The sequence below is a fragment of the Homo sapiens genome, chromosome 1, assembly GCF_000001405.40.
Source record: "Homo sapiens chromosome 1, GRCh38.p14 Primary Assembly".
In the NCBI taxonomy this organism is placed as follows: Eukaryota; Metazoa; Chordata; class Mammalia; order Primates; family Hominidae; genus Homo; species Homo sapiens.
Genome location: NC_000001.11, coordinates 90,347,736 through 90,419,824, shown reverse-complemented (window position 1 = coordinate 90,419,824; position 72,089 = coordinate 90,347,736). Strand labels below are relative to the sequence as shown.

The 72,089-nt window shown below is 38.1% G+C and overlaps 1 long non-coding RNA gene across 2 annotated transcripts, besides 3 other annotated features; it reads left to right on the top strand.

Moving 5' to 3' along the window:
- Window positions 7,336-8,535: an enhancer, noted in NCBI's record as "BRD4-independent group 4 enhancer chr1:90876847-90878046 (GRCh37/hg19 assembly coordinates)". NCBI's record gives its function as "activates an origin of replication core promoter dependent on BRD2, P300/CBP, MED14 and CDK7 cofactors, and independent of BRD4, by STARR-seq in HCT116 cells {active_cell/tissue: HCT116}" and the evidence as "EXISTENCE:reporter gene assay evidence [ECO:0000049][PMID:35650434]".
- Window positions 16,406-16,606: a silencer, noted in NCBI's record as "peak313 fragment used in MPRA reporter construct". NCBI's record gives its function as "represses an SCP1 promoter by STARR-seq MPRAs in K562 erythroleukemia cells {active_cell/tissue: K562}" and the evidence as "EXISTENCE:reporter gene assay evidence [ECO:0000049][PMID:32103011]".
- On the top strand, window positions 18,679-41,883 carry LOC105378850 (uncharacterized). Of its 2 annotated transcripts, none has more exons than XR_001738147.2 (3): window positions 18,679-19,065; window positions 24,304-24,380; window positions 41,631-41,883. It is a non-coding gene; the product is annotated as an uncharacterized LOC105378850 (long non-coding RNA). The 2 variants fall into 2 exon arrangements; XR_947590.3 differs by lacking the exon at window positions 41,631-41,883 and adding an exon at window positions 29,497-30,064.
- Window positions 61,036-61,135: an enhancer, noted in NCBI's record as "active region_1301". NCBI's record gives its function as "activates an Ori minimal core promoter by ATAC-STARR-seq in GM12878 lymphoblastoid cells {active_cell/tissue: GM12878}" and the evidence as "EXISTENCE:reporter gene assay evidence [ECO:0000049][PMID:35858748]".

The window sequence follows — 72,089 nt, the reverse complement described above, 5'->3', positions numbered from 1 at the left end:
TAGCTTACTTTATGGTCAGAATACAATATATAGTATACATAACATACAAAATATGTTAAGTGTTATCAACTGTTTATGTTATTGGTAAGGCTTCCAGTCAATAGGTTTTTGTGGGCATCAAAAATTGCATGTGGCTTTTGGAATGTGCAGGAGATTGATGCCCCAACCCCTGAGTTGTCAACTGTATTTGATTACATAATTTATTTTGCCAGTCCCTTTTGTTGAATTGTAATTTGCTTGTTTTGCTCTTTTTGTTGTTGTTGTTGTTGTTGTTTTTTGCTATAATCATCAGTGTTGCAGGAACATCCTGTTATCTGTAGTTTTGGGTACATGCACAATATCCTATACTTTAGATTCCTGGAAGTGGATTACCATGTCAAAGGATATGCACATTTTAAATTTTGATAGGTACAGTCAAGGTTTTTTTTAAAAAATGCTATTCTAATTTATACTTCTGCAATACCATATGAGAATGTTCTTTTGTCTAAACATTTGTTACTCTGGGTATTTTTTTTTCTCTTTTTGACAATCTAATGGACGATAAGTAGTATCTTATTGTTTTAATTATTATTTCATTGGTTGTTAATGAGATTGAACATATTTTCATGTACACTGGTAATTTCTTTCTCTTTTTTGTGATTTTCCTTTTTGCATTATTTGCCAATTTTTCTATTGTGTTGTTTGTCTTTATCTTATTAATTTATAGATTTTCTTGTTAATTTATAGAAGCTGTTTATATTTTATGGATTTTAACAATTTGCCTATTATTTGTGATGAAAGTGTTGTCTCCTTGTTTGTCCCTTATCTAATACATTGGCTTATGATTATTTAGAAGTTTTAAATTTTTAGGTAGTCTGTCCATCTTTTACTTTATGAGTTATAGCTTTCTTGTCTTACTTAGGAAGAACAACCCACCCTAAAATTTCTAAAGTATTCTTTATATTTTTACCCAGTAGTATTCATTGCTTTAAAGATTAGGAACATAAAAAGTCATCCAAAATAAAAAGTCACATGTCAAATAAAATGATTTTTTAGTTGTTTTTTGAGAAAGTAGGTTCTAGAGCTAGGCTCTCTGAGTTTCTTTCCAGCTGTATGACCTTGGGCAAGTTACTTAAACTTTCTATGCTTCAGTTTCTCCATCTGTAAGATGAGGTTAATGATAGTACCCATTTCATGGAATTGTTGTGAGAAATAAATGAGTTAATAGATGTCAAGTGCTTTGAATAATGTTTGACACATAAAAAACAATGTTTAAGTGTTAGCTAAAAATATGCATTGGTGGTATTACTTCCTGAATCTAAGGAGTGGGAAAAAGAAATGTATCTATTACATTGTGAACACTTATAATGTTCTGACATTAACACAGGAGCTTGTGTTCAGTGTATTATGTGGTAGATATTACCACTGAGGCTCAGAGAAGCTAAGTTACTCATTTATGGTCATATAGGTAAAACAAAGTGATTCAACTAGGGAAGCTCATGTTCTTTTACTATGATCCCTGAAGTGACCCAGGCAGAGGTCTACATACAGAGGAAGATTCTACTTTAAGGTTTGTAGCTTTGAAATATCATGAAACTTGAAGATTACTTCTAGACTGTTATACATTAACCAAGTAACTGAAAAAAAATTATAGATGCAGGAACATGTTTGAATATAATAGCCTATATCTATTATCAATAACCTGTGATCTACCTCTCCCTGTCAAAAGAGAAATGAGAGAACCTATGTTAGCTCCTGTTAGTCACTAGTTTCTATTATTATTTTAACATTTTGTCAAAATTTGGTAAAGAGCTAATGAATGTCACACTAAGCAACTTTTGTCTTTTTTGTATCTTAAATAAATTTGTTTGATAGTCTGCACATGCTTTCGTTTTGGGGAAATGTAAGGAACCAGTCGTTGCTACTTTATCATCAAAATAAATATTGAAGCTTCCATGTATTAGTTCTTACTACAGAAGGCAGTATAACATTATGATAAACATTTCAGACTCAGGGACCAAATCACATAGGCTGAAGTCCCAGTTCTACAACTTAGTCGTGTGACGTTGGTCAACATACGTAACCTCTCTCATTGATAAACTGAGAACCACTCGTTGTTTTTTCCTTCATTTCTGTTACCCATTGGTTTTTCCCCAATTCTGTTAGCAACTGGATTATTTAGATGCTTACTTATTCCAAGAAGGGATGCCATAGTAGAAAGAGGGAAGAGGAAGTTGAAACAGGATTTGTGTTTTAAAATACGTTATATAGCAAATGGCATATATGATAGTATCAAAAGAAAAGGCCTTTGAGTTGAGATAGCCTGTTCTTTTAGTTTAATTTCAAAAGTCTAAGTTTCACAGGTCTCAGAGCATAATGAATTTTCTCCTCATAAACAAAACAGGCATATCTCAACCTCAGAGATATTGTGGGTCCAGGCCATTGCAATAAAGCAAATATCACAATGAAGTGAGTCATGCACATTTTTTTGGTTTCCCAGTGCACATAATAGTTATGTTTCCACTATACTGTAGTCCATTAAGTGGACAATAGTGAGTAATGCTATTGCCCACTTAATGGACTACAGTATAGTGTAAACATATTATACTGTATGTTTATATACCTCAATGACAAATATTATATTGCTAAAATATGCTAATAGCATTTGAGCTTTCAGCAAGTCATAACCTTTTTGCTGGTGGAGGCTCTTGCCTTGATGTTGATGGCTGCTGACTGATCAGGGTGGTGGTTGCTTAAGGTTGGGGTGGCTGTGGTAATTTCTTAAAATAAGACAATGATGAAGTTTGCCACATCTATTTATCCTTCTTTCACAAAAGATTGCTCTGTAGCATGTGATGTTGTTTGACAGCATTTTACCCATAGTAAAACTTCTTCTACAATTGGAGTCAATCCTCTCAAACCCTGACACTGCTTTATCAGCTAAGTTCATGTAATATCTAAATTGTTTGTTGCCATTTCGATAATGTTCACAGCATCTTCATCAGGAGTACATTCAATCTCAAGAAATCACTTTGTTCATCCATAAGAAGCAACTCCCTAACCATTAAAATTTTCTCATGAGATTACAGCAATCTCGTGACTTCTGTTACATATTTGGGATCCACTACTAATTCTAGCTCTCATGGTATTTCTACCACATCTGCAGTGACTTCCTCCACAGAAATCTTGAACCCCTCGAAGTTATCCATAAGGGTTGAAATCGACTTCATCCAAACTCCTATTAATGTTGATATTTTAACCTCCTCCCATGAATGGCAAATGTTCTTAATAGCTTCTAGAATGGTGAATTATTTCTAGAAAATTTTCAATATATTTTGCCCAGATCCATCAGAGGAGTTACTAGCCTTATAAAATGTAGTTTTTAAATAAGACATAAAAATCAAAATTAATCCTGGATTTATGAACTATAGAATGGATATTGTGTGAAAACAACATCCATCTCCTTACACAACTCCATCAGAGCTTTGATGAGGTACATTGTACATGAACAGTAATGTTTTGAAAGGAACATTTCTTTTTTCTGAGCAGTAGGTCTCAACAGTGGGCTTAAAATATTTGGTAAACCATGCTCTAAACAGGTGTGCTGTCATCCAGATATTGTTGTTTCACTTCTATAGTATAGTCAGGGTTGATTTAGCATAATTTGTAAGGGCCCTGAAACTTTCAGAGTGGTAAATGATCATTGGCTTCAATTTAAAGTCACCAGCTACATTAACCCCTAACAAGAGAGTCAGCCTGTCTTCTAAAGCTTTGAAGCCAGGCATTGACTTTTCCTCTCTAGCTATGGAAATTTTAGATGTCATTTTCTTCCAATATAAGGCTGTTTCATCTACACTGAAAATATGTTGTTTAGTGTAGCCGTCTTCATAAACTGTCTTGGCTAGATAGATTTTCTGGATAACTTGCTGCGGTTCCTATATCAGCACTTGCTGCTTCACCTTGCACTTTTATGTTATAGAGATAGCTTTTTCCTTAAACTTCATGAACCAATCTCTGCTAGCTTCCAACTTTTCTTCTGCAGTTTTCTTACCTCTCTCAGCCTTTGTGAGCTGAGGAGAGTTAAGGCCTTGCTCTGGATTAGGCTTTGACTTAAGGGAATGTTGTGGCTGGTTGGATTTTCTATTCAGACCACTAAAACTTTCTCTGTATCAGCAATAAGCCTGTTTTGCTTTCTTATCATTTGTGTGTTCACTAAAGTAGTGCTTTTAATCTCCTTCAAAAACTTCCTTTGCATTCACATCTTGGCTAACCAGTTGGTGCAAGAAGCCTGGCTTTCAGCCTGTCTTGGCTTTCAACATGCCTTCCTCACTAAGCTTCATCATTCATTGCTAGCTTTTGATTTAAAATGAGAGATGTGCAATTCTTCATTTGAACACTTAGAGGCCATTGTAAGATTATTAATTGGCCTAATCTCAATATTATTGTATCTTAGGGAATAGGGAGTCCTGAGAAGTGGAAGAGAGATGGGGGAATGGCCAGTGAGTGGAGTAATCAGAACACACACCACATTCATCAATTAACTGCACTGTCTTCTATGGGCATGGTTCATGCCACCCTAAAACAATGATGACAGTAACATCAAATATCACTGATTACTGTAACAGATTTAATAATAATAAAAAGTCTGAAATAATGTGAGAACTACCAAAATATAACACAGAGACATGAAGTGAGCACATGCTGTTGGGAAAATGGCGCTGATAGACTTGCTCAAAGTAGGATTGTCACAAATCTTGAATTTGTGTTGAATCCGAGAAGCACAATAAAGCAAAGCACAATAAAATGAGGTGTGCTGTATATTGAGAATAGAAAAAAGTCAGCTTGTCACACTCTTGGACTTGGTGGAGTCCACTGGTCTGTTTGTGTGGAGGGAGAAAAATTAGAGAAAGAAAGAAGGCAGCTCGGAATCTGTTAGCCTGAGAGAAAGGCTTGTGTCCTATGCACCAAACATCTCCACCCCTGGTGAATTCTGGTACAGAGATAGAATCTCCAGAAAGGTCTGAGTTTCTGAGAAGAGAGGACTGCATGCTCTGCTTAGGAGCAAGCATCTTGGTATTGCTGACATGCTGTGTGGCATGTGAGCAGGAGCAGGGTATCTACATACAGGGCAGACTTCATGACCAAGTGGCATGTTCAGTCACCCAGGCCTCACTCTTGATCTAATACTCTCCTGTCACCACCTTAAGACTCCTAATACTTTTTTAATAAGGAACCCATTGTGCTCATTTTGTACTTGACCTCACAATTGATGTAGCTTGTCCTGCCTGCAGAAAGGTGCCTGAAAAGGGTTGAATCCTCAGCATAGAATGAGATCAGTTATTATAATGTCCCCACCTACTGAGAGGGAGAGGTAGCTGGGAGACAGCTAACAGACCTGAAGAATCTGTGCAGTGGAGACAAGGAGGATGCTATGGTAACAGCATGGACTGATGACCACAAGCCAGTTGGCACAGCAGACATGTAGGTGAATGCCAGCATGGATACTACACAGTACTGAGGACCAGATGCTCCTAGTTGATGACTGGACATCTCATAAGTGTCCCGGAACTCCTGGTCTTCCAGGGAAATATGGGGGGAGAACTAAAATAGCCTGAGATTTTTGTTTCCCACACCCTATCCAATTGGGGCTCAAAATAAATTTAATAAAAATGACATTTCTTGCATGCATGAATGTATGGACTATAGTTTTAACTTATTATTTCATAGGTAAAGTGTGACTTATTTTACAACTGGTTTATTTGTGCATGCATTGCTATTTATGTAAGAACTATGCATCTTGCATGTTAGTGGTTTTATTTAAATTTAAAGCTCATGGTTTTGCTCCTTCTACTTAATATAACAGTTTCTCCTGCTGGCAGTCAGTTTAGATATTGAATTATTTCTCAAAAGACTTTAACTGGGTAATTCTCAGGTGACCTAAACTAATTTATTGGCCTTGTAAATCTCAGACTCTTAATTTTCAACCTTCTCTTGTTAAGATATGTCCTGGAAAGCCAACATGCATTTGTTAAATTCTGAATTACAGAAGACAGGCAACCATCTGGAACTGGAGACGTGAAGGGTTTCAGAAGAGCCCTTCACATTGTGAAGCATCATTCATGTGCTCTCAGGTTTGCCTTGTGCTATAGAGGACAAAGCCAATGACAGCCACCTTGGTCTCCTCTAGCACAAAGCAGTCGAGATGACACTAGACATAAATGGGATATGTGACTTCAAAGGAATGCCATGTCTGAGTTTCCGCATATATATCATATATGAGTTTCCTCATATATATCAAACCATATATAATATAATATGAGGGTCCCCCCACCACCATGCAAGTAAAATATTTCAAAATCTTGAACTGAGATTTACATCAATGCAAAAATGTTGTTAAAGTAAGGCTTGCTTTATAGAAGATTATGTCTCCAAGTGCGGAAATCTCCAGTGTCCTTGTACATGCATGAGAACTTTTTGTCTCTGCAAATGTCCCATTCATCTTTAATAGTGTCTGTACACCTCATAGGGTGCCCTAACAGTGTGAGCACAATATCCAAAGAGCAAGTGTCAAGTAGGCATCAGCAAAGCAAGGTATAAACAGAGAAAATGAGATTGCGCAGGGTGTAGGAGGATGAGAAAAAGAAATGATATAGTTTCTAGTTTACTAGATAGGGCCTATCTGAAAAAGTATTGTAGTCCAGTTTTAAAATGATAAACACATAGGGCTGAAAGGGCCCCCAAGAAGTCATCTGCTCCTTCCCCCAACCTCCAGGGAGGTTTTGTCTAAACCATTTTATACAGAGAGGTATCTGTCATGTTCTTAAAATTCTGTGGGGAAGTGCATTTGACAGCCTCTCTAGTATCCCATTATAATGCTTTATAACCACAAGTGTCAGGAAGCCCCCTCCTATACATATATATCCTTTTCTTCTCTAGCTAAAGCCCATTGTTTCCTGTTCTATCCTTAGTAGAGAAATGTTCATACATCTGGATACAGCTTCTGAATAATAATCTTTCCTATGTTTAAAGAGACATTAAGTGAACCATTTCTTTCTCTTCTTGAGACTAAATACTCCCAGAGGCTTTATCCTTTTTGCATTCACTCATTTTCCGTGTCCCTGTGAAGTTTTTGAGTCTCAAGCTGGGCTTCTTTTCTTGGCAGGAGTTTTCTTTGTGGGGGTTTCCAATGCGGAAATACTTTTTCAGTACTACTTCTACATGATTGACTTTCAAGACTCATCCACATAAACACTGTACAATAGAGTGAGAATGTGTCACTGGATTCTGTAGAAATGTAACCGAGCATTTTCCATGCCACCCGTTTCCTAGTGAATTCAAGGGTCCCTGAATTTCCCTGGCAGAAAGCAAACTAGGATCATGAGAGATGTTGGAAGGACTGTGGGAGCTGGCCTCAGCTCACAAGGTAGGAGGAAAGTTTAATTTCTTGATGTCACATCTTTAAGAGCCTCTATGACCCCAGCCCAAATGCCCCTGAGATGATCATTTGCAAACCCGGCAACCATTTTGAGCTCCTTGATGACTATCAGCCCAGAGACTAAGAATAAAGGCCTAATTCTTTGCTTCCCCCAAAAGGCTACAGCTCTAGGAAGATTTGGACATTGCCCCCATGGGTTCTGGGCAGCCCATGACTCTTCTGAAAGGAGGTTTGGAGGAATAGCAGAGACAGGAAGTTGAATCCTGCCCCTGACATTCTTCCCAACCAAACAAAGCCAACACTCAGTGCTAAGGTTTGAGAATGTCCTCCAAAAGTTCAAATGTTGGAAACTTGGTTGCCATTGGGGTGGTGTTGAGAGGCAGTGCCTTTGGGAGGCGATTGGGTCATGAGGGTTCTGCCCTCATGAATGGATTAATGCTGTTATCCCTGGAGTGGGTTAGTTATTGTGGGAGTGGCTTTGTTATAAAAGCAAGCTTTCTCTTACCCATACACACTCACTATGTGATGCTGAAACCACCTTCACAAATTAAAAAAAGTCACAAGATTAAAATTGTCACGGGGCTTAAATTTTTGGTAAGATATTTTCCTTTCTCTCTTTTTCCTCCTCCATGCATGATTGCTTGCATATAGTCATTTCAACAAATGATAGTCACTAATAATTGATTATCTTCCTGTCTTAGCCCCTGAGCAGGCTGCCTACAAGATTGATGAACTTGTTTTTTCTTTTAAAGAACAATGATCCTTAGATCATGAAGACCCCCTTGATGGCTTCCAGAAGTTGGACTAGTCAAGAGAGTGCCAGTCAGCTTTGACTACCAGGGATCTCACCTTCTGCAAACTTTCCTGCTAAGCTATAGGCATAGTTACACAATAACCCACCATTGTTTCCCAGCTTGTTTTCCATAGTAACTGGCAGTTTTAAACACTATTGTAAAACCGAAGACTGGTCTTTGAGATATTTTTTAGACTTTGCCCGCAAGTAAACCAACTGACACCAACTGAACCGGTGTCCTGTGATGTTAACCAAGAAACAGACTTGGCTGGTCTTGTGACTCACCTCCTTTCTCAGGAACCAATTCAATGCATGAAGACAGCTTCAACACCCCTATGATTTCATCTCAGACCAATCAGCATTACACATCCCCTACCTTTCTGCCTGCCAAATCATCTTTAAAATCTCTAGCCTCTGAAGTCTCTGGCAGGTGATTTTGAGAAATATCTCCTATCCTCCTTGCTGAGTTGCCTTGCAATAGTTAAACTATTTCTTCATTGCAATACTTGTTGTCTCAGTGTTCAGCTCTGTCTGGGCAGCAAGCAAGAACCTGGTCAGGCAGTAACAATGCCTTCCTCCGTGTTCTTTCCAGATGCTGGGGCCATACTCTTGGACTTCCCAGCCTGCAGAACCATGGGCCAAATGAATTTCCTTTCTTTATAAATTACCCAGTCTGTGGTAATCTATTATAGCAACAGAAAATGGATTAAGACATTTCTAATATCTGCCTTTCAAAAATCCTGCCCTGTGAAAATTTGTCTTCTTCCCTAAGTTCTCACTGTGGAATTGGATAATAGCAATTAATTAAAGCAGGGAAATGGGCATTGCTTCCAGGTACATTACAGAAATCTTTATTTTGAGGAGATAATACCAAATTTCAGTGACTTAAGCCCTAACTATGTTAGGAGCAGATAGGCCTCTTTTACAATAGTTGAAAAGTTACAAAACTATTTTTATTACTAAGTAACTAAAAGTGCAATGTATGTGACCATATTTTATAAAATGTAAAGAAACCTAACAACAAGAAAACACTTGATTAAAAAATGGGCTAAAGATCTTAACAAGCATCTCACCAAAGAATATATACAGGTGGCACATAAGCATATGAAAAGTTGCTCCACATTGTATGTCATCAGGGAAATGCAAACTAAAACAATAATTGCATATTACTATACATCTACTAAAATTGTCAAAATCCAGAACACTGACAACACCAAATATTGGTGAGGATGTGGAGCAAGAGAAACTCTCATTCATTGCTGTTGGGAATGCAAAGTGTTACAGCCACTTCAAAAGCCAGTTTGGTGGTTTCTTACAAAACTAAACATATTCTTACCATACTATCTAATAGTCACACTCTTTGGTATTTACCCAAAGGAGTTGAAAACTTATATCTGCACAAAAACCTGCACACAGGTGTTTATAGAAGATTTGTTTATAATTGCCAACACTTGGGAATGACCAAGATGTCCTTTAGCAGGTGAATGGATAAATAAGCTATGGTACGTCCAGCAATGGAATATTACTCAGTGCTAAGAAGAAGTGAACTAGCAAGTCATGAAAAGACATGGAGGAAACTTAAATGCATATTATTAAGTAAAAGAAACAAGTCTGGAAAAAGGCTATATATCATATTATTCCAACTACATGACATTCTGTAAAAGGAAAAAGTATGGAGACAATAAAAAGATAAGTGGTTGCCAGGGATTGGCTGGGGGGAGGAGGGAAGAATAGGAGGAGCACAGGGGATTTTAGGGCAGTGAAACTACTATGTATGATACTATAATGGTGAATACATGTCATTTTACATTTGTCCAAACCCATAGAACTGCAACACCAAGAATGAACTCTAATGAAAATGATGGACTTTCTGTGATAATGATGTAACAATATAGGTTCAATTATAGCAAAGGTACCACTCTGGTGGGGGATGTTGATGGAAAAGGCTATGTATGTGTGGGGACAGGGGATCTGTGGGAAGTCTTTCTACCTGCCGCTCAATTTTGTGGTAAACCTAAAACTGCTCTAAAAAGTAAAGTCTATTACAATGATTTTTACAAAGTAAAGGGTAACACAAATGTTAATTCTTGTTGTGATTGTTAAAATCTGACAGCCTGCCTGAAAAATAGTTTCCTATGGACAGTGCTTCATGTGCAGCGTATTTTCTACTAATATTCATGTTTATAATTCTTCTGCAATTTTATTTAGACTTGGATGGATAGAAGCAAAACATGGCAGCTTTCTCACAGATCCTAGCAGCTGATGGGCAGAGGTTAATTTGTCTGTGCATGGACACATTAGCTTGTCACATCTGCTATTAATTGCAAACAGATATATTAGTCTAATTAAACATTGCAAGGAACTGACCTAAATTGTTCAATGCCTGTTGCTATATTGACTCCACATTAGCACACGTCTGGCTACATGCTTATCCTTGCTATACTGATATGAAGTAGCAGTCTCAACTCTACAGCTAGTAACAGTTCTTGCAGTCATCACTGCTGGTATGTTAACTATGCTTGAAAAGAAAAAATAAAACTCATGTGACATAATCATGTGAATTTGATGCTGAACTACAGCCATTTCTACCCCATTGCCTTGACCAAGAGCACTTTCAAATACTTATTTTTTGTGGCAGCTGTCTAAGTGAGTTGCAGTCATTCTAATTTTGGAGCTCATTATTAGGACAAACAGTTGTGGTACATCAATAGCCCATCAGAATTAATTAAACAGGGAACAGCAACTGAATGTTCATCAGATCATTCTTAAGCAATCGGGGCAGAGGCTATATCTCTCTACTCAGACTTGAGACTGGCTTATTTTGTGCTTGCACATGGGACATGTTTAGTGATGACCAGATAGAAAATGTTTCCATGTGGCAAGTATATAAATAACAGAAGCACAGAAATTGGGTGCAGTTTTGGAATCAATTACCAATGTGCATTTCTTTCTTTAATTTTTATCAGTATTAAATTCCCTATTACAGCTGTATTGGCATATCTTTCCTTCCCTGCATTTGAATGTCTCCCCCCACTTCCCAACTTAGAAGTCCCACTTGGTGCCCACAGCGGTGTCCAACATCTAGGTACTCAGTAAATACTGACTGCATGAAAAAAATTGAGGAAACTGGTGTGAAGGAATTTTTCAATTACTAAAAGCAAACTTTTAAAAAGATAGGAAAGACAATAGTATTTTTTAAACAAAAAGATTTAGTAAAGTCAAATTTTAGAATGGCATAAGCAGGTTTTCATCAATCCTTCCAACAGTTGACATATAAGTCTTTGAATTGACACTCATGAATGTCGGAAGGTGAGGGTACACTGTACCTACCATCTTGCCAAATCCTGGTATCCCTATGGAAAACAGTCTTCCTGAGCCTGCAAGAGTACCTAAGATGGGATCCTTACAGACAGTCTTTCCTGCAAGCACTGAAGAGCTTTGCAGGCAAAGAGCAATTAAATTCTCTATCTCCTTTCACCTTTTTCCTGTATTATTTAGTATAGTAGCTTGGGCACTTGGAAATAAATGTGCTTTGCATGCTTCTCCTAACAGATTGAACAGTAGGTATGCTGAAAGATTGACGCAATGGGCCTCTGGTACTGGAAACTGAGATGCTGCAATATTGCTTTAGGAACCGTCCACTGGCTTCTCTTTAATTCTGGACTTGACATTATCTCGGCAGCATCTGGTCTCCCCTGCCTTAGTCTAAGCTTATTGGCATAACTCTTCATGATTCAAGCAATGGGCTTGCATTTTTATCTTGATAGAGGGATGAGATATAGGAGACTGAATTCAGGAATGGAAACCAATAGCTGTTTAAGAATATCTGCTTTAAAAAAAAAAAAATTCCCCCCCACCCCCACTTTTCCCCCTAAGCTACAACTCTGAAATCAGAAAGACTCTTGTTGCATATGAGTATGGTTTCATCTTTTGTGATGGGAAAATTCACTCATTTTTCATTCAATAAACACAAGAATCGGCGGCCCCAAGATGAACTAGAAATGGTCCTTGCTGTTGAGGAGCTCATAGTCTATAGAGAAGTTGAGGAAGATATCTTGATAGTGAGTAATTAGAGGAAAGAATATATAAAGCACAAGGAGGGGAGCATTGATTCTCTCTAAGGCAAGAAGAGTCTGTTGGGAAGGCTTCACATAGAAGGTGATACAGGAGCGAGTTATTGAAGAGACCTACTGCCTTTTAATTGGGAATACTTAAGGAGTCAAGGAATATTAGTATCAAATTTTATTTATTAATTCAAGTACCCAATAAATAGTTATTGATGTCTACTGTATGCTTGTCACCATTCTAGCAATAGGGTTGTCACAGTGAAGAGAAAGACCAAGTCTCTATGTTGTGGACCTTAAATTTTAGTTGAGGAGACAGTCAATTAGCAAATAAATATCTAAAGTGTCAGGCAAGGATAAACACTATAAAGAAGAATAAGAAGCAGAGCAAAGGATAAAGAACAATGATGATGGTGGCGGCACATTTTGCTTTCTTGTGTTGAGTAGATATGGAAAGCCTGACTAGGACGAGATGATGTTTGGGGAGAGAGCTGAAGGAGTATCATGGAGAGTCATGTGGGTGTCTGGGAGAAGATCATTCCAGGTAGAAGTTGACTCTGTCCAGTTTTTCAACATTAGCAAGAATTAAAGAGCTGTGTTTCAGAGAGAGAGAGAGAGTGTGTGTGTGTATTTAACAATTCCACAAAGTGGATACTTTAATATCCCCACTTTACAGATGAGAAAAATAACTTGCTAAGTCCTATCAAGAGCCTTGTCCAGGGTCATAGGGTAACTAGGGTGACTTCTCCAGGTCTTCGTTTAGGGCTTAGCATTTTTTTTCACAATTGGTACAATCTGATGCTAATTGGTAATTCTGTGAGCCTCAGGAGTCTAGGCTATACCTGTATTTTCCCCTAAAGTAATAGTTTCCAAGCCTGATTGAACACATTTGCTCCCAATTTTTAAAATTACACATTTAAAAAATATAGATACCAAGACCCCATCTCAGAAATTCTGGTTCAACAGATATGGGGAGAGACCTGGGTATCTAGCTCCTCCAGGTAGACTCTCACCCAGCTCTCCCAGATTTGAGAACCACTGTTTTAAAAGTACTTCTCACACTTTAAGGCACATAAAACTCACCTGGGGCTCTTGTTAAAATGCAAATTTAAATTCAGTAGGTCTTAGGCTGCCAGTGCTCTGTTTCTAATAAGCCAGAGCTGCTGGTCCTTGGCCACAGTCTTAGTAGAAAGGTTCCATGCCTCAGTGTCAATAACGGAACTGGGCCAGCTCACTGGGATATGGGCAATGAGAAACAGTTCAAATCCCAGTACAGAAGTATGGAGAAGGGCAATTCATCCCACCTCTGCTGTCTGTCTAGTGTTCACAGAGGTTCCTCAGAACCCAGTCCTCTGTTCCCATGAGAGCTGGAGGATAGAGCAGTTCTGAGTGGGGCATGAGCAGTAGTGAGGGAGGCATGTGAAGCTCTGTCTTAGTGGGACAAGTTGGGGGTCTCGACGTAAGCATTCTTGGATCATTCTCCTCCCTCTCTACCCAACCAGTGTACCTCTGCTGTGTGTTGAAAAAAATCCCACCTGATCCAGGAAATCTTCCTGCCTGCTTCCTACCTGGACCCGCCACTATCCATTTACCCTCAGGGCCCTTCATCATGACTACTTTCTCCTTTATTGTTACCTGCTTTATGTGAGTCATTCTAATTTCTCCAATGAGATTATAAACTCTGCAAGGCTGGGGCACTCACAGGAAGCTGAATTAATGGTAAGAAGCATAAAACCTTGACGTTAGAAAAAGCTCATGAAATTCAATTTCTCTCTTAGGCTGAAATTATGTCTACAATTCTCAACAAAAATAATTATCCAGTCCCCTGCCCGAATAGTGCCAATTCTGGAAAGCTCACTTCTTTATGAATTGCTTAATTTAAAAAACCCAAACTCACAGAATTGAAAGCTGGCTTTTCTCATTTTTTTCATTGGTAGCCAAGAAGATGAGAAATAATGATACATAAAAAATATTTTAAGTGCTTAAAATACACTAGGTCCTGTTGTAAATTTTGTGTAGTTTATTTCATTTAATCTTCACAACAATCTTATAAGGCAGATATTATCATTAACACCCCTCATCCGCACACACAGGGAGAGAGAAAGGTCAAGTAAATTGTTCCAAGGGCATATAGCTCTAGAGAGTGGAGAAGCCAAGATTCAAAGCAGACAGCCTGACTGCAGAGAATATACTGTCTGAATATGGCATATGGTCATCCTAGAAAATCAATCTATTTTATCCATTGTTTGCATGCGGAAAGTCAAGGCCACCCAAGGGGAAATTATGTCTTACTTAAGGGAAATCTCTTTTTTACTTCAGCTGTCCATCATGTGTTGGGTAAGTCAGACCACTCACTAAATTAGACTTTGTGGTCTGAAATGGTGTTGGAAACCCTAGGACAGTTCTAGAGTTTTCTAGTTAGGAGTGATGGGAGGGGGAGAAATCCTTGATCTGATCTTTTGGTTTCCAGTTAATTAAAGTTGCACTGATCCTGCAAAATAGAAATGGGCTTCCAGTTGGCCAGTACCCAGCTCAGAACAATCCATTGATTACCATTAAACTTCGAATCAAATCCAAATTCCTTATCATGGTCTACAGGACCCTACATGAACTAGACAAGTCTCCAGGTTCATTGACCCAGACATCCATAACATCTGTGGGACCCAGACGAGAGGTAAAAGTTGAAAATCATATATCTAAATACTAAAAATTATAAATTAAGCTAATAAACTGTTAAATATGTTCTATTCTCCTACTCAGGAAAATGTACCTTTCTAATAACAAAAACAGAAAAAGCACATGTGAAGCTATGATTTTTGGTTTTTATGTAACTGAAGGGCTGCAAAATATCAGATAACTGAATTTAATGATTATTGCACATGTCTAGGTGTTTAATAAAATTAAAGGATTAAAGTACTTTTCTATATTTCAAGGGTTAGTTTTTTCTAAAATAGTCAATATTGTTTATTACAATTAAAAGGCAAATGCAAATTATAATTGACTATCCAAATTTTAAATAAAATTAGAAAAGAAAGCTGAAATATTATTTAATCTTTTGAAAATTCAAAAATAACAGATGCTAGTGAGATAGTGGAGAAAAGAGAACACTTATACACTGCTGGTGGCTGTGTAAATTAATTCAGCCATTGCGGAAAGTACTGTGGTGATTTCTCAAAGAACTTAAAACAGAATTATCATTCAACCCAGCAACCGTATTATTGGGTATATACCCAAAGGAATACAAATCATTCGACTGAAAAGACACATGCCTATATATGTTCATTGCAGCACTATGCACAATAGTGAAGACATGGAATTAACCTAAATGCCCATCTATGGTAGACTAGATAAAGAAAATGTGGTACATATATACCATGGAATACTATGCAGCCATACAAAGGAATGAGATCATGTCCTTTGGAGCAACATGGGTGGAGTTAGAGGTCATTATCCTAGGCAAACCAACAAAGGGACAGAAAACCAAATAGCACATGTTCTCACTTTTAAGTGGGATCTAAACAATGAGAATACATGGACACTATGAGGGGAACAATAGACACTGGGGCCTACTTGAGGGTGGAGGGTGGGAGGAGAGAGATGATCAGAAAAAATATCTATTGGGTACTATACTTATTACCTGGGTGACAAAATAATTTACACACCAAACCTCTGTGACACTCAGTTTACCTATATAACAAAGTTGCAGATGTACCCCTGAACCTAAAAGTTAAAAAAAGAAAACTCAATTAAATATTTTTAATATTTTTATAATGTAAAATATGCACAATTCTAGAGCTTAGTGTTTATCTAGTTGTCTCAGTATTGCACTTCATACCTATCACATCCAGACCTATATACAGACAAACTTGAGATAAATATGTACTGTTTAGTATTGTAAAATGTTCCTCAGCTTCCATATGTAACTGTTGCCAATACCACCCTAATTTGTGAACACTGCTAGCGCTGGGAAATGGAATGGAAAGAGAAGCAAGAACATCAACAATCTGAGAAACAATTTTCATTATGCAAAAATCAATTGTATTTATGCTTTCTTAGGATTTGACAAGTTAATTAGTTTGTCTTTTTTTTAAGCTAAAGTGCTTTCATGTCTATAAACCTCACTCACTGCATTCCAAACCTGTGTGTCAGCACAGCGAACCTCCAACCCTGGCATTCAGACACAGTTGCCTTTTGTTTTGAGCATGTAAGTCAAGACATATGGACAATTCCCTGGAACCTGGAGAGAGTGAGTCATGAGGGCAGCTGTTTAAAACTGCAGGTTGTGATGTAACCAGAGCAAATCGCCAGCTTCTGCATGATAGACACCCATGTGCCTGCCATTTGTGTATGTATATGTTTGTGATCTACAAGTCTTTTTAAAACAGAGGCCAAAGGCAGGAGCCCCTTTTGCCTAGTGTAAAGGGGACATTGCTCTGTCCTCACTGTTTTTCAAACACATGCAGGAGTACCCTGCTTTCAGGCCTTTGTACTTGCTCACTTCATTGTGAAAGCCCTGCCGCCATAACTTCGCATCATTTTGCTCTCTTACTTCATCAGGTCTCTGCTCAAATATCTTCCCTTCCAGGTGCCACCATGGCCACTCTATCTAAAATAGCACTCCTTTAAAAATATTGCTCTATGCATTTATTATTAGCTTTACTAATGCAGAAAAAGGAAAGAAAAAGCTCGTAAACACTACGCAAGACACATTACAGGGAAAAAAAGTGACTGAAATGGATTGACAGTGTCCTAGGTTCTTGAGGGATGCATTTCTCGGGGAGGTAGACCTCTAATTCCTGGTGGAGGGGAGGGAGTCTAATTCCTGTATTATATATTTCAAGATAGCTAGAAGAGAGGATTTTGAATGATCTTTTCACAAAGAAATTGTAAGTGTTTGAGGTGATGGATATGATAATTACCCTGATTTGATCATTACACTATGTATAAATATATTCAAACATCACACTGTGTCCCATAAATATGTCCAATTATTATGTGTCCACTAAAAATAAAATAAAACTTAAAAATAAGTAAAATAGTACTCCTGCTGCCATCATTACCTTGCCGTGTTTTGCATTTCTTCGTAGCCCTTATTAATTGCTGAAATTACATTACATATCTGTCTCCCTCACCATGTGCAAGTTATCTGAAGAACGAAACCTTGTCTCTCTTTTCATGGCTATATCTCTGGTGCCTAGAGGTATTATTGAGATATATATCTGGTGCCTAAGAATATTATTGGGTCCTCAATAATATTTTTATGAGTGAATGAATAAATAAGTTTGGAATAACAGTTTATTATTGCAAGGAGGGAATTATTACATTTTAGTATGAAGGTTTTGGGTAAGGAGAGGGCTATCCTTTGCCCTCTGGGATTGCCTGGGTTCCTAGGCAACAACTGGAACCAGACACACCTCTTTCTCCCTGCAGGATATCTGAGAGCTTTGACTTTTCTCTTGGTATAATGAAGAACAAAGCAGGTGTGACACTGAGCAAATTAGCAATACTTCTCTTATCCTTACCTGGGAATCTGTGGAGCTGCCTTTCAATTAGAGTAGTGTTTTCTCTATTGCAAAAATGAATAGAAACACAATATTAACAAAGACCAAGATGATCTGCCTTCAACTAATACAAATTAACACTTTCCAAGTGACAAGATTAGCAATCAAGTGGTGGTTTTCATGTTCTAGGGAATAGATACATGAGAGTTTCATTTTCTATCTCTAGAAGAGACAAACTAGTACATACTAGGCCTCTGCAGAAGGATCTTTGCTCAGGAACCCAAACTACATGTGTCAGATCATTTCATTGGAAGACACACAGAAAATGTAAAAAAGGAGAATAAGCTGGAGCCCTGCCTTTAAGGAGTGAGAGAGTGAAGTGTTATTACAGAACTACTTATAAAAGTGAGAGTTAAAGTCTACTCACTGACTTCCATGTTGTAGCAGTTGTCCCCAAATTATTCTGTTCGTTTCTAGTCAATACTCTTACATCTTTGTATCCCTTGAGACCTCTGGGGACCCTGCCTGGAAGTTAAGCAGAGGTAACTACACTATCAAGCCTCCCTGGATGGGAGGTTATTTTATTGCTGACTGTCTGTAGAAAATTTCCATGTTTCTGGTTCTACTGTTTTCATTGTGATTTTTTGTTCTGAGTATGTATGAAAAGAAACTGTGTAAAACCCCACTGGATGAAGCTTTCCAGGAACTTGTTTCCAAATGATTGCCTTAGTAAATGTTAATGTAGACAAGTGATTAAAGAAGCATGATCAGAATGATAATTGAATAGACAGGGATGAACACATGAAACTGCAAGGATTCATGGGGTGCCTCTTATGTTCTCAGCAATGTATTAAGCACTGTGGGAGTGTACAGAACATTTGTGGTGTTTTGTGTTCAAATAGCATGCATTTCTTCTTCCTAACAGGAACAAGATGTCTCCAGAGTTAAATACATGAATTAAATGCAATTTCAATGGATGTCCCAATGTTTTAAATTGAATAACATGACTTTAAAGAAGATATGGGAAACTTCAACTCCCAGAAAAATGAAGTAGATACATACTTCTCTATTCCTTCCACTAAGTACAACTGAAAACCGTGACACTATATATAAAACAAACATAAGAAGACTCTGAAAGGCAAGAATGGGTTTTCTTTTGCCTCCTTTATTCCAGACTTGTAACTGAAGAAGCCATCAACCAAGAAATTTCCAACAGACCCAGATGGAAAAAGTCCCAGTGAAAGCCTGTTCTTTAGCCAAAGGGGCCAGAAAAGAGCAAGATAGCAGGACAAGGTATGTTTAGATAACAACTACTCTATTACCCAAGATTATCCAAACAAACAGAACCCAGAGAATGTATACACAGACACACAGACACACACACACACACACACACACATATATGTGTATATGTATGGTTTTGGCTCATTCAGGGCTGACAAGTTCCATGACCTTCCATTGGCAAGCTTCAGACCCAGGTAAAGTCAATGTTTCAATTCAAGTCTAAGATAGTGAAAAATACTATGTCCTACTTTGAAGGCAGTCAGGCAAGAGGAATTTCTATTTACTCTAGAGGGTCAGCTTTTTTTTTGTTTTTCTACGTAGGCCTCCAGCTGGTTGGAGGGGCACACTCACACCATGGAGGGAAATCTGCTTTCTGTACTCTACTAATCCAAACATAACACACCCAGAATGATATCTGACGAAATCTGTAGATACCTCTTGGCCTAGTGAAGTCAACATATAAAATTAATCATCACAACTGCTTCAGCCAAATGCCACAGAAAAAACTGTGGCACCACCCACATCCATACCAGCAAAGGCTAAGTAAGGAGCCTAGACTTCCACCCTTGCCAGTATGTAAGGAAACATCTCAGCTTGTTGGGGCAGAGTTCTAAAATGGGCACCTTGTGATAGCTGCTAAGGTCTCAGGGAATGTGAGGAATTAAGTGTGAGCCTCCTCCCTGGGTCAGTGCCACTGTACAATTCCCCAGAAGGTCCCTATGTTAGTTTCAGGTCACATGAAGGTTAGAGGGACTCTCTCGTAGCTAGGATTGCAGGAGTCCACAGTGAGAATGTGAGCCACTGAGGGCCTCTCACTTACCCTTTCCCTGTGCTGGGGAGTCTTTCTCGGCTCCCAGCTGGTCCCAGCCGAGCATGCTGCCTCATTACCTTCTCCTTTTTTGTTTAGGTATTGCCTGTCACTTTTCTGTTGAATTCTGGTGTTCTCTCTTGGATACTCTATTTGAAGCATGATTATCTACTCATTATCTTAGTTCTTGTTACTGGAGGGTGAGAGCATGAAATTCCCCTGATCAGCCATCTTGAAGCATGGACATAAAAATCTTTGACAAAAATTAGCAAATAGGGCCGGGCGTGGTGGCTCACGCCTATAATCTCAGCACTTTGGGAGGCCAAGGTGGGTGGATCACCTGAGGTCAGGAGTTCAAGACCAGTCTGACCAACATGGTGAAACCCTGTCTCTATTAAAAATATAAAAATTAGCCAGGCATGGTGGTGCATGCCTGTAATCCTAGCTACTCAGGAGGCTGAGGCAGGAGCACTTGAACCCGGGAGGCGGGGGTTGCAGTGAGCTGAGATTGCGCCATTGCACTCCAGCCTGGGCAACAGAGCAAGACAGCATCTCAAAAAAAAAAAAAAAAAAAAAAAAAAAGCAAATGGAATTAGACAATATATCAAATAAAGTTTATATTGTGACCTAGTGGAGTTTATTCCACAGATATAATTCTGGTTCAACTTTTGAAATCAATTGTGTAATATACCATATTAATAGGCTAAAGAAGAAAAATCACATAAGCATATCAATTGATGCAAAAAGTTGACAAAATTCAATACCCATTCATAGTAAAACCTCTTAAGAAAAATAGGAATAAAGGGAAATTTCTCAACTTGACTGAGAAGATCTATAAAAACCCTATAGTTAACTTCTACTTAATGGTAAAAGGCTGAATGGCTTTTCCTCTAAAATTGGCAACAGGGAAAGAATGTCTACTCTTACTCCATAGTACTAGAAATTCTAGCCAGGGCAGCAAGGCAAGAAAAGAAAACAAAAGATATATGTATCTGATATTGTTTGGCTCTGTGTCTCCACTCAAATCTCATCTCAAATTGTAACCCCCATGTGTCAAAGGAGGAGCCTGGTGGGAGGTGATTGTATCATGGGGGCAGATTTCACCCTTGCTGTTCTCATGATAGTAAGTGAGTTGTGATGAGATCTGGTGGTTTTAAGTGTGGCATTTTCCACCTTGCTCCCTCTCTCTCTCCTGCTCCACCATGGTAAGACCTGCTTGCTTCCCTTTTGCCTTCCACCATGATTGTAAGTTTCCTGAGGCCTCCTAGTCATGATTCCATTTAAGCCTCCAGAATTATGAGTCAATTAAATCTCTTTTTTTCATAAATTACCCAGTCTCAGATAGTTCTTTATAGCAGTGTGAGAATGGACTAATATAGTATCAGAAAAGAAGAAATAAATCAGTCCTTATTTGCAAATAACATGATTGTCTTAATAGAAAAATCCCAAAGAATCTACAAAAAAACCATGTAGAACCGAAAGTTTACATGAGTTTAGATAGGTCACAGAATATAGTATAAATATACAAAAGTTAACTGTATTTCTAGGTACTGGCAATGAGCACATGGACACTGAAATTAAAATAATTACTGAAATTAAAAATGATACCACTTAGGGTCACTTAAAAATTAGATACTTAGACATAATTCTAACAAAATATGTAAAGAACTTGTGTGCTGAAAAATATAAAACATTGATGAAAGATATTAAAGAAGATACAAATATGTGAAGAGACATGTCATATTCATGGATTGGAAAATTCAACATAGTAAAGGTGTTGGTCCTCCGCAGTTGATAACAGGTTTAACCTAAGATTTTTTCTAAATGTGAGAAAGATTATTTTAAAACATATATGAAAAGATAAAGGAACCAGAATTGGTAAAACAAAATTGAAAATAAAGAGTAAAGTGGGAGAAATCAGCCTACATGATTTCAAGACTTATTATATAGCTACAGTAATCAAGTCTGTGTGATATTTAGGCAGAGGGCTAGACCTGGAGATTAATTAATACAGAATAGAGAAACCAGAAATAAATAACCCAAACCAATATGCCCAACTGATGTTTGACAGAGGTCCCAAAGCAATTTAGTGGAGGAAGATAGCTTTTTCAACTATGTTGCTGAAGCAAGTGGACAAAATATATGAACAAAAGATGTGCACATATATGTCACTATATGTCGAAGAAGATATGTCGATGGAAAACAGCAAATGAAAAGATGTTAAATATTATTGCCATTTGAGAACTGCAAATTAAAACCATAATAAGATATTACTACACATCTATCCAAATGGCTGCAACAAAAAATAGTGACAACACAAATGCTGACAAGAATGGAGAGAAACTGAGTCACTCATATATTGCTGGTGGGCATGTAAACTGGTATAGGCATTCTGGAATATAGTTTGCTCATTTCTTATAAAGCTATACATGCAACTAGCATACAACCTAGAAATTACACTCTTGAGCATTTATTCTAGAGAAATGAAAACATACATTCACAAAGAAACCTGTATGTAAATGTTGATATCAGCTTTATTTGTAATATCCTGTAAATGAGAATGATCCAGATGTTTTTCAACAATGAATGATTAAGCAAATTTTGGTACACTGAAACCATGAAATACTACTTATCAATTTAAAAGAATGAACCATTGATTTAGGCAACGACTTGGATAAGTCTTAACGGAATTAAGCTGAATGAAAAAGTCCCATCTCAAAAGGTTATACACTGCATGATTGCATTCATATAACATTCTTGAAATGACAAAATTATATAAATTTAGAATGTATGAGTGGCTAAGGAGCAGATGAGGGCAGGAGAGAAGCGGATATGACTATAATAGAGCAACACAAGCATTCCTTGTGAGGAAGGAAATGTTCTATATCTTGACTGTATCAATGTCAGTATGCTGATTGTGATATTGCACTACAGTTTTTCAGTGTGTTACCATGGGAAGAATTATGGAATTTCTCTATTATTTCTACAACAGCAAGTGAATCTACAATTATCTCAAAGTAAAAATAATAATTTTATAAAAAAGAATGTATGGAAGATTAAATGAAAATAGTCAACAAAATTATTAAAAAGAAAAGCAGTGATATTTTTCTATAGATTAAATAATCCCCTAGAGCCACTGTAATTAGAATAATATAGTATTGGCATAAAATGCCAATGGAATAGAATAGAGAGCAAATAAATATATCCCAATGGCTATGGGAAGTTGTCATATGCCAAAAGTAATATTTCAATTTTTGGGGAAAAGAATCATTTATTTAATAAATGATGTTGGCATGACTTTATTTTATTTAGAAATAAAAAATACAAATTGTACTCTTACCTTTCATTATATATAAAAATAAATCCCAAAAGTGTTACAAATTTAAGTATAAAGTATAAGGTTATAAAAATTTTAGAAGAAAAATTAGGAGAGAATAAGGGTAAGTGCAAGACAGAGTATTAGAAGCCTAATTCTAGTAGAAAAACAGAAGAAAACTAGAAGGAAAAACACTGATTGTATTTATTTGTATTTGCCCTTCAGTAAATTTTTTTATCCATTTTTCTATTATGCTGCAATTAAAAATTTTAATCAGTGAGTACCATTAATGTACAATGCTGGTGAAATTGAAGTATTACAACCTTAGAGCCTTATAGTCTGGAAATATCTATAATAACTTGAAAATGCACATACATTTTAATATCAGTTCACTTTTGGAGAATTTCTCCCTTAGAAATAAATACAGCAGTTTGAAAAAGAACATTACAACATTATTTATAATGACAAAATCAGAAACATTCTGAATGTTCATCAGTAGCAGATTGGTTGAATAAATTGCTGTGCATTGATATTATGCAGCTGTTGATAAAGAACGAGTTCTACCAATACTGATTGACTCACAAAGTTTTTCTTATGAGCTAAAGAGAAGTAACTGTTAGGTAATCTAAGTTTTGTAACATAAATGACCACAAAGCCCAATATATGTACTTATATATTCATACATAACTAATGAGCATGAAAAGAAGGGTGGAAGGCTGTATACCAACATGTTAACTTTGGCTCTTGGGTCAGGAATAATGTGAGGGAGAGGGGTGAGGAGAAAGGAGGAGAGATGAGTAAACAGAAAGATTAAGATCACGGAAGAGGTGTTTTGAATTTTTAAAAGGTATGTATAATACAAACTTATTTATATATAAAAAAGTATGGTATGTATGTGTCTAAAGAAGGATATGAAAATTTGGTCACATAGTGCTACTAATGATGATAGTCTCTGAGTGGTGGGACTTAAGTAATTTTTTTTAACTTTCTTCCTTATAATTACATGAATTTGCTCAACTTTCTAATAATAAGAATGTATTATTTATATATTCAGAAAAAGCAATAAGGCTTATATTTTAATTTAGTGGGGGAAAACCAACACATATTTTTATACTTATTTTAGTGTCATTGAGGAGAATTTGCCTAGGAGATGCAAAGAGAGAGAAGCCTATACTTTGAGGGTGGAAGCCCCTCCAACAGGTAAGCTGGAGTTTCCAGGATGGAGAGAATAAGGGCTTTACCTCCAGGGAGCTTGACTGGTATAATATCCAAACAGCAATATTGAGTAGACACTGAAATATTTGAAACCAGAATTCAGAGGAGAGGGCTAACCAAAGTTTTAAACCTGTTCAACTGGTCATTTGCTGGTACCTTTTTGTTGAATCTGGAATATAGGGAAGGAGAATCGATTTTGAACAGAACCTATAGAGTTACATTAGTAGCCTAGAAGGGAATGAATTTTAGAAGGCTAAAAAATTCAGCAGTGGATAAAAGAGATAGTAGATGTCAATACATTTTAAAGATGTTTTGTATTAAATAAGACTTCTTTTAAAAGAAGTTGCAACAATTCAACAAATACTTATTGACTATTTCCACATGCCAGGTGCTGGGCTCAGCATTGGGTCTAGCAGGAAACCAACCCCTTTAACTAACCTAGGGTAAAGGTAGGTGGAACAATCATGGTCATATGTGTAGTTCATCTACTGTATGAGGCCGACCCAGAATGAATCGAAGACAGACACCAGAACAGGCTGTAAATGATCAACACTCTTCCACTTGACACTTCTTGTTCAAGTTCCTTCTTTCCAGGATCTCAGAAAAATATCAAAAAAGATTTATATCAATTCCTCATCTCCAATGTACACTTGGAGCTCTCTTTAATGACCTTGTTTCCCTCCCTATTAACATTGTGCCAACATTCACTATTACTACCTTCTTCTGTTGAGTTTTGTGTAAGTTTTGATTAGTTAGAATGGTTTTGCAATAAAGCTGAGAAATTGTCTTTTTTTCCTAACTTTAATAGATGCTGATTGCAAAGTAGATATGATTATTTTCCATTTTACAGATGAGGAAACTTGGAGATGTTAAGTAATTTGTCCAGAGTATCGGAGGTTTTTGCTGGCAGACTTAGGACTTCTGAGTTCAAAGTGCACACTCTTCCTTCTGCAACAAGTGGCACAGTGTCTTACGCAACAGTCCTTGAGGGCCTCCCTTCCTGAGGATGCAGTAGCAGTGGAACAGCAAGGCCTAAGTGCTCTGCAAACATTTGCTGCCCAGTGAGGAGGAGCTAAATCTGTCCCAAGTAGGGGTATTGTGTCTTTTTTTAGCTTTATACCTATTTTTAAGTTGCCAGCTTTTTGCTAGGCACAGTTTGAGGTCCCAATTAATAATAGGTCCAGTTTAATAATAATAATAGTAATAATGACCTCTATTTACTTATGTTATTTTGTGGCAGGAAGAGAATCAAGCACATTTCATGAAGTAACTCACTTTATTTTCACAGCAGTCCTATGAAGTAGGTATTTCTATTACCCTTGTAGGTAAGAAAATGGAAGCACAGAGAGTTTAGGTAACTTACCTAAAACCACACAGCTAGGAAGTGATAGAGCTGGAATTGAAATCTGGCAGAATGACTCCAGAGTTTTTCATCTTAACCATACCGTTCAGATCCATCATCAAGAAAATCAAAGGAAAGAGGAGATAGCCAAGTGAACAGACAAATGCCATGCAGAGTAGTAAGGACCATGATTGAGGCATACACAAGGCACTGTGGAGTTTGGAGAAAAGCAAGACCTAGGGAGAAAGTGAGGAGAATTGTCCCACGAAGAATGCAGAGAAAAGAAGATAGACCTAGGCAGTATTAGTATTCATATTTTATAGGTGAAGAAAGAGAGGCCCAGAGAGATTAAGTCATTTTCCCATTTGTAGCTGGTAAGGTGGTAGAACAAGGATTTGAACTCAGGCAGTCTGGCACCAGATTCTGTGCTCTTAGTCCCTGTATTGTGATGAGAGTAAGATAGTGAGCTAAATTTCGAGCATCTCAAATTTTAGACGACCATGGAGACATCAAATGGCAATTTTCTGTAGGCAGTTGGGCACATAATCCTGGAGCTCAGGATGGAGATCCAAATTCCTCTGCCAGCTCAAACTGGCACAACGATCTTCTGCAACAAGACAGCCACAAGCAGGCACTTCCTGTATGGTCATTTTAGGGTTCATGTCCTTAATATCCCAAGCATATTAGAAGCATGAACTTTAACAACTGATTTTTAACTAGATGCTTAATGAAATTTTAATAAGCACTGGCTGAAACCATTGGGCATCAATGGAGGGGAGAGACTGTGCTTATAAAAAATGACTCATTACCTTAGATTCTTTCTGGAATAAGGCAGTGGGATGATTAGGTAGATAAAATATTCTAGGACTCTTGCTTGTCATATGATTCTGGATACAACAAGGAGATAAGCCCTGATATGGAAAAAGGTTGGCAGAATTAGTGAGAAAAAGCTAGCCTCAAGGTGTAGGAAATAACCAAATTAAATGGGCTGCTTGCAGGCACAAGTCTACTGTGGGCTAATTTGTTTCCTGCAAAAATAAAAAAAAAACCCCTCAACTCATTTTTGTCCTCTTAAATTTTAAACAGATACTGTGTAATTGCACTTCCCTTCTCTTAAGATTGTTTTGCTTGGGCAAGAGGAGAGTGGAGGGTAAGAGGGAGGGAGAGAGAGAGAGAGAGAGAGAGGGAGGGAGGGAGGGGGGGAGGGAGGGAGAGAGAGAGAGAGAGAGAGAGAGAGAGAGAGAGAGAGAGAGAGAGAGAGAGAGAGAGAGAGAGAGAGAGAGAGAGAGAGACACATACATAAGCCCTGGGCTCCATCTTGTTGCTTATCAGGGATGCTAATAACATCCCACCTGCCAGTACAACCGGGAGATGGGTATGTTTCATCTAAGAATCTTCTCTTTGAAATATCAGTGCTTACTCTTTTTCTGAGGAAAATTCCAACTTCAATTTTCTTTCATCTCTGACTCTGTATGAGAAGCTATAGTTTAACTGCACTTAGTTGATCAATTGATTAAATATTGACCTCATTTGCTGGCTCAACCCAGACAGGATATAGAGAAAGCATGAAGCCTCTTTTTCCAGGCCACATGCTCATGTTTTCTCCATCCCTGCAGGACATTTATTCATTCACCAGATCTTTGCAGGCAGCATATTATAGGCCAGTTACTGTTTTAGTGCTGGGGAAATGACAAAGAAGAAAAGCTCACTATCTATCGAGGAAGACAGGTCCACAGGCTGTTGCAGTGCCATGTGGAAAGTACTGCAATGAGAGTAACCATAGGGTTCCATGAAGAGACATATAGGGGCATAAAACTAAGATTTGGAGTATCAGGGAAAGCTTCCTGCAGACAGGTGTGATAACGAGGCAGAGACCTGAAGGCTAAGCAGAAGTTAGTCAGGCTGAGGGGGATAAGAGGAAAGGTACAGGGCTCCAATCTATGAAAACAGCATGTACTAAAGTCTTGAGGCTAGAAGAGGGAAGGCCCAGCGGTCATACATGGCTTAATGTGCCTAGAAAGTGTGAGTAGGGAAGAAGGAAAAAGGAGTCTAGGTGGTAAGATAGATGGGCAGGAGAGGTAAACAGAAGGGTTTTGGATGACAGGCCCTATCATAAGCCTAAGGAGTTTGCTTTTTACTCTGATTGAGATAGGAACCATTAAAATGTTTTGAGCAAGGGAATGACAAGATCAGATGTGCATTGTAGAAATACTGTATTGGTATGGATAATGACTTAGAGCAAGTTTGTCCAACCTGGGGCCTCTGGGCTGCCTGTGGCCTGGGACAGCTTTGAATGTGGCCCAACACAAATTTGTAAACTTTCTTAAAACATTACAAGATTTTTTTTGCAACTTTTAAAGCTCATCAGCTACTATTAGTGTTAGTGTAGTTTATGTTTGGCCCAAGACAATTCTTCTTCTTCCAGTGTGGCCCAGGGAAGCCAAAAGATTGGATACCCCTGACTTAGAGGATGTAAGACTAGAGAAGCGTCATTGGTATGTTGCAGTGGTAATATAGATATGAGAAGATATTAGCCTGAAATAACAAAATAGCTTGGTAATGAATTGCTTTGGGGGATTAGAAACAGGGAGAAACCAAGGGTCAAGGATGGAACTATGGTATAGTGAGGCTGTGAAGAGGGCTCACTGTTCCCTACCCTGAAGATGTCTGCAGGCCACACTTCTTTTGTTTGCTGCTTGCAGAGTTTTAAGCAACTCTTGGAAAAACAGACTGTGTAATCTATTTGTTTCCCATTCCCTCACTCCATGCTACCGTGACTCATTCAGCCAATTCATTGTCTGTAGTCTATGCCTTTGAGAAGCTTGCAGACAATTAAACAAGTGATTAGAAAACCATACCAGATTACATCAACATTTTAGGGCAGAAGCATGGAGAATCTAAAGGGTTTGCATGCTCTGAAACTTACTTTGGCTTCCATGTTCAGAAGAAAGGTAGGAAAAAATACCTTAATGCAAAATGAAACATTCCTGATGGTTGAATTCACATTTGTATGACAGTATCACAAAACATCTTGCTAGCAAATTTTCCTAGGAGTTCTAGATACACATTCCCAATTTCTTTCTAAAAATCTTGATATTATGTTCTTTAGATACATCAAACTTAGCATTTCCAAAAACATCTTATGAACTTTTCTTCTGTATTCCCATTCTTGGTGAATAGTGTTACCATCTATTGTCACTCAAGTTAAAAGCTTCAAAGACAACCATAATTTCTGCTCCCTCACTGTACACACCCCTTCTCAATTTCAACTTGGGCAGGAAGACTTGCCAAGTCAATATACAAAATATATATTAATATCCCCACTGCCCTAGTTCAAAATGGCACAAATTTTTCCCTGAACATGCCACAGTTGTAGAATGGTCTCTCAGAGCCTACTTCGTTTCCTACACTCTCATCACAGTACTTCTTCAGTAAGCAGCTTACATTATGTCATAACTGAAAACCACACCCAAAGCATAAAGTCTCCACACCCAAAATATAAAGTCAAAACTTTTTAACAAGGTTCTTCACAGTCAGACCCCAAATTATGTTTATAGTCTCTCTCCCCCGGACTGTGAGCTCCCCTAGGGCAGAGGCTATGCTTTATTCATCTTTGTAGACTGTCTAGCACAGTGCATAACACATAATACTTGCTCAATAAATGTTTGCTGAAAGAATAGGGCTAGAAATGTGGCACCTTCCCATATATGTATTTACTTCCTTTCAAGTTAAAATAGTCCATGGTGTGTTTTGTTGCAGGCAACATGACTGCAGCACAATCAACTATGGCTTTGCTGATCTCGTGTATCATCATCCTCATCATCCTCATCCCCGCAATTGCAGCAAACGTCCAGTTGTGCACTTACTGCTGATGATGAATAAATGTATAGAACAGGAAAAAATGTATCTCACCTTCAGACAGAAGGTTGCACTCACATCCTTAGCAGTTATAAACAAGGCTTAAAAACAAGACTGAGTTTACATGAATGATTTGTTTTTAGACTGAGGGCTATATGATTGCTTTGGTAGTAGTGGTCCCTAATGGAGCTATGTTAATTGGCATCTGGGTTAGAAAAGAAAAATTAATATGGCCCTCAGAGGCAAGAACTGGGGCTCGTCTACATTTAGTGGAATCTTTCAGAGCCTCTTTAGAGGGGCACACACCCTAGAGAGGATGATGAAGACAAAAATTTTGAATGTTGGAAAAAAATTGTGTTTGAAGAATAAATTACATAGAACATATATGTGTGTGTGTGTGTGTGTGTGTGTGAGGGAAAGAGACAGAATGGGAAATGGTCAGTGAGGGATGTACCAAGTTACAGTATCTTTTTTCACCCATTATAAAAGAAATACATGTTCATGTTAGAGATCTTGAAATAAATAAAAGAAATTTATGTTTATTTTAGATATCTTAAAATAAATTTAAAGAAAAAAATCAAATAGTAATCCCAACATTCAGAATAACAAATGTTAATGTTTTGGATTATTAACTTCCAGTCTTTTTGTATGGTTGTGTAACTAGTATAACATACTGTTAAAGACTACAAGCCTCTGTCATTTAATAGACATAGTGTCAAGTTCCAGTATAGCCACTTCCTATTGAAAGGTTATTTAAAATATTAAAGCCTCAATTTTTCCCAGTAAAATGAAGATGAAGATGATGGTAATAATAATAAAAAGTAATCCATAGGTTTGTTTTTAAGATTAAATAAGATAACATGCATAGAGTGCTAAGCTTGGTGCCTAGAGCATAGACTAAGTACATAATAAAAGTTAGGTAGTTTTTTTTTATTTTAACAAAACGAATTTTATGCTCTCTCTGTGTGTGTGTGTGTGTGTGTGTGTGTGTGTGTGTGTGTGTGTGTGTGTTTCTGTAGTTTAATCTCTCCCATATCCTTGATTATTTTCTTAGGATGAATTGCTGGAAGTGGAGTTACTAGGTCAAAGGGCATGTATATTTGACGATTCTTGATACCTAGTACTGAATTGTCCTCCAAATAGGCTGTACCAATTCATCCACCCTCTGGCTTCATATGAGAAGTCTCACTTCTCACCCATACCAACAATGGGCATATATAGATATAGATATATAGATATCTTGCCAATTTAGTCGGCAAAATACCCTTATTTTAATTTATTTAATAATTTATAAATATTATAGTGTCATTTGAAGCCACAACCCTCTGGGACTGATTAAATAGATGAGAAGTGCCCATTATATAATATGCTAAAGAAGCTGGTTTTATCCTACAGAAGATAAGATCAGAGGCGAAACTTCATGACTATCTTCAAGGATATAAGGAGGTTTATGTGAAAGCATTGTTTTCCATGTTATAAGTAGTTAACTAAACAAGAGAAGCTGGGCTATGATTAAAATAGTTTAAACTTCTCTTGAATGCAAGGGCAGAACTGCCACTTTCAACATGACAGAGTACTAGGAAGGTTCTGAGAAAGATCTTGGGGTCCCTGAAGCTGTAATGACCAGCACGGTCACTTTTTTGCCTTTGGTGGGACATCCAGCTCCCTGAAGGGAATGGGCACACCACCTGATTTATTTGGTCTCTTCCAGTTCTGTGATTCTATAGTTAATTTAGTGAAGTGTTGATTTTGTGATATTTTTGAAACTAGAAAAGATGGATTTATTCCAATGCATCCATCAGGTGACATTTTCGAACAGATAAATTAAGCTCTGTCTAGAAACCATCTCTCCTGTTACAAGTACAGACAAATGCAATGCAGTTCCTGCCATCAACCATCTTATTAGAAGCAGATTAATAACTAGCGATGATGACTACAGCCTTTTTTAAAAAACAGAACTTTCTGTATTTTTTCGTGCTCGGGCAGTGTTTTACGGAAAGGTGTATTTACTGTGAAGAATGTTTAATGGCAAAGCACATAATGAAGAAATAAATGAGTACAAAAAATGATTTTTTTGTTGTTGTTGCTGGCCAGTCTACTCCAGCTCTTCCCCCTGGATTCTTTCACACAAAGAACACGTTGTTATTGGAGCCATTACAGAGCTCCTCGGCTTTGCTAGGCTCTGCGGGGCTCGAGGGAAATGGCTACAGATTGCAGCAGAAAAGTCCATCAGACAGATCACATGTGACCCCACTGTTTCCAGGAAAGAATGCACTGGAACACTTCAGCTGAATAGACAGATTTTCCAAATGTTTTAAATCAGTTTTGAGACAAAAAGAGGAAGATGCTAAGAAATGGGTTTGGCCTATACACATTCGACCACGCAGTGTCCATTTCTCTGGAATGCAGACATTAGGGGCTTTCATGTGGATGGGAGGACCTTAAGGGGAAAAAACCCCAGCCCACCACAACAATTAAGCAACAATTGAAGAAAAGCAGGGAAGAAAAGATGGCCCTGTGTTAGTACAATAGCTCAGGGGCTTTTCATTTTGGGGCATAAAGACAGAACAGAGAATGTTGTTTTCTTTTTAAAGCCCTTTTAAAAATGGTAACTGCATCCTGCTCTTGTAGATGTATTACTTATGACATCCCAGTTTTCATCCGTTCATGATTTTACATTAGAGTTAAATCTCTGCAGCTTGAATCTCACGGCTGAGTTAGCCAGAGCCCATAAAATATTGAAACCTTTAGAGCAGCAGCCAGCCAGGTTGAGAGAAGTTCATGTCCAAAGCTGAGCTTTAGATTCTGAGACATCCCAATTGGAGTGTAGTACAGAAAAAAGCACTGATAAAATTTTCATAAAAATGAGCTAAGGATATTGCTAGCATGCTTCTCAGCATCTATATGAAAACTTAATCTGAGCTAATGGAAAGGATATGAAAGCCTTTCTCAATTCAAACATAGTCAATGCATGATTCATAAATTATTGTCAGAGAAGTGATTCAGCTCCCAGATTTATTCTCTTTTGGGTGGAAGCAACCAGAGGAAAACTGGGTTTTTTTTGACCTTTAATGCCAGCAAATTTTACAGTAGAGCTGTCAGTATAACCAAGTAAAGTGGTCATTTCTCCAAACAGCAACAAAATACCCACATATACCCAGTGCGAGCTAATATTAACTTGGCCTACTAGGTTACTGGCAGTACATTCAGAGCAGCAAATACCAAACATCTGAGCTTATCTGGCTATGCAAGATTGAATGAAAGCTGAATGTGGCCATGTCCACATCATCCACAGTAATTTGTATGAAATGTGCTCAGTTGTCTCCTTGCCTTCATGCCCTTTGGGTGGTGACAACTGTATGGACTCACATAACCCTATAAAGATGGAATTATTTTCTTATTATTATTAGCAGCAGCAGCAACAGCAGCTGCTCAAATTTATAGATAAAGAAAAAGGACCTTGGTTTGTGCACTGGATCATAAAAGCAATTGTGTTACATGGAAATTGTAGGCATTGTTCAGAATAATGTGAAATAAAGGTAAGAACGACAGTAGGATGGAAACTTAAACAGCCCTGCTTGTGAGGAAGCCTCTTAGAAACGTCCTTTTAATCTCATACCTTTTCATTCATCAGATATGTTTGAGCCCCTATAAAACGCTATGCATTGTGGAGAATACAAAAATGAAAATGCAAACCCTGCCTTCAATGAGTTAATAACTTTATGCAGGAGAGCTGTAGAATTTCAAACTTGAAAAGGTTCTTTAGAATCATTTAGTTTAATGCTTCTCTTCAGAGCTTTAATCTTTTCTATGATACTCCTATGACTACTCAATCAACCACAATTGAGCATCCTTAATAAGAATCTCTACCCCTGGTTGATGGTGTCATCCTTAGCCAATCATCCAAGTTAGAAACCTAGAACCAATTTTGATTCCTTATTTCTCAAACCCTTGCATTTAGTGTCAGCATTTGCCACAGATAATTCATGGGTAGATAACCAGTGTTTCTCTAAACAGTTTTGGCCCCTCCTCTGTGTTGCCACAGGCTCTGTTCAGGCTTAATTATCTCTCACTAGGACTGTTTCAAGTATTGTCAGAATTTCCCTGTCTATGATCTCTTCTTCCTCCAGTTTATCCTCCATTTGGTCACCATACTTTCTTTTTAAAACAGACCTGATCATGACACCCATGAATTTTAAAAGCCCTTTATGGCCCTTCATTTTTTACAGAATTAAGTCCAAGCTCATGAGCATACTATTCAAGGCCCTCAGAATCTGATTCTGACAGGTCTTTTTCAGGCCCATCTCCGTGCAATCATGTTCTGGTCTATAGCAGTTGTTCTTAACCCTGGCTGAACATAAGACAAGAGCCATGTAAGATTTAGTCCTTCTTTCAAAAAGCTTATAATCTAGTATGGAACTAAATCACTATGAAATAAAATATAGGAAAACAGAAAGCAATCTGTCATTAAGTTAATTAATATATTACATGAAATATGGCCAGAAATTTAGTAATAAACGTAAAGATATCCCTCTCCTGATATGTGAAAATTAAGGCTATTTCTTAAACTTCTCAAGTATGGGTGTTTGAAGGGCAGGCACAGTTTAATTCTAGAGGCAGAAAGCTACACCCAGATGTTATATTATGATTCTGTCCCATTCTGTTTTCTTGGCCATTGTTGAGCCCTGCAGTGGTCCTGTATGAATTCTGCTTAAGAGGGACCCGATGGTTATGTATTCCAGGAGTTTTAGGAATATTTGTGCAATTGGAGTTATGTTTGGGATAATTGCTATGTGTACTTTTACATTTAAGATCTATGGAGTAATATTCCAAGACATGAAGAAAATATAAGTAATTAGGTCAACTTGAGGTCTTCCTTGTTGAATTCCTGCAGCCACTGGTGGAGAATGGCTAACAATCACCTTCCCCATGCTGCCTTCTCAGTGCTTCTTATAACCAGGAGGCCTCAGGCGTGGGAAGGGTGTGGGGGCTATTGCCAGCTTCAGGGATGGGAGCAAAGCAGTAAAGTCAGGACATTGTATAAGTCAACTCTGATGTTGAGAATTGTTTTTCTTCTTAAGTGTTTATGTCATGTACCAAGGTGTATAGTATACATACCGTAGAAGCAGAAGGATGTGGAATAAGAGCCAGTGTGCTATTTAAATCAGGTCTAGGGGAAGAAAGAAGATTCTTCTAATTAGCTTTTCAAAATCATTGTGATCACAAGCCTGGGATCAGAAAAATAGAATGAGATATCCTTGTATACCTGTGTATGGGACATTTCAAACACTTACTGTAATTGTGCGACATCAATAGAGCTGCTATTTCAAGAGCTGCTAGAGATTAAATTCTACTCTGAGGTTAAAATATTGGTCTTTGTGCTAGAAGATTAAAGAGAACACTCATGTCCCTTTTCCATATGGGCACATAATTGTATTAGTAGCATTTACCAAACTCCTTAAAAGATGTACCTTATTTAGTTTGATTAAAAAAAAAAAAACTAAAATCAGCCTGGGAAATCAGCATTTCACCCAAGAAAATCAGCATCTAAGCAAAAGCCCTTGGAAGCAGGGATGTTTTCTTGCTCACGGTTTCCTTACACTCTGGCTGCATCCAAGGCTATTTGGTCTCAGGATGTCTGTCACCTATAGACTCAGATTTTATGAGTGCTGACCTCATTTGCTTCCTTTGTTTTTAATTGCCCAAGCAGCAGTGAAAAAGGAGGCAAAGAATACCATTACGGCTGGCCAAGTTAACATACATAAATGGCCCTGTTATATGGAGAGGCTGTAATAAGTCATGTGATAGAGAGCAAAGGCAGCCCAGCGTGCAAAGGGAGCAATTTTCTGCCCCGCAAACAGCACTTCAGGTGCTGTCGTTCATCTTTCTGTGACTTGCTCTGTCAAAGTCCGCCCAGAGCAGAGGTGTTCAGGGACCCAACAGGCCGTAAGTGTCCAGCTGAAAAACCTGGGAGATATCCCCAGGCCCTAGGAGTTCACTTTTTCAGTTGCACTGATTTACTTCAGAATGCTCCTTCAGGGAATTTCTGCCTTCCATTGCTTTACTTTCCCATTTCCTTTCTTGTCATCTTTAAAAATCCATTAAAGATCACGCAGACAGTTTCTGCAGGCTCAAATTTCTGAGAGTTTCTGTCGCTTAATAAAATGGGCCCTTTCAGTGGGCTGTGGTCTCCTATGTGCTTTCAGGGTTCGGATATGATTAAGACTTTTAATTAGAGGTGGTCATCGTAGATCAAGAAAGCAAAAGATGGCTGAAATTCTCAGGAAGTCAGCATTTTCCCATCGGGGATCTAAAATGGCTACTGGCCTCACAGATCCAGGATAGAAATACTAACTATGGATTATTAACACAGGAAACAAAATTAAAATGTGCTCCCCATCACCCCCCTATCTTTCCCTAATTATTTGTTTCAAAGTCCTTCAATTGCCAAGGTTAAGTGCTTATTGTCAACACTCACTGAAGGCTGCTTTAGAAAAAAATCTCAGTTTTTAATTTGTTTACAAATCCAATTTCCAAGTGTGCTTCTTACCCAGCAAAACAGAAATATCTTCTGAAATCTTGCCTGTAATTTGTCTTTCCTCCCACTGAGTCTTCTGTCTACACCCTTCCACACAATTCATTTGTTGTATAATATGCATGCAGCCTTCTGCACAATACAGGAAGATTATATTCAAATGCCACCTCGCCGATCATATCATATTAATTCAGATTTGTCTATCATTTTGTGTGGTTGCTGCTTTGCCTTAGGTATTATAATAACAATACCTCACCTGTCATATCCCACTAGCACTGCCTCACCTAGAAAATTGCTCTAATACTGCCTCGGATCTCATAGACCTTTTTTATTTTTTTAATTTTTTTTGCACAAGTTTACCTATTACAGTATAATAATTGAACTTTTATTGGAGGCTACCGTATATATTTTTATTACAGTTTTTATCTAGTCCAGCAATTGTTACATGTTGATTCTATAGCAGATTGAATCATTCAAATCTAGTCTCTTTGGCTCATCTGTAAAACATATTGTTCCCTTTTCAAACTACAGCCAATCTCTATTTGGGTAGCTTTAGTAAGTAATATTTCCAGATAGATGAGCAGCTATTCAAAGTGTTATTTATATGGGGATTTTAATATTAGGCAATATTATATGGCTCTATGAAAAGATGTCCAGAAGTCTTGGATTGGAAATCTGAGCTTAATATTTCATTTCTTGTGACAAAAATTTAAATGTACATGTTCAAAAACAAAATACAATTTCTTTGAAACACACTTTTCAGAGAAGTCTAAAATGTGGCAAATGCCAAATAGAGATCTTTTTTCCAAAGTAATATTGAGGAATTTTGCATTCATGCCATTTTTTTTTTAATTGTGAAAGCTGCTTAAGTAGTTTTCAAGTATCCACAGCCACAGGTAATTTGGTATCAGGGCTTATGAGAAGTCTGGCTGCTTTGACACGGCATGCTGAATTAGAAGAAGGCTACCTTTTAAGTGCTATATAATGAAAATAAATGATACATTTAAAGCCTGCCACTGCCTTGTAATGCATGCTGGGTTCCAGAGAGAAGAATAAGTTGCGGAAAACAAATACTATCTCATTGGCTAAGAAGCCGTCACCAATGTCTTCTTGCATAATTAAACTGGACACGTTTTTAAAAAATGAAATGGCAAAGATACACTGTTAAGCCGCAAATAGTATTCAATGGCATTATCAATTGCAGAGATTCCAAGGTTTGCATATTAATTGCAGGAAGGTGCTAATTTGAGTGTTTTAAGCTCCATTCACAAGGCTGTTTACATGCTTTGTTCCACCTGGACCTGTTTGGAGGTTTGTCAAAAACCTAACAAGCAGAAAAAGATTGCATTTGAAAATACACATGCATGTTTAATTAAGCCAGGCCCACTGAACATTCCTCAATATATTTAGCCGTTGAGGTTTAAGCACCATCAGAGCATCAGGCATTATCACCTTTTGAAGTATTGCCGAATCTTTAATATTTAAAGCACAAGGCAGACTGTAATAAAAAATTCTAGCAGACCCTAGACGATTAAAGACGCATTATAAATGTGACAGTCTGTAAATGGAACACCAGTATTAAAGGATCCCCCCGATATTTCACAGCATATTTTTCAGGTGTACGCTAAATTATGAATATAATTAAATAGCTGTAATTATTCTCCAGGAGTGGACAGCAAATTTAAATGTCTACGATCTATGCAATTGGCTACAGGATAGGGATTTATAGCATAGTGGCCTGAGTGGGCAAGGTAAACCTTTCGAGCGGGTGTCAAACAAAGCACTTGAAAATCTAGTGAGAACTTCACTCACCCTATCTGATGTTTGTCCTTTAGGAGTCCAAAGCCAGTGACTCTGTCCTGGATAAGTCTGCACAACTGCAAATAAATGTGTTGGAAAAGAATTAACTAGGGCGTGATACCCAGAGTCATGTGTCTTAGGAGCCACATTTGCAATCACCATTAAACAAAAGAGCCCTGAGATTTGTGTATTTTTGGCACACCGATCTGATCAAACACATGCAGTGCCTGGCACAGAGTCAGTTCCAAGTAAATATTTGTGAAATGAATGAATTAATCAGTGAATAATAAATATAAAATGATGCACCTATTCTAATACGTTAATGTTTTCATTAAATGAATTTTCCTGGAAACTGAATTTAGCTTGATTTAGTAAATCCATGAAAAAGAAGGGGAAAAGTGGCATATTTTTTTCTTTAAATAAGAGCATGTATCACTGTTTTTTAGTTATCAAATACTTCTTTGAGAGGTGAGATAGTATAGTCCTTACAAGAATAGGCACTGCTTTGCTACTAGTCATCTATAGGAGTTTGGTGAAGTCACTGAGCCTCAATCAATTTCAGCTTTCACATCTATAAAATGGGGATAATCCTGCTTTTACCTAAGAAATAAATGACAAATCCTTCACTTGGTACACACATAGGAATTGCTTAATAAAAAATAGCCTTTCATCAAGAAAGGCAGCACACATTAGTAGTTCAGAGCAGAGATTCTGGCCCAGACTGCCTGGGTTTGAGTCCTGGCTCTACCACTCCCCTAGATGACCTTGGACAGGTTATTTGACCTACGTGTGCGTCAGTTTTTCTACCTGTAAAATGAAGGTAATAATACAACCTACCCCATTGAGTTGTTATGAGGATTTAATGAGTTAGTATTTGTAAAATGGTTGGAACATGTAAGCAAACAAGGTTTATGAAATAAACATGAACTCTCTGCCTGTATTGGGAAAGTTTTTCTGAAAACAGGGTGTAACTTTTGTAACTCTGTGTGAGGCAAATGGGCTGTGCTTCAGAAGGGACCCAGGAGCATCCTGTGTCACTACATTTGAAACCTTTTAGAAGTCAGTGGGTTATATATTATACAAAGAACTACAGGGGCTGAGTTCCTGGCTCAGGGCTTAGGATGGGTTCCCCAAAATCCTAAAAAACAGTGCAGTTATTGGGAAACTTGTCTCAATATTTAGAAAATAGGAGTTTCTCAGTCATTTACCCCAGCAGAGGAAGCTGGTGTCACCTCTTAACTGCGTTGCTGAGAGCCTGTGCCCTTCTCGGTCCCTGATTAGATGACCAACAATATTAGCTGTTGCTAATGGTAAACCTGCTTTTTGAAAGTGCTCTTTCAAAATGAGCATTATCAAATTATTATTCTATTCCTCACAACATCTCCATGAGGAAGGCATTATAATCACCATTTTACAAAAGAAGAAACTAAGGTGCCAAGCAATTAATTTGCCTAAGGTCTTAGAGCTGGTAAAAGATGAAGTCAGGACTCAACCCAGATGTCATTAATCACCACACTCTGCTGTCTTTTTGTAGGTGTCTGTGTGAGATTGCTCGGAAAATTCAAACTGAATTTTACTTGAGTTCTAGTGAGTCCTGGTGTAGAGGTAGGGATAATTAGAAAGTGTATGTGTGTGTGTGTGCATGTGTGCATGTGTGTGTGTGTTTACTTCAAAGGTGCCCAAGGAAGCACAACTTGAAATTCTTTTTGTAGAAGAAGTTTCAAGGAGTGGACAAATTTGCATGAGGACAAATTTTCTTCCTTCAAGGAAGAAATAAATTAAAATATAGACCTTTTAATTTTTAAGAGTCACCATTACAGTTTGAGTATGTCTTATCCAAAACATTTAGGACCCGAAGTGTTCAGAATTTTTTTTGGATTTTGGAAAATTTGCATGTACTGAATGAGATATCTTAGGGATAGGATCCAAGTCTAAACACAAAATTCATTTATGTTTCATATGTGCTTTATACACATAGCCTGGAGGTAATTTTACACAATATTTTAAATAATATTGTGCATGAAACAAAGTTTGTGTTATGTACTTATGTGTGGAATCTACTTGTGGCATCATGTCAGAGCTCAAAAACTTTCAGATCTTGGAACATTTTACTTTGGATTTTCATATTATGGATGCTCAACATGTATCAGAACTACTCTGATAGACAAAGATGTCTCAGGTTAAATCTTTCTGTTGGAAAAAAAACATACCCAAAGTCCCCAGAGGATATTCTCACCATGAAGGAAGTCTATATTCATGACTTTTGTTCAAAGCTAGACCATCTGGACTGGGATAAAGCAGAAGGAAAAAGGAAAAATCTGGTTTCTACACAGTGAGTTACTGAAGTGAGAAACATTATTGACTCAGCTACCAGGCTTACAAAGAATGTAATATATTACATTACAAATAATGTGATATTTGTATCAGCATCACATTGTATACATACGTATATATATGTGCTATACATATTTGTATGTATATATACACATATAGCAGTGACATACATAAATGTTTGTATATATACACATATCATAGCAGTGACATACATATATGTTTGTATATACACATATATGATATGTATATATACATATCATACACATGTATATCATACACGTCATGTATACACATATGTACATGCATGTGTGTATATGTATATATACATACATATATGTATACGTGTATATGTATACATACATACATATATGTATACGTGTATATGTATACATACATACATATATGTATACGTGTATATGTATACATACATACATATATATGTGTATATATACACATACATCATATAAGTGTATGTGTATATATACACATACATCATATAAGTGTATGTGTATATATACAATACATCATATAAGTGTATGTGTATATATACAATACATCATATAAGTGTATGTGTATATATACACACACATATAAGTGTATGTGTATATATACACACACATATAAGTGTATGTGTATATATACACACACATATAAGTGTATGTGTATATATACACACACATATAAGTGTATGTGTATATATACACACACATATAAGTGTATGTGTATATATACACACACATAAGTGTATGTGTATATATACACACACATATAAGTGTATGTGTATATATACACACACATATAAGTGTATGTGTATATATACACACACATATAAGTGTATGTGTATATATACACACACATATAAGTGTATGTGTATATATACACACACATATAAGTGTATGTGTATATATACACACACATATAAGTGTATGTGTATATATACACACACATATAAGTGTATGTGTATATATACACACACATATAAGTGTATGTGTATATATACACACATATATGTATGTGTATATATACATACATATATGTGTATTATATATACATACATATATGTATGTATATATAATATACATATATGTATGTCACATATATCACATTATTTGTAATATAATATATTACATTCCACATTGTTTATGTGATATATTACTGCAACAGTATAAAACAATGTGATATATTCTTACGGTAAATACCCCACTTTGTCCATGCTTTGCCTGCCTTTAGGTCTTCCTCTCTCACACTGGTCTGGGCTTGGCCATATGACTGTGACTTGTTTTGGCCAGTGGGTAACAGCAAATGTGACGTAAGCAGAAATTTAAAAACTGCTTGTACATTGATATTTGTCCTCTCTTGTCCTTAGATCTCTGCCATCATGTGAGAGAGAGCCTGAGTTAGCCTGCTGGATGGTCAAAGATGAGTGGTGCAGCTAAGTGAAAGCCTGCTGACTTGTAGACATATGAGTAAGGCCATGCTTGATCACCTGGCTGCCAGCTGGCCTGCCAACTAATTGCAGGTACTTGAAAGAGTCCAGCAGAGATCAGCCACCCCAGGTCAAATAAACACCCAGCCCCCTCCCTGAGAATGATGAACTAAATAAATGTCTTAAGTACTAAGTTTTGGGTGTTTGCTACATAGCAAAAGCTAATTGATACTGTTCCCAAGGAGTGGAAAACTTCTGTAACAAAAAACAAAAAATTCTGGCATTGGTTTTGGGATTGGGCAATGGGTAGAGGCTAGAAAAATGGCAAGGAAGCTGCCATAGCAACCTAGAAAAATGGCAACCCATGCTATAAAATAGGGCAATTGGTCAATAATTTTTGAAGTGGTTTGTTATGCAGCAATAGCCTACTGATACACCATGTGAATTATAGCAAGGAATAGCTAAGGCAAAACAAAACATTGGATGAGTAGCATAGTTCATTCTAAAGAACCACTAAGGCTTGCTCAGGAATATGTACTAATTCAGGTGGCATCTGTTAACTATCACTGAGCATAATATTGGAGGATAAATCTGCTTTGCTTATTGCCACCCCCGTAGCTTAGAAGCTACTCCTAAAACAGCAAGGATGTCACTGTGGCAGTGGGCAAGGATTAATTCCCTCATTTATTTATTCATTTATTAATTCAACAAATATTTTTAAATTTCCTTTTGTGCTAGGTCTTAAGCATACAATAATATAAAGACAGACACAGTTTCTTGGAAACTGTATTTTGCTATATAGAAAAAATGCTACCAATTGACTCTTAAAAGAATTCATTTCAACAAACACATAATGAGAACTCACTAGGTGTCAGATATTGACCTCATTATTATATCATAGTTAAAGAGAAGTAGGGAAACAGAAAGTGACAGAAATTGCTCAAATTTAGATAGAACAGGTACCCCAGTGATAACCTCCTGAGGAAAATACTAATGACATTGAGAACAGTTTCGAATCAAGAGTCAGGAGCCATTGCAGTCTGACTTTTAGTTCTGCCACTGGTCAACTATAATGATCAATAATAAGCAATATTGATTTGGTGTTACTACAATACGCCAAATAGCACATTAACTATTTTAAAATGTACTGCCTCATTTAAATTTTACAGCTATCCTATGTACTATTATTATTTCAGTTTTATAAATGAGAATGTTGAGGCTCTAAGAAGGAATGTTAGTTGCCGAAATTAACATTAAAGATTGATTTGGAGATGTAACAAAGCTATCCAGACAACCAAGAAACTAACTGTTATTCGTCTCAGAGCTACTAAGTGGTAAAGCTGTGAATCAAGTCCAATTCTGTCTGACCTGAAACCAGGACTTTTATCTACTGTGCCACATTGCTAACAGAGTGACCTTGGACAAATCACTTACTATTTCTAGGGTCTAGTTTAGTGAAGCTTAACACAAGGAATTCAAACCAGATGACTTCTAAATTCCTTCCACTTCTAACATTTCATGATTCAAGCATTGCCTATTATCCATAACTTACTAAATAGAGTTTGAAAAATCTTGACTAAATATTGCAGTAGGTTTGGGAACATTTCCCTCAGAAGCTTCCCAACTATAAATCCCTGATACCTTTTCACTATAACGTGGCTGTGTTCTAACTTTCAAATCTCAGATCCAGCATTTTCCCTCACTTCAGTCCTAACTGCCTTATCAGAGTAGAAGTTACAGCAGAAAAGCCTATGCAGAAGGAAAGAACTATGAGAAGCAAGCTGGTGCATCTTGCAGGGCCCTAGAAATGCTCAGACTTGGAGATACGGTTATCACAAACATGTATGTGTGTGTATGTGGTGTGGGAGATGGGTGTAGGGTATTGATGAGTGGTGTTGACATCAGGCTAACGAGTTAAAATTCCTCATAGAGTATTATAGGACCTGAAGCTTCTCTCTGTACCTTGTGCCAGACAACTTCCTTTCACACAGGAGATCAAAAGGATGTTTTCTGGATAAATTGTACCAAAGAAACTGAATTTGTAGGCACAAAAAAACCCCACATCAGTAAAGAGTGAAGGTGAGGTACAGGTCTAAGAAGTTTGTGGGTGAGTATTTCTCTTCTGGCTCTGGCTGATTACCTTGTTTCATTGGGAGCAGCCAGAGGAGCAGAGCAGTATAAAACATTTACAAAGATTGATTTGAAGATATAACAGAGCTACCAAGACAACCAAGATTTAAAGGACTGATAGAAGGAAAGTGCAAACTGGTAAGACACATGCAGCACTGCTTTTCTCTTTAATTTACAAGGGGCAACCAAGAGGCTGCCATCTTATGGGGCTGGAGAGACAAAATCTAAGTTTAGAGTCTAACAAGATGAAGGGCTTCATGTACAATTCAGACCCCTCAAGGCCTATATCCTAGGAATAAGGGCAAACTTGAAACAGACCTGTCTCACAAAGTTTGCAACCTAGCCTTGAATCCCTACCTGGATTTAAAAGATTCTCCCCACTGCCAGAAACAAATGTACATTAATTCTGGAGGAAAATAATGTTTCCAAGAACTTGAAATTTTCTGTATAAGTTTTCATACACAATATTCATGATTTAATTAAACAAACCAACCCAGGAATAATAGAAGACAAAAAACAAATGACTAGAAACAAAGGGGAAAAAATAAAAATATCCCAAGAAATCGAGATATTGAAGCTATTAGACAAGGATTCTGAAATAATTATAATTGGTATGTTGTAAAGAAATTTTAAAAAATTAAAACTGCAGAGAAATCTATACAAATAACTGGATGTTTTATAGCTGAAAAATACAAAAGCTGAAATTAAGATAGAAATGTATGGGCTTAAAAGAAGATCAAACAGAGTTGAAGAAAGGATTAGTGAACTGGAATATAATGTCAGTTAAAAAAATACAGACTAAAACATGGAGAAAATAAGAATGGTAATTATAGGAAAAACATAAAGTACTAATGGGACTCAAAAAGATCTATCAGACATGTAATTGGAATCCTAACAGGAGAAGAGAGATAATATTGAATAGAAGCAATATTAAAGGAAATAGTTCCCAGGATTTTACAAAATTGATGAAAGATATCAAGCCAGATTCAAGGAGCTCTATAAATGCCAAACAAGGTAAACAGAGAAAACAACTGGACAGGTCATAGTAAAACTGCTAAACAACAATACATACTCACACATACATACACACACAAAACAAAAAAAAAATTCGGAAAGACTCATAACCTTCAAAAGAATGACAAAAGGCTTACAGATGATGTCTCAATAGGAAAACTGAAGCCAGAAGTCACTAGGACTTCCTAAATATATTGAAAGAAAATAATAGTCTACCTAGAATTCTATACCTAACAAAAATGCATTTTGAAAGTGAACACAAGCTCTCTTCCTCTCTTCCTCCCGCCCAAAAAAGAGAAAAACATGAACACGAAATAGATATATATTCAGACAAACCAAAATAGAGATAATTAGTCATTAGGAGGCCTGCACTTTTTTAAATGCTAGTAATATTATTTTGGTAGAAGGAAATATATAACACTACACAGAAGCCATAAAACGCAACAAGGAAAAAAAGCAATGGAAAGTGGATAAATGAATATTGGCTTTATAAAAATATTATAAATGTCTTGTGCAGTTTAAGATATGTTTACTATTTAAAGTATGGAAATACATGGCAATAAAAAACAAAAGTCAGAAATAAATAAACAAAATTAAGTGAAAAATGTCTTGTAATTTCTAGGGTAACCACTAAAGGAATAATAAAAGAATCCATACCTAACGAGATAATAAAGGAGTATAAATGAATAATAAAAATACTTAACTCAGAAGAAGGCAAGAAAGGAGAAATAAGAACATAGAACAAGGTAGGTCAAATAAAGGACAAAAAACAAAACTATAGATTTAAAGACAAATGTGTCAGTAATTAAATTAAATGTAAAAAGACAAAATACTAGAATTAAAGAATAGTAATTTTCTGGATTAAAAAGTTATATGCAATTTATTAAAAACATAAATTAAATATGAGAAAATAAAAGGATAGAAAAATATCTTCCACATCCAAACACTAACAGAAACCTGTTATGATTACAGTAATATTAGACAAAGCATAGTTTAAGGCAAGATTCTTTACTAGAGATAAATTGGAATATTTCATTGATAATGTACTTCTTTTGTGTATCAGAAATATATAATTGTTATAAATTAATTGCCCCTAATATTATAGAATCAAAATGTATAAAGCAAAATTGAATTAAAAAGAGAAGTGTCTATAATCATAGTAGAAGTATTTGAAACTTATTTCAATATCTATTACAAAAAGTTGACAAAACATCAGTAAAGACATACAAGATTTGAACTCAAACATTTTCTCATGAATATATACAGAACATCATACGCCAGAACTAAGGAATACATATTCTTTTAAATGAACATATGACATTTTCTAAAATTTATAATTTTCTAGGCCATACAGTAGATCTATGAACTTCAAAGAATTAATATCATTCAGAATATGTTTTCTCATCACAGAAGAGTTAACTAGAAATCAGTAATATAAAAGTAACTAATAAATCTCCCAAAGTTTGAAAATTAAGGAAAACATATTTTAACAACCCAAAGATCAAGAAGAAATCATAAGTATCAAATGATCTTAAATGAATGATAATAATAATAATATAACATCAAACCAAGTGGGGTACAGGTAAAGCCATTTTTAGATGTAACAATAGTAATTTAATAATCTACCTCAGGACATTCCAAACATAAGAGAAGATTAAATCCAAAGAAAGTAGGAAGAATGAAATAATAAAAATAAAAGCAGATACCAACTAAATAGAAAAGAAATATTTAATAAGAGGACTCATAAAACTAAAAGTTGGCTTATGGAAAAGACTAATAAAATTATGAAAACCTGGAAAGGCTGTTTCATAAAGTGAGAGAAAGCATAGATTACTAATATCAGAGATTTTAAAAGGGAATAACACTACAGATTTTATAGTTTACAAAGATAACAAAAAGATATTATGGACAACTTTAAGGTAATACATTTGAAAATATAAATGAAAGGAGTAAAATCCTTGGAAAACACAATTTGCCAAAACACTCACAAGAAGAAAGAGAAAATCTGAACAGTCCTACATATGTTTAAAAATTTTAAGTATAATTTAAAACTGTCTCATAAAGAAAATTCCAGGCTCAGATGGCTTCATTTGTGATCTTTCCAAATATTTAAGGAATATAGGTATATCAATCTTATGCAAGCTCTTCTAGAGATTGAAAAATGAAAGAATAACTTACAACTCATTTTATGAAGCTAGCATAATCTTGAAAACAATCTGATTAGGACATTAGGAGAAAGCAAAATTATAGGACAATAGCCCTTATGAACATAGAATCAAAAATTCCAAACTAAGTGTTAGCATATAAAATCCAGCCATATATAAAAAGGAGATATCTAATGACTAAGTGGGATTTATTCCAAGAATGAAAAATTGAATTAACATTTGAAAATGTAACTGATATAATTCACTACATTAAGTGAGTAAAGGAGAAAAGTCATGATTATCTCAATACATGTAGAAAAAGCATTTGATAAAATCAATACCTATTTTGATAAAAATGTTTAAAAGAAAAACTATTTAAATTAATAAGTGGGTTTGGCAAGGCAAGGTCTACATACAAAATTCAATTACATTTCTATGTACAAGCAACCAAAAAATTGAAAATAAAAAATTTGAATACATGTTCAGTAGGATTACAGATGAAATACCAAGACAGAACTCTAACAAAAGATTTGCAGAATGTTGATAAAGAAAAAGGTAACATATTACTAAAGAAAATTAATGATCTAAAATAAAAATGGAAAGATGTACTATATTCATGAACTGGAAGACTCAACAATGCAACACGGCAAATATTCCCCCAAATTGCCTTATAAAAGTACAAAAAAAAAATTAGCCTGGCGTGGTGGCATGCACCTGTAGTCCCATCTACTCGGGAGGCTGAGGCAGGAGAATCACTTGAATCCGGGAGGCAGAGGTTGCAGTGAGCTGAGATAGTGCCACTGCCTCCAGCCTGGTGACAGAGCAAGCTCTGTCTCAGAAATAAAAAAAAAAAAAGAAAGAAAGAAAGAAAGAAAAGGAAAAACTAATTTTAAACTAATTTTAAAATTTATATGGAAATGTAAAGGATCAAGAATCAGCAAGACCACAGGTCAGCAAACTTTTTCTGTAAGAGCCAGATGGTAATTATCTCAGGTTTTTTTGGCCAGACTGTCCCTGTCACAGCTACCTAATTTGGCCATTGTAGTCAGAGAGCACTCAGATAATATGTAAATAAAAGGGAATGGCTGTATTCCCTTTCATTTCAAAAAGCTTTATTTATCACTTCAGCTGTCTGGTCATAAGCCACCCACAGTTTGTTGTCTCCTGGTCAAGACAATCTTGAAAAAGAAGAACAAAGTTGGAGAACTTGAACTGCAGGATAACAACACATGTAAAATTACAGTATGGGGATAGCCTGGTATTGATGCAAAATAGGTCAATGGAATAAAAGTCCACAAAAATCCTACGTATATATGGACCCCTGCTTCATGACAAAGGTAGCATTATAGAGCCCATAGGCAACCTTTTCCCCTTAATTAATCCAACCTAAATGAGTAAAATGTTTTAAAATGTTGCCTCCAAGTCTAACTGTATGAAGAATAAAAAGCCTTCAATGGCTGTTGTGACTGAAGATGTGGTTTCTGTGGTTAGGCTACAGTAAATAGTAAAGCCACATTCCCCCAAGGAAAGAATCAATGTAGCTCTTCTCAACAGCCAAATCATAGCTGCTGGTTCAACAGCAGCAACATTCTGTGGCGAGTAATATGATGCTTCCATGTGCATATGAAATTAAAGTCTTGCCTGCCTTCTATGTACATGTTTGAAGGTTACAGACTCTATTCAAGTCATTGGTGCATTGCCAGGCATGTTTTACATGCAGATGATGTATTAGGGTATTGGTTCAGCTATTTTAGCAAACTAAATTAAAAATAACCTAAACAAAATATGACATTTATTTCTCCCATGCTCCAAAGTCTGGGTGGCTCAATAAGGACCTTGGTATGTTCAAGTTCCTCCTGTCTGGTTGCTCTGTCATTCCCTCAAACTTTAATGTGCATGTGACTCACCCAGGATTTTTGTTCAAATGCAGATTCAATTTTAGTAGGTCTGAGAGTAGGGCGTGAGCATCCACATTTCTAACAAGCTCTCCAGTGATGCTGATCGTGCCCACACATCCAACCGCACATCTGAATTCCTTCCAACTGGAAAGTGTGTTAGTTTCCTATGGCTGCTGTAATGAACAGTCACAAACTTCCTGGCTTAAAAATACAGACATTTCTTCTATTATAGTTCTGAAGTCCAGAAGTCCAAAATCAATATAATTGGGCCAAAATGACAGTGTCAGCAGGGCCTCCCTTCCACTAGAGGCTCTAGAGGAGAAGCCATTCCATGGCCTTTTCCAACTTCTGTGGCTGCCAATATTCTTTGGCCCAACAGGATCTAGTCCTGCTGACTCCTTGTTTTAAGATCCGTTAAGACTCATTTTGGACTTCTGACCTCCAGGACTATACGGGAATAAACTTGGACTGTTTTAAGTCATTGAGTTTGTGGTAATTTGTTACAGCAGCAATATGAAAATAATACAGCAGTAGACCCCAGCTACTAGCTTGAGGTTTGTGAACAGATCAGCCTAGGCAGTAGCTAAAACAGAATCTCAAGGCAGAGTCAAAGTAGAAGCTTAGGTCCGTGAACAGGGCACATGCAAGTACCATATCTAGGGAGAATCACAGCACTCAATGGCAGCTCTGGCCTGTGGCTTACATGCGTTCAGCAACAGGGCTGAGTCTGTAGCAATGCAGGACTGGGCAGACTGATGGAGTGAAAGTGGAGGGAAGTCAGAAGAGAAAAAATCAAGCGCAGTGGTCAGCAAAGGGGATGGAGAAAAGGGGATGAGAAGGACTCAAATCAGACTGGTTTCAGACTAATAAGGAGAAAGATTTGAGGCCTATTAACAGTAGGTCTTATCTCAAAGTTGGTCTGCAACTTAAGATAGAGTCTGGGTCTACAGATGAGAATATCAATAGATCTAGCTAAGAAAGGCAGCTTACCACGTAAGACTGATGCTGGCAAGCTATTTTAAGAGTTCAAGACCCATCTCTACAAAAAATATAAAAATTAGCCAGGCATGGTGGCACATGGCTGTAGTTCTAGCTACTTGGGAAACTGATGTGGGAAGATGACTTGAGCCTGGGAGTTCAAGGCTGCAGTGAGCCATGATCACATCACTGCACTCCAACCTGGGCAACACAGTGAGACCCTGTTAAGAGATACTGCTTTTCATAAATCTTGGGGTTAGGAATTATAAGTAGTCTGTGAAGATCATTTTCCTTGACTTAAGAGAACTGTGTTTTTTGTCCTAAAATTGAAATTTTGGAAATATATTTTGCCTAAAAGACCTTCAGAAAATGTAGTAAGCCATCCAATTTATAGTATTTTGTTATAGTAGTCTGTCCACAGCAAATGCCACACTTAGGGGATGTATTTCTAATCATGATGTTACCATGAGAAGATCACTGGTCCTTTCTCTAGAATTGGTTTGGAATTCTAACAGCTTTACCACTGTATTCTTATTCTTCAGCTCCTTTTTTGATTTTTGATTTAGACACTGTGATTGCTCTCTGATTATGACATCTTAATTTGTATGGCAAGGAACTTGACTATATCAAGGTCCTTTCAGGTTGGGAGGTACCCCTACCTTCCATTGTACCTCAGTTTTGGCTCTTCATAAAGAAATTCAAACATATGTCACATAGTCAATATTTTAAATAAGGACACTCCACACTGGTGAAATTTTATGCAGTCATTTTTATTGTATGAAACTTTTCCTTAGATGATGGTAACTCTGGACATTGTTAGTGCTAGCTCAGATCATGTTTTGTTTCTGTTGCAGGTAGGGCATAGTCTGTGTTCTGCAAAGCTGCCCTGTCTCTCCTCCTATTGATGGCACAGCAGGGAGAGCAGAGCACACTGGTTACTGAAAGGCTTAAAATGGAGAAAGATCTTGATGCTGAGAGTGCTATGCTAGTGACCCAGTAAACTGGCACTTACAGGATCCAGGCCATGCATTTATGAATAGGAAGACTTAGGCCTAGAGGTATTTTCATTATAAATTCATGCAAATGTAATCTACCTAGTAGAAATCAACATTAAAAGTCCAAAATTATCTAATACATTCAGATAAGGTTGTTGGTGAGAACTCTTTATGCCATGCAAAATAGCTCTTCAAAGGGTTTTTATTTCATACCAGGTTTTCTTCTACATTCAGGGGAATTATAGTACTTAAATCCTCCATTAAGATGCTATTGATTATGACCAAACCAATTCCATTCTGGTATTGCCTTTTAAGCTTTTTTGCTATGCAGACAAATTGTGCAATTAAAGAAAATAATGTTTAGGAGTTTTGTGTAATTTAAGCATAGATAAGGTATTTTGACCAAAGTTAAGCAAGTTTTATTAAATTAGGAAGATAGTTTTAAACACAAGGTATGATACAGCAATTTGATGATGATGATGATGATGATGATATTTGTCAGATATTTTCTCACTATTCCATTGTGGAAGATTTCTTGTGAATAATTAAAAGAGCTTGTCTTCAATATTCATTTTAAGATATAAGATGAAGAAATTACTTGCAACATTTCTCTTCTAAGATTTTTCATGCCCTTTATTAGTAGGATATTTAGTTTCCTCATGGGCTTTGGAAGGAGTTGTGTTATTGTTAGACTGATTTTTATCTAACTCTATCTATGGTATTTTCCATGAGTAATAACTAGGACAAACTTAATATTGTTTTTAAATATTTTTAAAGTGGAAACTGTTTCCAAGGCAGCAATTTATATGTGAATACTGAACTTGGTGCTGGTTTTGATGTGTGAGCACCATTAGTACCACTGGAGCATCACTGGAGAGCTTGTTAGAAATGTAGACACTCAGACCCTACCCACAGACTTACTGAATCTGAGTCTGCATTTGAACAAGAATCCTGGGTGAGTCACATGCACATTAAAGTTTGAGGGTCCAACCCTCAAAAAAGAGTGGACAATGTTGTCTGCTCTTATTGCTTTGTATTCAAGATTATCTAGGAGAGAGGGATTACAAAGGACCGTAACAAAACTTAGGGATGATAGATATTTTCAATATCTTAATTCTGATGACAGTTTCATGGGTGTATATACATAAATCAAACCTTATCGAATTGCACACTTTAAATATGTACAGCTTATTGTAAGTCAATTTTACTTCAATAAACCAGGCAGTGGGGGTTGGGGGAAGAGAAGGAAGCCACCATAATGACCATCATTATTGTGAGATAATCTTTTGACTATAAAGTAAAAAGCTTTGCTTCTGTAGATTGATTAAATAGAAAAAGTTCACACACATTTATCCTGTGGAATAGCACAATATTATTTGCTTCAGACAAATAATTTAGGAACTGCTAGATTGCACACAGACATCTTTCTCTAATACAAGACTTCTCAGAGTCCTTAATATTTTTTTACTCAGTGAAATTCAGTAAGAGGAGAAAGTAGTTCATAGCATTTCTTAAATATGTTTGACCATATAGTTCCTCTTTTCAAGGAAAATTTAAAATAGCTAGTGATCTGCAGGTCACACCTTGGAAAATACATGGATAGACTGGTCAGTTACCATTAAGTATGAAAGACTCAATCCTGGACAGGTTATTAGGTTGGTGCAAAGGTAATTGGGGTTTTTGCTATTGTTATTACACATTTTATTTCTATTTATGTGTCTTAGTCTGTTTCTGCCACTATAACAGAATACCTGAGCCTAGGTAATTTACAATGAATAGAAATGTAATGGCTCACAGTTCTGGAGGCTGGGAAGTCCAATATCAAGGTGCCAGCATCACATGGTAAGGGCTTTCTTATTGATCATCACATGTCAAAAGGCAAAAGAGCGAAAGAGCAAAAAGGGGCCTAAATGTGCCCTTTTATAGTGAACTCACTCCCAAGATAACAACATTAATCCATCTGTGAGGGTGGAGTCCTCATGGTCTAATCACCTCTTAACTGTCCCACCTCATAATACTATTACAATGGCAATTAAATTTCAACAAGAGTTTTGGAGAGTACAAATATTGAAACCATAGCAATATGCTATTCATCACACAATAGATTGTTTTATTTTTGCTTTAAAGAGTTGATTCTGTTTGAAGGAGATTTAAGTAATGAAACTATTTGTATTTACCCACATAGTTACCATTTTTTGATGCTCATCATTCTTTTGTTTAGATAGAAATTTTCATCTGGCATCATTTTTGTTCTACCTGGAAAACTTGATGAATTCTGTTAGCTTTTATATACCTCAAAAACTTTTTCTTCCACATTCATTTTTGAAAGATATTTTTAGCAAGTAAAGACTTCTAGGTTTAGAGTTTTTCTTTCAATGCTTTAAAGATGTTCTTCTACTGTCTTCTGTTTTGAGTTGTTTCTGATAAGAAATGTTCTGTCATTGTTCTCTTTATTTCTTCATACCTACTGTACTTTTTCTCGTTACTTTGAAGTTCTTCTCTGTATCATTAGTTTTAAGCAATTTGATTATGATTATGATATGCCCTTAAGTGGTTTCTTCATGTTTCTTGTGCTTCTGATTCACTGAACTTCTTGGAACTGTGAGTTTATAGTTTTCATCAAATTTGGAAGATTTTTGACTACTTCATCTTCAATTATTTGTTCTGTTCCTGCTGCTTCTCCTCTCCTTTAGAGACCCTAATAAAATGAATACTGTGACTTTAAAGGTGTACCACAGCTCCCTGATGCTCTGCTTATTTTATATTCTTCAGTTTCTTTTCTCTCTGTGTTTCATTTTTTGGTATTTTCTGTTGCTGTGCATTCAAGTTCCTTAATCATTTGCAGCATCGGATTCATTGTTAATCCCATCCAGGTTGTTTTTTTAAAATCTTAGACATGGTAGTTTTAATCTCTGAAAGTTTGAGATGAAACTTTCTGTATCCCTCACAACTGTACTTATTATGTTCAATCATTTCTCGGCTTCATGAATGTATATATATATGAACATAGATATAATAATTATTTTAATGTTCTGACTATTAATTTTTTCATATTGTCATTTCTAGGACAGTTTTGATTCACTGCATATTCTTCTCATTGTGTGCCTTTTTTTTTTTTTTTTTTACATGTCTAGTAACTTTTGATTGGATGCCAGACATTGTCAATTTTACTCTTTTGGGTTCTGAACATTTTTGTACTCCTATAAATCTTCTTGAACTTTTTTTTGATGTGACTAAGTTACTTGGAGATAGTTTGACCCTATCATGTCTTGCTTTTAAGCTCTGTTAGATAGACTCAATCTAGTGTTAATTTTTTTCTCCCATTATTGTTGCAAAATTATTCGGATTGCTCTATCCAGTGCCCCAAATAATGAAGTTTTCCATTATGGTTGTTGGCAACAGGCTTCATTCCTGCCTGTATATGAGCTACAGATATTATTCCTTTTAAGAGGTGACTCTTTCTGTAGCTTTGGGTGGTTTCCTTACATGCATGCATTCCTTATTACTCAACCAAATAATCAAGAGAGATCTTGGTCTAAAGATCTCCTGGGCTTTCTTTCTGTGCAGCTCACTTCTCTATGTTACTCTTCCCTGTAAGCAATAGCTCTCTTGGCCTCCTTAGACTCCCAGCCTTGTATTGTCAACGTGGGGAGGCCATCAAGCTCCACCTGAGGTTCTCTCCCTCTCTCTGCACTGTAGCCAGAAAATCCTCTCCAACCTGTTATTGGGTCAATTACAGGGCTTGTTTCATTTGTTTCACATCTCTTAGGTATGACTTTCTTCATTGTTTGATGTCCAATGTCTTGTCTTTTTTCTTTTTCTTGTTTTTGGTTTCTGTTATTGTTTGTTTCTTGTGTTTTTGTCATCATTGTTGTTTCAGGAAGGAAGATACCAGACTCTGTTACTCTGCTGCTTATTGAGGAATATATTGCCAGTCTGTCTGAGTTTCTTTATATGTAAGAGACATGCTCACACACTGGGCACAGACTATCAATTAAGTGAAAAGCCTTCAACATATAGATTTTGTTTCCTTAATTTTTTAGAAAAGCCATAAAAGATGAATAAGGCCTAGCCTTTCTGTTTATCCTGTAATCATTCAAACCCACCCTGGTTTGATCCTGACTTATTTGTTTATGACACATCAAAGTAAATTTTAGCTCTGAAACATGGGCAACACTGACTTTCCTGATCTGGGTAATATTTTGCCTCTGCATATCCCTGAATTTTCTAGGTCCTATTTTCCTACTATATAGAGCAGATCTCCGAAGGTGAGCACAGAGTAAGCATTCTGAGCCTTTTGCTCTGCTAACACACAAAGCTGACACAAAATAAATATAGTAGACTGGAGCAAATGTCTACAAGAAATGTAAAATAGCTAGACTTCCCCCTACAAAGCCATAAAAAACTACAAGTTAAAAAGCAATTTAAATTTAGGGGAAGAAGGGTGACTGGCCATTTTTAGGTTTAGCAATATGTAACTTTGGGTGATGCTATTTGTTTTTTCGTTTTTAAAAATTTAAATAAATATGTCCTGGAGATATGTCCAACCCATTCTGGGCTTTCATTTCTCCCTCGCCTCAGTTTTCACCCCTGATATATTCCTGGGTGAACATATGCTTAGATCCCTCAAGCATAGTGATAATTTCTCCTGACCAGCAAAGCCAGTCATTATTTATTATACTTTGCTCTCCCTCCTTCTCACTCTCCTAGTGGGAACATTGCAGTGGCTGCTGGCTAGAAAATTAGCCCAGGGAGCTTCTTCAGTTGGTCCCTTTCCTCATTATACTAGTAAAAAATTTAACTGTGACATTCTCTACTCCTGCATGTATGTGTGTGTGTGAGAGTGTGTGTGTGTACATGTGTGTATGTGTGTCCACATAGGTTGGAAGCACACTTTAGGGGCTAATAGTGAGTAATTTAATGGTGTTTTCTCACACATTTTACTCTTTTTCTTTCTCTAGAGTGGCTGCAGAAGTACAGTATGCTCATGTATTGCTGCTCCACATTATGAGCCAAGCTTGTGGGTTTATGTGTCATCTCACTGTTTCTGCTGGGTTGTTTTCTGGCTGGATGTGATATCGTTTCATCCATTGTCAGGGGGCTGCCCCAGATACCTGGGATGCTCAGGAGATGCGACACTTGCTTGCCATGTGATAGCAAAGGCTCCTGTTTATTTCTGTGGCTGCTCCTTCTGCAACCCTCTGTGGGATCCCTGTATATCCGAGCTGATGGGGAAGATGAAAACCACACAACCTCACTGAGGCTTTAAAAATTTTTGCTTATCGGTGTTTTTAAGTATGCACCAGGCAACTGTTAACTACAATTTACAAGAACTACTTTATTTTTTTTTTAGTGTCCTTATTATTTTAAGTCTGTTCTGGGTCACACTTCCATGGTTCCATGAGCTTTTAACTAATGGCATTATTAGTCCTGCACAGCTTAGCTCTGGAAGGGTGACTAATAGTCTTTACAATAGGCTGAAAGCAGGGGCCACACTTCATACCTTCCTCTGCATCTCAGCAGCGTCTAGCTTGGTGCTGGGCACTCTGAAAGTACTTGAGTGATTGATTTTGGGCAAAATAACCTATTTTCTTAGGACAAAAATTTTGATCCAGACCAAAGACATTGGCCTTTTTATTTTGTAATGGTCTGCTTCTTAAAGAGCTCAGAAATTAAGAGATCTTAGGTGAGGGTGATGGGGGAAAAAGTTAATCCAAAAGGATATGTCGATTTCTGCAAATGCTGCAATCGATCAGTTTCAATTAAAAAGGGAAGGTGCCATCTATGCAATGTTGGAGGAGAAAAGGTAAGATAATGAAGGGAGAAATATGGAAAATAATACTTTCACAATTTGTTTTTTTGTGTTCTATTTGAGAGAAAATGATTCTATACATGGTATTTGATCAACAGAAGGGGAAGAGACATACACTGATTTTTAGAAAAGGTGTTGCCAGTAGTGAGCAAAGCATAGGAATGTGAGATTAGTTCAACATTGGGAGGAAACACATCACTTTTTCCATTACACCTTAGCAATATATTTAATTGACTATCTGACTATTTAGCTTTCTAAGGGTTTCAAGTTGTTTTTAACAAGATTCTCTGTAATTAGGTCCAAGTGGTACAAGACAGTTACTGGTAGAGAAGCTATATTTTATATTTGTATCTCATTAATGAGGCTTCAGATTAATGAACATCACCAGTTCATTTCTGGGGAGAATGTCACCATGGAGAGTAAAACCCTGGTTTTCAGCTTTTCAGGCAAAGCATGTGTAACCCTTAACTTAGCCTAAAGCAGTGTCTTCCAGGGGAGGCATGTGTGAACACTGGTCCTGTCTTTGGCTGGCCTTATGCCTACAAATGGGAAGCAAACCTTTGTGTGACTGATTCCAGGGCACGTGGTGGTACATCTCAAGGAGTGAGAAGCATGAAACTGATCAAAAGAGCATTTGCTGACTGTTTCTCCCATATTCCATCTACTCTGGGAGAAGTCATGTCACCCCATGGTGTGTGATGCTGCTCTAAACCATTTGCAAGAAATAATCTAAATGTCAAGTTGTGGGTATCATGGGGCACTGCACATGTTGAGACAAACCAGAGTGTGAGAAAACTTAGACTGAAGTTGGTTTTGAAGGTTTCCTGGGTGCCGGATGAAAGCCTAATCATCCGGCACCCAGGAAATGCAAAGAGCCAAAAGAACCTTTGTTTCAATCATTTCACAATCCAATTCATAAAGAACAGAGTTGCTACTCTAGGTGTTTATATATTTCTTCAAAAACAATTAAGTACATTCATTCAACAGGCATTTCCAGAGTGTCTCCTATGGGCCAGACACCATTCTAGGTGTTACGGATGTAGTAGCAACCAAAACAGAGGTCCAACTCTCACTAAGTCTACCTTCTCGAGGAGAACAATAGATAGTATACAAACCAAAGAATGTATCTCCTCTTAGATGGTGACAAGTGCTGTGGAGAAAAATAAGGCATAGTAAAAATAAAGTAGAGCAAATCGATAGTGTGCTATTTTATACAGGCGGTTAGGGGAGGCCTCTGAAAGCGTGATGTTGAAGAGAATGAATTCCTTCAAATCCCAATTTCCATTTCTTCCTCACAATCATGGACTTTTGCTGAATTATCACACTTTTTCTTGTCTGTGCAATCAAAGCTGTGTCAATTTAGACATTTCTGTCAAATTCATAATTGACTACATGGCCAAGGATCAGCTCAGCTGAAATTCTCAAGAACTCACTTGGAGGTTGGTTAAATAGAGTCCTCTCCTCTCGTTCCCCTTTGCTCTCCAGGCAACAAAGCATAGGCTGTAGTTTACCCAAATAAACCAGGAACCAAGAAAGAAAAGGAATTCTAATGTCCTTTTCTAACGGAGGATCATTGTAAAAGGTAAGTTTTGATGAAAGAAGACCTGTAGAAAGAGCATAAGAGCCAGTTAGATTTAAATATTGGTTTCTCTACTTATCAGCTGAGTGATCTTTGAATTAACTACTTAACTTCACTCTGCCTCAGTTTCTTCAGATGCAGAGGATGATAAAAGGGCTTAATTCAATGGGATCTGACAAGGATTAGATGAGATCTCTACATACAGCTCTTAGCGTGGTTCCTAGAACATGACAGGCACTCAATGCTTGAAATGAGTATCATCATGATTATTGTTGAAAGTATCATGTTTTGGCACAGCTAATAGCCACATGCTGTATGAGTATGTGTAGAGAATTTCTGGACAGCATAACTCTTTACCCTATTTCATTTATTCATTCATTTAATCATTCATTCATTCATTCATTCATTCAAGGAATAGTATTGAATGGCTGGCCTGTTGCCAAACACCATGCCACAGTCTGTGGAGAGTAAAGAATATACATGTTTTTTGACTTGTTGAGAGAACTGAAGCTTCAAGGAGGACTTGTTTCAGATGACCTTTAAAGTCCCTTGCAAGTTGGATTGCCTGTGATTCTAAGGCATTTACTCACCATCCAGTAGACAGAGAAGTGGAAGCTCTGGGAAGTGCTGAGATCTATACAGGGCCCCAAGGATTTCAGCGCAGGCCAAGAAATGCCTCCTGGGGCTTCAGCCGGGAGCAGGAATAATAACTGGTTCATAGGATCTCCATTCCCTTCCGGTTCCTCGCATATTAAAAACATAAGAATCCTTTACTTTTGCGTAGTTTTAGAGTTTGTCAGGTATTGTCACCTACATCATCTCAAGTGATCGTTTCACTACAACTGGGTAGGAGAAGTGTACTTATCTTACAATGAGGAAACAGGGGCTCAGAGAATTTAATGGAATTGTTCAAGATCCCGTAGTGGCAGAGCCAGAATTCCTATAAATGAAGTGGAAGAGCTGGTATGAGCTCTAGGGTTCTGGGAGGCAAAGAGTTCCTGATTGTCAGAGTGGTCCTCCTCCATTAGAAGACTCCTTCTCTTATGTCTGCCTCCTTGGGGAGGCCAGTTACTGATGAAGGTAACGAAGGGTCGCTCACCCTCCCATCACCTGAGCCAAACCAACCCTGAAAGTCCAGTGTGAAGAGACAATAGCACAATCCTCCGGCCCTTCCCCTCCAGGCGACAGCTTGAAAGCATGCCTTCTCTATCAGGTTTCATGCTATGTACCTCCCATTCCACACTTCCCACAAGAATATGGGATTTTCCTTGGCCATCAGGGGCAGATGCCCTAGAGATGCTGCTGCCTCTCCATTCTTCCTCCCCAGCTCATATCCCCACAGTCTGGGCCTGTGTGGGTATCTGGCATGTGGGCTGCAACTGTGGATGATCGCCTCGGTGACAATGCATACCTAGCAGCTCAGATGTCAGATACTGCTGTTGCCCAAAGGCAGGAGGAAAAGTAAACAAAGCCCTTGCCCTCCTCCATTTTGGGCTGCCTCTCTGTTTGAATTGCAGTGGCAGCGCTCTGAGCGAGGAAAGGAGCCGGCTGGCTTCAGCAGTTCACAGGCGTGCTCCCCCTGCCTTTCTGATGACCACTGGGATAATTCAAAGAGAAAGAGTAAAAACTCACCCCAAGGTATGGAGAGTGAAGGCATTTCATACCGCAAGAGGTCTGTGCGTGTGTTCTGTGATACAGCAAACTTCCTAGCTCCACTCTTTCGCCAGCTTACCTACACCCTGCTCATATGACCCCAAATGGACCAGGACCTCTTCCCTGAAGGGGTTTTGCCGGGGAGCTCACACAGGAGTCTCTTCTTTTATCATGTCACACGGTGGCACACTGCAGTTTGTCCCACTGTATCTTGCAAAAAGCTGATATTCCAATGATGTTATTAAAAAGTGGCACCTTTCGCGCGCTGTGAGAAAATCTTTCCAGTGGGGGCAAGGAGACTACGATACATTTTCCCTAAGGAGCTCACTCCAGCCACAGCGTTTGATGTATGGTGACATCTCCCTGCGCCCTGACATGCACACATGCGCACGCATGTGTGTGCACACACACATACACGCACCCCTCAAAAACACATTTTCTGACTGAGATGAGTAAGGAAGTTAAGGGACTTGTTCAAGGTCACACAGAGGGGCAAGGAAGCCAAGTCATTTACACAGGGCATACAGCATGCTGCCCAGTGCTTTTCGTTCTTAGTCCTTCTCCCTGACCTCTGATCATCCACCACCTCACCTCCTTTTCAGCTGAGTAAATGTGTAATGCACACTAGAAATGCCACTGCAATTCCGAATATCACTTACAAACGGTAGCTTTTAGCTAACAAGAGTGCTGTTAACTCTTACTCCCTGTGGATATTTCTCAATTCAGGGTTGTGTGTTTTTATTTTTGCTTTCTGGGAACTCAAATCCAGGCTCAGCTCAGCATAATATCCAGATCTGTGTGCTAAGGAAAGCCTGGTCCGATAGTTATGAGGTCTTCGTTTTAGCTCCAGCTCTACCTCTGACTGGCCATGGGGCCTTGAAGTTGGTGCTCAGCCTCTCCAAGGCCTAGCTTCATCAGAAGTCAGATGCAAATTATAATGCCTTATCTGCCAACCTCACGAAGATATTATGAGAAACAAATGAGATTATAATCTTGAAAAGTTTTGAAATTACTAGAAGAAAGTGTGACTTCCTATCTAAAGGGATCATAAAATAGTGAAAAGCTAGTGGGCTGGGTTCAAATCCTGGTTACACTTCTATGCTCTTGGGCAAGTTATTTAACCCCCCTGAGTCTGGATAAAATGGGGAGGCAAAACCCATTGGGCAGGGTTGTGAGAAAGATTAAATAAGAGTATGTTTTAAGCTCCTAGCAGAGCACCTGGCACAAGGGAGGTGACTATGGGGTATTAGTTCCTTTCTTCTTGGTACGCCACACCCCCCACTTACTGCACACAGACTCTGAGACCCTGGAAGGGAGTTGCACATCTTACTCATTCTTGAACACGCAGCATCTGTCACTGTGTCTGCTACATTACCAGAACTCAATAAATATTGTGGCTATGAATGAATATATAGATTAGGGACAAAAATTTAGAAGCACTTGTTTGGTTTGAAGAATTAATTATAATATTTGGCACTGTCCACTCACCTCCCTTCATAATTGGGAACATAGGAGTGAATTTGCCAGTTGTATTCATATTGGAACAAAATTACATGGTAATTTGTGCATTTAACTCATAGATTGGCTTAGGATGATCCAAATCTAGCAGCAGTTTTCTTCACACAAAACAAATCTCACTTATCATCTGGCCAAACTCAACATAACAACAACTCGTTTCACAGCAGGAATCCAGATAGACAAGTGAACAGTTGGGGGAAATTCCCTTGTGAAGTAACCACATGCCTAGTCAGAACCGTCTCATAATTTAAGAACCAATTTTAAAAATAACTGTCAAATTAGGCTGGCTAATTGCTCTGGTCTCCAGCAAGTCAATCACAAGTAGGGAGGAGGGGATGGACCTCAAAAGTAAAAGGAAGATACAAACAAATGAGACCCAATGGTGGCCTGAGTGAAATTATACATGACAACATGAATCACAGTATGTTTTTACCAGGTCCATTTTTATACTGCTTTTCCTGGCATTTTTGGAAAGTTGTTTTGGATGGGCTTGTTTTTCAGGGTATTTGATTATACATGCATCCTTGTTTTTAATAATACTCATAAAATTGTCAAATATAATCCTTTCCAATAAATTTACCCCTAAATTAGCTTCAAGTATCTTGAATTTTTAAAAAATGAAAACATTGTAGTAGGTGAGACCAGAGCCAAAGGGTTGACACAGAACATAGAAAACAGCAAAGGAGAAAATATCCTAAAGCTTTGAGAACTGATGTTTGAATATCTTCTTTCTCTTGCTCCCTAAGAAATTAATGAACAGACAACCCTGAAACTTCAAAGCAGTAATGCCCTGCTTTGGGAATTACAACCTCCATCTTGGTTGTTTAAAAATGAGCACACATGGAAATGATGCATCAGCATATCTTTTCAAGTTTTTTTTTCCTGTTGAAAATTAATCAACAACCCTCCAGTTATTTATGGCTCAGTAAATGGGTAAGAAAAATAAGTTCGATCTGTCTAAAAATGAAACAAAAATATTTTTATCACAATGCTTAAGACACAGCCATAGTCAAAAATTGTAACTTGGCAAGAAAAATGTCAGGGGAAAAGCTTACCTCTGCAATCCTCATTCAGTACTACTTTGCAAAGATTAGAGTGTTTTGCTTTTCCTTCCTGAAAATGCCCACACCTCTGTAAGATTATATGTGTAGGTTCTTCATGCCTTCTTGCGTTTAGAGGGTATAGTCAAATGTGAGTGGCAGGATCTGAGTTTCCCCTCTGTCTCTCTGTATATCATCAGAGAGGCCATGTGCACAATGGTTACTCGATCAGTTGTTGAAGCCAGATTGCCCAAGCGTATCAACTGAATGACTCTGGGTAAATTATCTAACGTAGCTATGTCTCTCCTTCATCATCCATAATGTGGAATGATAATAATGCTACCATGTGAGCTTGTTGTGAGAATTAAGTGAGTTAACATAGCAAAGTGTCCAAACTCTGGTTCAGAGTAACTCCTGAATAAAGGGTAGCTATTATCATAGCCAGATCTGGTCACTCCAAAGCTCCAAGATATTGTCTTTTTTTCTGATTGCATATATTCTCAGGTTTGTATCTCCTCCGATTCAACATACACATATATTTTAATGTAGTATAAGAAGTAAGGTTATGCATTTTCTCCCTAGCTGCTCTTTCCACCGAAGCACCAGTACTTCAAAGGCTGTAACAACTATTCCCAAAAGCTTTCAGAATTTGGACTGAACTCAATCACTTTTTCATTTGGTATCTCTCACGTGCTCTAGATGTATGGCCTTTTTCTGACCGATGAGTTTATATCTGCACTACACTGCATTTTAGGAATCTTCTAGCACAAAAAGAAAGACTTGACTTCAGAAGGGATCATGACTGGCCAGTTGATCTGTTAAATAATATGCCAAATACTGAGGAAATAACAAGGAGGAGAAAATTACATTCACACTTCTTTATTGATGCCATTAACAGTGTTTTGTCATCCAGCTGATGAAGTGGTGCCATCTCCCCAAAAGCATCACATCACAAGACTACCTGGAGCCTCATACAACCCCTCACCCCTGTGTTCCAGCAACTCCCTCTGCTCCCAGGTGGGGGGAGGCAAAGGAGGACCAGAGGTGGACTCTGTGAGGATGTGCTAGTTTAGTGGAAGCCAAAGGATTACACCCCTATCCATAAGAATCTCCCTGTGTGTAAAAGTCGTTTCCGTATTGGTATCATCAGAGCCATGGTGCACTCCCGCTGCCCCCCTCCACCACTTTTATGGAGGTCAGAGGACCCTTCTTTGAGTCAGGATGCAGCTCAACCCAATCAGTCACCTGCCTTTCATTGTATGCTGCCTGGCTGCTGAGACCTTACCAAGAATAGCCCTCACCTCCTTTCTGTCTTCTCCCCATGCTTATTTAAACAAATATCTTCTTTCTAATATTGGGCAGAATGGTGAGGGGAAAGCACCCTCTTCCCATCTCTCACCCCTCTCCCAATTATATTTCCCAGTCTGAAACTCATTTCTCTCCCTCTCTCTTTCTCCCCCTTCCTCTCTTTCTCCTTCCTTCCTCAGTTTCTCTCCAGGATTTCATTTTGTTTCAACAATGGATAGTTGTCTAAATGGAGAATACCTTATTCCTCAGAGTATGACAAGAGATTTTTATAAAGTCCCACCTCTGCTTAGGACTCACTGTGTTCCAGATTAAAATCCAAGTCTACCCAGCCTTTCAAGACCGAGCTGTGTGTCAGCCTCCAGCCTCACCTCTTTTGCTCTGTGGCTCACCGCATCCCAGCCACCAGGGGCTTCCTTCATTCATAATGACAGCTGTCATTAGCCAAGCATGCCTAATCCTCACAATGACCCTATGAGGCCAGAGCAGTTATCCCTGCTTCACACATGAGGAAACTGAGGCACAGAGGGTAAGTGACACATGACTAGTAAGGGGCTGGTGTAGGATTTAAATCCAGGCTGTCCAGCTCCAGACCACTGCATGGAGCTGCCTGTCTCCAACATGTCAAGCATACCAAGCTCTTCCCTACCTCAGGGCTTTGGGACATGCTGTACCTGTCTGTTAGACTCCTCTCCCAACCCCTCCACTGGATAACATCTGTTCATCTTTTAGATTTGAGCTGAGATGTTACCTCCTCAGAAAAACCTTTCCAGACCTGCCACCTCCAGTAACAGCAGCGGAAATCGCTCTCCATTGTTATTCTTGGTCATAGCCCTCTATTCCTTTCCCCGTGACTGTTCTTACAACCTATTAACATAAATTATTATTTGTAAGTTTTGATATATTCATATTCCATGTTCAGAAATATTTGCTGTGCTTTCCTACCAGGTCCATCTCTGTTGGGGGCCATTACACTTCCCCACCCCCTTGACATCTGGTTTGGTCACATGACTTGCTTTGGGCAAGGAAATGTGCTCTGAGAAACAAAATTCTAAAGCCATTGTATGGGGCTGCTCCTTTAGCCCTGGTCCAAAAGGGAGAGAGTGACAGGCAGAGCTGTGATAGACCCAACATGAGCAAGGAATAAATCTTTGTTGTAGTAACTCTCTAGGATTTGGAAATTGTTACTGCGTTGTAACTTAGCCAAGGCTGACTGTTCTGTGAGCCTGCTTCATAGTTATCTCCCCACTAGGCTGTGCATTTCATGAAGCCAGGGATTGCATCTGTTTTATTTTCTGCACTTTACTCTGCATCTAGCACAAGGCTTGGCACATTGAAGCACTCAACAAACGTTAGTTGAAGGAATAAACGTGTAATGGATATGCACATAAACCAGCTTTAGAGGACTACCTTTTGGCATGTGTTGTTTATGATACTGAGTGATTAGCTTTTTGTAAGTTAATCAGCTCTCACCTTTCACTGTATGCACTACCCCTAGACTCACCTTACTCCATCTCCCAGCAGACACATAATTTTGACTCTGCTTTTAATTCGTATGCAGTTGCTATGTAAGATTTAATTCCTAGGAGAAAAGTCCCTTTACAACTATTTAGTTTCCTTGGAAAAAAAACAAAGAATTCTCTTAAATATCTTCCTTCCAATAAAGAGTAGCTGGTCCCCAAATGGTCAAGGGACTTAAAAGAACCTATGACACCTCTGAGGCTGTTTGCTCTCCATTCAGGCAAGCTGAAATAAAACACACATATAATGGGAAGATATTACCGAACACATTTTGTAACTATAAGGAAATGTGTTGGCTTTCTCTATAGCAGAAGCTATTCTTCCTGTATTTAAACTATCTCTAAATTCTACAGGTGGATACACAGGCACGTTTTTTGCCTTATAAAGGATTTTGCTAAAGACCCTAAGTAGTAGAGGACATATGAACAGAAGAATTATGTTCTCCTTTGAAGACAGTCTAAGTGATCTGTCCCTTTTCACTATATATCATAAAAGCCATTTGCCCTAGAGGCTTCCAGTGTAAACCTTGTCTCTGAAGATGAGAGTAGGGACCACGTCTTGTTTATATTTGAGTCCCTAGCACCTAGCTTAGTGCCTAGCATGTGATGGAGGCTCAATCAACGTTTGCTTAAAGACTTGGGGCCACTTTTCATTTGCATTTATTTCAGAAAATTTGTAATCAAATGGACGCTGTGGGTGGTATACCAACATGCAACCATTCTTCCTCCTCTGAACCCTTCTCATAGTCAGCACCTGGCTTCTAGCTTCCAGTTATTTGGATCCTGATGATCAGACAGTGTGGGTATCAATCAAGAGTAGACAAGAGATGGAAGAGAACCACATTCTAGTGCTGGCTCTGTGCTGCCCTTATGTGAGCCTGAACCAAATCCCTTCCAAACCTTGTACCTCTTTTGCAAAATGATCCCATGGCCCAAATGATCCTTGAAATCTCTTGTAACTCTGACATGCTTTGCCTTTTTTTTGAAACGCTCCAGATTTGGAAGAACTTTTTCTATCACCATTTTTTCTTACTGCCCAGTCATTAGAGCTATATATACACCAGGCCAATTAGCTGGGTAATTTTTCATGAATACAGGCGTATTCCTAATTAGACAGTGTCTGGGTTCATACTACAACAATTAACCCCCAAGTGGAATAATTGCTGTAGAATGAACACTGCATAATTGTTTTGAAGCTCGTCCTTCCTTCTCATTGACACCCCTCTGGTTACAATAGGAGATGAACTGTCTGCTTTGGGTTTGCCACTTCCTTCTTGACTTCTGCATGGTCTTTGCCATGTGTTCCCCCATTCATCTTCCCAACTGGCTCCCATTGCACGGGTGTCACTATGGCCTGCAGTTAGGCCACTCTCCTGACCTATGACATAGCAGCGCCACGGATTCATTGATAAACTCCCCTCTGCACCTATAGGCCTTCTATAGGTCACAAAGGGCCAAACCTATACCATCCCCCAAAAAGGGTCCAGGAAATCAGGTGGTGTTTATTTTTAGTCTTCCCAGGGTAGCAGCATTCAGGTTGCACAAACTTAACTACTTTTGTCTATTTCCAGAATTTATGATTACAAGAGTAAGAGAGAGAGGCAGCTGCTAACGTAACCCACAGCTAGTCAACCAGACACGTCTGAAACAAGCTACATTTAATACAGCACAAATGGAACAAGTAGTGACAATTGACTGTTACCAAATTTGTTAAAGTGATGCATAGGTATTTAAACTTAAGTATGTTTTTACAGTTGAAGAAAATTGTCTTATTTTAAATAACTGGCAACACACATCCACACTGTGCTTTTTTCCGTTCCTTTCTTCCCACCCCCTGCTAAACATTTCCTGGGATGCTGACAGCTCCGAGGGACTCAGCAACAGGGCAGTATGCAATAATGCATTATCTCTGACCTAGTCACAAGGACCTGAACAGATATTTGGCATCTGTAGTAGAAAATTTGGGCTAGCAGCAGGGATTGGGGCCCAGGTCTGCGTTTCAGATTTAAGGCCTAGTGCAGGGATGAGTGAGAGGCTTGTCAGCTGGTGAGAGAGGCACTAGTAACATAGCAGAGTGGCTGAGATGTTCTCTTCAGAGGCAGGGCTATTACATGCAAACTCCTACTCAGTCATTATATTCTTAAGGGAGCCAGGTACACACTACTAGCTGTGTACCTGGTTCCCTTAAGCCTCAGTTTCTTCAGCTGTAAAATGGGGATATACCTATCTCACATTGTGTGGAACACAATAAAGTATGGGAAGCCTCTTGCATAGGCCCTGGCACACAGTAACATGATAAACACTGGAAATTATTTGTAGTGGAATTATTAACAGCCCTGAATATGAATATGTTCAGTCCTGCTGCCAGCCAAATGAGCAATTTTGAAAAATGTACCCACCACTCAAAACCCTTTGCTGCCAGTAAAAAATATATAAATAAATAAATAAATATACAAATCTACAATGCCAGTCAACCTTCATGGCAACTCTCTAGAGCCAGAGAATGCACAGGTGCACAGTCTGCACACCTGGAAGCTGCAACCTTGAACAGATTTTTAGCAATGGTTGTGCCTCTTCATTTTGGGGTATGCAATTAATGCAGAGGCTCTTCAGTTAGCCACTCTCAATGGCGCGAAAGAAGCCTGTTAGGTAAAATTTGTGGTTCCAGGATACCTGCTTTAATAAGTAGGGTGCTTCTTTTGATGAGGGAAAGAGCACTAGATTGAGGCAAATGAGTGTGTGCTTCCTTTTTTCTGCTCTTTCCCCATTTTCACTCACAACATTGTTAACTACATGAAATAGTATTACAGAGGAGATCATGTACAACCTTGAAGAAGAAAATTAGCCCCAAAGGACAGCCTGAGACCTCATATGGGTGGGGTGGGTGGGTGAATGCATGGAAAAGAAAGATTACCTGCTTTACCAGTAGAGACCACAGGGGCTGAGCAGGGTCTAATAGCACCAGAGACATTCTCTCTTTAGTACCAGCTGAAGGAACTTCCTTCTTGGTTGCTTCTCTGGGCGTATGCTCATTTTTCAAGAGCTCAAGGCCTTAAAGGAGCAGGGAATGGGGAGTGAGCTGAGCTGACTGACTGTCATCTGTTGTAGCGATCTTGGAATGGGAAGTGGCTGGGGTACCATGATGCTCAGTGTCACTCTCTGGAAAATGGCATTATACTACTTATTCCAAGTACCCAGGGAAGTTGTTAAGAGCACCAGTGATGATGCTAGCAGAACTTGAGAAGGATCAACTCTGACTTTCTGACCTTGGGCAAGCCAGCTGAATGCCCCTACCTATAAAATGAGGGGACTGGAATCAATTAACTCAGGTACTCTTGGCTCTGGCAAGACACTGCCATGTTTCAATCCTGGCCCACCACTTACGAAGCAAGTGCCCTTGATGAGTCAGACAAAATTAGTGTGCATTAGAGCTGCTTCTGTCCTGGGCATGTGGAGAATTGTGCTTTCCAATCCCCTTGCATTTGGGCAGGCTCGTGTGACTAGTTCTGAGAGCAAAAATAACATGTATCTTCTGGTTCAAAACACTTCATTGTTGATATGAGACCCTCTCTCCACTTATTAATCAAGGAAGCCCTTTGTCCCATACAGTATCACTCCAAGATGTTGATGGCTATGCCAACCTCATTGCTAAATCACTGCATGTAAGACAGTTGCCCCTGAGAGTCCCTTAGACCCACAGTAGATTTTTTAAAGTGAGACATATAACTTTGTTTTGTTAGCCTCTGAAATTTTCTACCTCAGCTTCTGTTTTTTATAACCTAAAGTTATTAATATAACCTGCCTTATATGATTCTTGTAAGGATTAAATGATATAATATATGTAAATGGCTTATAACAAGGTTTAGCACATAGTAAATACTCAATACACATTTAACCTTCATTATTCTTCTCCTTTGTCCCTGTGATTCTATTATATTATGATTATTAGATGTTATCCTAAACCGTCTGTATTAGTCTCACTGCTATAAAGATACCTTAACGTGGTAATTTATAAACAAAGGAGGTTTAACTGACTCACAATTCCTCATGGCTGGGGAGGCCTCAGGAAACTTACAATCATGGTGGAAGGGGAAGCAGGCATCTTCTTCACAATGTGGCAGGAGAGAGTGGGCTTGTGAAGGAGAAACTGTCAAACACTTCTAAAACCATACCTTGTGAGAAGTCACTATCACGAAAACAGCATGGGGGGAACCACCCCCATGATCCAATCACCTCCCTTCCTCCACACAGGATTACAATTTGAGATGAGATTTGGGTGGGGATACTGAGCCAAACCATATCATTCTGCCCTGGCCCCTCCCAAATCTCATGTCTTTTCACATTTCAAAGCCAATCATGCCTTTCCAACAGTCCTCCAAAATCTTAACTCATTCCAGCATTAACTCAAAAGTCCACAGTCCAAAGTCTCATCTAAGACAAGGCAAGTCTCTTCTGCATATAAGCCTGTAGAATAAAAAGCAAGTTAGTTACTTCCTAGATACAATGGAGGTACAGGCATTGGGTAAATGCTCCCATTCCAAATGGGAGGAATTGGCCAAAACAAAGGGGCTACAGGACCCATACAAGCCCAAAATCCAACAGGGCAGTCATTATATGTTAAAGCTCCTAAATAATCTCCTTTGACTCCATGTCTCACATCCAGGTCATGCTGATACAACAGGTTGGCTCCCACAGTCTTGGGCAGCCCTGCCCCTGTGGCTTTGCAGGGTATAACCCCCTTCCCATCTGCTTTCACAGGCTGGCATTGAGTGTCTGTGGCTTCTCCAAATGCACAGTGCAAGCCGTCGGTGGATCTACCCTGCTGGGGTCTGGAGGATGGTGGCCCTCTCCTCACAGCTCCACTAGGCAGTGCCCCAATGGGGACTCTGCACGGGGGCTCCAACCCCATGTTTCCCTTCTGCACTGCTCTAGCAGAGGTTCTCCATAAGGGCACCACCCCTGCAGCAAACGTCTGCCTGGACATCCAGACATTTCTATACATCCTCTGAAATCTAGGCAGAGGTTCCCAAACCTCAATTCTTGACTTCTGTGTACCCGCAGGCCTAACACCACATGGAAGCTGTCAAGGTTGGGGCTTGCACCTCTGAAGCAATGGCCTGAGCTGTACCTTGACCCCTTTTAGCCACAATTGGAGCTGAAGTGGCTGGGACACAAAGTGCCATGTCTTGAGTCTGCACAGAGTAGCCAGAACCCTGGGCCTGACCCATGAAACCATTTTCCCTCCTAGACCTCCAGGCCTGTGATGGGAGGGGCTGTGGCCAAGATCCCTGACATGTCCTGGAGACATTTTCCCCATTGCCTTGGCAATTAACATTAGGTTCCTTGTCACTTACACAAATTTCTGCAGCTGGCTTGAATTGCTGCTTAGAAAATGGGGTTTTCTTTTCTATTGCGTCATCAGGCTGCAAGTTTTCCAAACTTTTATGCTCTGCTTCCCTTTTAAACATGTATTCCAATTTCAAACCATCTCTTTCTGAATGCATAAAACTGAATGCTTTCAGAATAATCCAGGTCACATCTTGAATGCTTTGCTGCCTAGAAATTTCTTCTGCCAGATACCTTAAATCATCTCTTTCAAGTTCAAAGTTCCACAGATATTTAGGGCACGGTCAAAATGCCAGTCACTTTGCTAAACCAAAGCATGAGTGACCTTTACTGTAGTTCCTAATAAGTTCATCTTCTTTATCTGAGACCACCTCAGCCTGGACTTCATTGTTCACATCACTATAAGCACTTCGGTCAAAACCATTCAAGAAATCTCTAGGAAGCTCCAAACTTTCCCACATCTTCTCATCTTCTGAGCCCCTCTAAACTGTTCCAACCTCTGCCCGTTACCCAGTTCCAAAGTCATTTCCACATTTTCAAGTATCTTTATAGCAGTACCCCACTCCTGGTACCAATTTACTATATTAGTCCATTTCCATACTGCTATAAAGGACTTCCCTGAGACTGAGTAATTTATAAAGGAAAGAAGTTTAATTGACTCAGGGTTCCACATGGCTGGGGAGGCCTCAGAAAACTTACAATCATGGTGGAAGGGGAAGCAGACCCTTTCTTCACAAGGGGTCTCATTCTGCTATGCAGGAGAGAGAGAGTATATGAAGGAGTAACTGCCAAACACTTATAAAACCATCAGATCTCAAGAGAACTCACTCACTATCACAAGAACAGAATTGGGAGAAACTGCCCCTGTGATTCAATCCACTCCCTTCCCTCACATGTGGGAATTACAGGCCCCTCCCTCAACACAGGGGGATTACTATTTGAGATGAGATCTGGGTGGGGACACAGACCCAAACCATATAAACCGGTGTCTTGATTTCAGACTTCCAGCCCCCAGAGCTGTGAGAAAACAAATTTCTGTTGTTTAAGTCACTCAGTCTATGGTGCTTGTTATGGGAGCCTGAGAAAACTAAGATACAGCTCCTTTCATTAAAATTTTTTGCCATCTGATCTTTTAAAAAAATTATTTATTTTATTTTAAATTATTGGGGTACATGTGCATATTTGTTACATGGATGTATTGTGTAATTGTGAGGTTTGGGCTTCTAGTGTACCAGTATTCCAAATATTCCAAATAGTGACCATTGTACCCAATAGGTAATTTTCCAACCCTCACCCTCCCTCCCAACTTGCCCCCTTTTGGAGTCCCCAGAAGACTATGCCCCTTTTGCAGGCTTCCACAGTACTCATACTGCTCCAAGCTAGCAACAATTATGTTGAATTTGAATTGTGCACTCAGTTGTTAATGTTCTCTACCAGACTTAGAGCCACTTAAGGGCCTAAGATTGT